Genomic DNA, 60,268 nt, shown 5'->3' with positions numbered 1-60,268 from the left:
GGCACAACTTTGTGGGCCAAAGGGCCTGTATTGTGCTGTAGGTTTTCTATATTTCTATCTGCACCAGGTGCGTCGAGCTGCAGCTCCTTAGGGACCGGGTTAGGGAACTGGAGATGCAGCTCGATGACCTTCGTCTGGTCAGGGAGAGTGAGGAGGTGATAGAGAGGAGCTATGGTCAAGTAGTCACTCTGGGGCCTCGGGAGACAGATGAGTGGGTCACAGTCATGAGGGGGAAGGGGAGTCAGGTACTAGAGAGTACCCCTGTGGCTGTACCCTTTGACAGTAAGTACTCCTGTTTGAGTACTGTTGGGGGGGGCGGGGACAGCCTACCGGGGGGGAGCAACAGTGGCCGCGCCTCTGGCACAGAGTCTGGCCCTGTGGCTCAGAAGGGTAGGGAAAGGAAGAAGGCAGCAGTGATAGGGGACTCGATACTTAGGGGGTCAGAGAGGAGATTCTGTGGATGCAGGAAAGAAACACATATGGTAGTTTGCCTCCCAGGTGCCAGGGTCCAGGATGATTGTGATCGTGTCCACAATTCCTGAAGTGGGAAGGTGAACAACCAGAAGTCGTGGTACATATTGGTACCAATGACAAAGGTAGGAAAAGGGAGGTGATCGTGAAAACAGACTACAGGGAGTTAGGAAGGAAGTTGAGAAGCAGGACCTCAAATGTAGTAACCTTGGGATTACTGCCTGTGTCACATGACAGTGAATATAGGAATAGATTGAGGTAGAAGATAAATGTGTAGCTGAGGGATTGGAGCAGGGGGCAGGGATTCAGATTTCTGGATCATTGGGACCTCTTTTGGGGCAGGTGTGACCTGTACATAAAGGTCGGGTTGCACTTGAATCCCAGGGGGACCAATATCCATTTTTTTGTTGTTGTTGTTATTTGAGGAGAGGGGCAGTATGAGTGTGAGGGCAGCTTGTTGTTCTCGGTGTCGGATGTGGGAGGCCCTGGAGTCTCCAAGCCTCCTGGACGTCCACATCTGCGCCAGGTGCGCCGAGATGCAGCTCCTAAGGGACCGCGTTACGGAACTGGAGCTGCAGCTCGAGGACCTTCGTCTGGTCAGGGAGAGTGAGGAGTTGATAGAGAGGAGTTGCAGGCAGGTGGTCACACCGGGGCCACGGGAGGCAGACAAGTGGGTCACGGTTAGGAGGGGGAAGGGGAAGAGTCAGGTAATAGAGAGTACCCCGGTGGCTGTGCCCCTTAACAATAGGTACTCCTGTTTGAGTACCGTTGGGGCGGACAGCTTACCCGGGGGAAGCGACAGTGGCCGTGCCTCTGGCACAGAGTCCGGCCCTGTAGCTCAGAAGGGTAGGGCAAGGAAGAGGAGGGCAGTTGTGATAGGGGACTCGATAGTAAGGGGATCAAATAGGCGATTCTGTGGACGCAGTCCAGAGACCCGGATGGTAGTTTGCCTCCCTGGTGCCAGGGTCCGGGATATATCTGATCATGTCCAGGATATCCTGAAGTGGGAGGGTGAGGAGCCAGAGGTCGTGGTACATATAGGTACCAATGACATAGGTAGGAAAAGGGAAGAGGTCCTGAAAGGAGAATATAGGGAGCAAGGAAGGGAGTTGAGAAAAAGGACCGCAAAGGTAGTAATCTCGGGATTACTGCCTGTGCCACGTGACAGTGAGAGTAGGAATGCGATGAGGTGGAGGATAAATGCGTGGCTGAGGGATTGGAGCAGGGGGCAGGGATTCAAGTTTTTGGATCATTGGGACCTCTTTTGGCGCAGGCGTGACCTGTACAAAAAGGACGGGTTACACTTGAATCCTAGGGGGACCGATATCCTGGCAGGGAGATTAGCAAGGGCTACTGAGGTGACTTTCAACTCGAATGGTTGGGGGGTGGGAATCAAATTAAAGAGGCTAGGCGTGAGGAGGTTAGTTCACAACAGGGGGATGGGAACCAGTGCAGAGAGACAGAGGGGTGTAAAGTGAGGGTAGAAACAAAAAGTACTATGGAGAAAAGTAAAAGTGGCAGGCCGACAAATCCAGGGCAAAAATCAAAAAGGGTCACTTTTCAACATAATTGTATAAGGGCTAAGAGAGTTGTAAAAGCGCGCCTGAAGTCTTTGTGTGTCAATGCAAGGAGCATTCGTAATAAGGTGGATGAATTGAAAGTGCAGATTGTTATTAATGATTATGATATAGTTGGGATCACAGAGACATGGCTCCAGGGTGACCAAGGATGAGAGCTCAACGTTCAGGGATATTCAATATTCAGGAGGGATAGACATGAAAGAAAAGGAGGTGGGGTAGCATTGCTGGTTAGAGAGGAGATTAACGCAGTGTAGAAAGGAAGGACATAAACCGGGAAGATGTGGAATCGATATGGGTAGAGCTGCATAACACTAAGGGGCAGAAGACGCTGGTGGGAGTTGTGTACAGGCCACCTAACAGTAGTAGTGAGGTTGGGGATGGTATTAAACAGGAAATTAGAAATGTGTGCAATAAGGGAACAGCAGTTATAATGGGTGACTTCAATCTACGTGTAGATTGGGTGAACCAAATTGGTAAGGGTGCTGAGGAAGAGGATTTCTTGGAATGTATGCGGGATGGTTTTTTGAACCAACATGTCGAGGAACCAACTAGAGATCAGGCTATTCCAGACTGGGTATTGAGCAATGAGGAAGGGTTAATTAGCAATCTTGTCGTGAGAGGCCCCTTGGGTAAGAGTGACCATAATATGGTGGAATTCCTCATTAAGATAGAGAGTGACATAGTTAATGCAGAAACAAAGGTTCTGAACTTAAAGAAGGGTAACTTTGAAGGTATGAGACATGAATTAGCTAAGATAGACTGGCAAATGACACTTAAAGGGTTGACGGTGGATATGCAATGGCAAGCATTTAAAGATTGCATGGATGAACTACAACAATTGTTCATCCCAGTTTGGCAAAGGAATAAATCAAGGAAGGTAGTGCACCCGTGGCTGACAAGGAAAATTAGGGATAATATCAATTCCAAAGAAGAAGCATACAAATTAGCCAGAAAAAGTGGCTCACCTGAGGACTGGGAGAAATTCAGAGTTCAGCAGAGGAGGACAAAGGGCTTAATTAGGAAGGGGGAAAAAGATTATAAGAGAAAACTGGCAGGGAACATAAAAACTGACTGTAAAAGCTTTTACAGATATGTGAAAATAAAAAGATTGCTTAAGACAAATGTAGGTCCCCTACAGACAGAAACAGGTGAATTGATTATGGGGAGCAAGGACATGGCAGACCAATTGAATAATTACTTTGGTTCTGTCTTCACTAAGGAGAACATAAATCATCTTCCGGAAATAGTAGGGGACAGAGGGTCCAGTGAGATGGAGTAACTGAGGGAAATACATGTTAGTAGGGAAGTGGTGTTAGGTAAATTGAAGGGATTAAAGGCAGATAAATCCCCAGGGCCAGATGGTCTGCATCCCAGAGTGCTTAAGGAAGTAGCCCAAAAAATAGTGGATGCATCAGTGATAATTTTTCAAAACTCTTTAGATTCTGGACTAGTTCCTGAGGATTGGAGGGTGGCTAATGTAACCCCACTTTTTAAAAAAGGAGGGAGAGAGAAACCCAGGAATTATAGACCGGTTGGCCTAACATCGGTGGTGGGGAAACTTCTAGAGTCAGTTATCAAAGATGTGATAATAGCATATTTGGAAAGCAGTGAAATCATCGGACAAAGTCAGCATGGATTTGTGAAAGGAAAATCATGTCTGACGAATCTCATAGAATTTTTTGAGGATGTAACTAGTAGAGTGGATAGGGGAGAACCAGTGGATGTGGTATATTTGGATTTTCAAAAGGCTTTTGACAAGGTCCCACACAGGAGATTAGTGTGCAAACTTAAAGCACACTGTATTGGGGGTAAGGTATTGATGTGGATAGAGAATTGGTTGGCAGACAGGAAGCAAAGAGTGGGAATAAACGGGACCTTTTCAGAATGGCAGGCGGTGACTAGTGGGGTACCGCAAGGCTCAGTGCTGGGACCCCAGTTGTTTACAATATATATTAATGACTTAGATGAGGGAATTAAATGCAGCATCTCCAAGTTTGTGGATGACACGAAGCTGGGCGGCAGTGTTAGCTGTGAGGAGGATGCTAAGAGGATGCAGGGTGACTTGGATAGGTTAGGTGAGTGGCCAAATTCATGGCAGATGCAATTTAATGTGGATAAATATGAAGTTATCCACTTTGGTGGCAAAAACAGGAAAACAGATTATTATCTGAATGGTGGCCGATTAGGAAAAGGGGAGGTGCAACGAGTCCTGGGTGTCATTATACACCAGTCATTGAAAGTGGGCATGCAGGTACAGCAGGCGGTGAAAAAGGCGAATGGTATGCTGGCATTTATAGCAAGAGGATTTGAGTACAGGAGCAGGGAGGTACTACTGCAGTTGTACAAGGCCTTGGTGAGACCACACCTGGAGTATTGTGTGCAGTTTTGGTCCCCTAATCTGAGGAAAGACATAGGTGCACCAGATTGATTCCTGGGATGGCAGGACTTTCATATGATGAAAGACTGGATCGACTAGGCTTATACTCTCTGGAATTTAGAAGATTGAGGGGGGATCTGATTGAAACGTATAAAATCCTAAAGGGATTGGACAGGCTAGATGCAGGAAGATTGTTCCTGATGTTGAGGAAGTCCAGAACGAGGGGTCACAGTTTGAGGATAAAGGGGAAGCCTTTTAGGACCGAGATTACTAAAAACTTCTTCACACAGAGAGTGGTGAATCTGTGGAATTCTCTGCCACAGGAAACAGTTGAGGCCAGTTCATTGGCTATATTTAAGAGGGAGTTAGATATGGCCCTTGAGGCTAAAGGGATCAGGGGGTATGGAGGGAAGGCTGGTACAGGGTTCTGAGTTGGATGATCAGCCATGATCATACTGAATGGCGGTGCAGGCTCGAAGGGCTGAATGGCCTACTTCTGCACCTATTTTCTATGTTTCTATGTTTCTATCCTGGTAGGAGAGTTTGCTAAGGCTATTGAGGAGAGTTTAAACTGGAACTGCTGAGGGGTGGGAACCGAACTGAAGCGACAGAGGAAAGGGAGGTTGGCTCATAAACAGAGGAAGCTTGGAGACAGTGCAAGAGGGAGGATAGGCAGGTGATAGAGAAGGGATGCACTCAGACTGATGGTTTGAGATGTGTCTATTTTAATGAGAAGAGTATTATGAACAAAGCCAATGAGCTTAGAGCGTGGATCAACACTTGTAGTTATGATGTTGTGGCCATTACAGAGACTTGGATGGCTCAGGGGCAGGAATGGCTACTTCAAGTGCCAGGCTTTAGATGCTTCAGAAAGGACAGGGAGGGAGGCAAAAGAGGTGGGGGGCATGGCACTGCTGATCAGATATAGTGTCACGGCTGTAGAAAAGGAGGAAGGCATGGAGGGATTGTCTATGGATTCTCTGTGTGTGGAGGTTAGGAACAGGAAGGGGTCAATAACTCTACTGGGTGTTTTTTATAGACCACCCAACAGTAACAGGGACATCGAGGAGCAGGGAGGGAGACAGATTCTGCAAAGGTGTAATAATCTATGGCTGTTGTGGTGGGAGATTTTAATTTCCCAAATATTGGTTGGCATCTCCCTAGAATGAGGGGTTTAGATGGGTAGAGTTTGTTAGGTGTGTTCAGGAAGGTTTCTTGACACAATGTGTAGATAAGCCTACAAGAGGAGAGGCTGTACTTGATCTGGTATTGGGAAATGAACCTGGTCAGGTGTCAGGTCTCTCAGTGGGAAAGCATTTTGGAGATAGTGATCACAATTCTATCTCCTTTACCATAGCATTGGAGAGGGATAAGAACAGACACATTAGGGAAATGTTTAATTGGAGAAAGGGAAAATATGAGGCTATCAGGCAGGAACTTGGAAGCATAAATTGGAAATCGATGTTCTCAGGGAAATGTACGGAAGAAATGTGACAAATGTTCAGGGGATATTTGTGTGGGGCTCTGCATAGGTCTCATTCCCAATGAGACAGGGAAAGGATGGTAGGGCACAGGAACCGTGGTGTACAAAGGTTGTTGTAAAACTAGTCAAGAAGAAAAGATGAGCATACGAAAGGTTCAAGAAGCTAGGTAATGATAGAGATCTATCATTGCTGTGAAGTGCTTCGAGCGATTGGTTATAGCACACATCAACCACAGCCTTTAAGTCAACTTCGACGCTTTGCAATTCGCCTACCGGAGCAACAGGTCAATGGCAGATGCCATCTATCTGGCCCTACATTCCTCCTTAGAATACCTGGAGAATAAAGGCACATATGTAAGGCTCCTTTTCATTGACTACAGCTCTGCCTTTAATACCATCATTCCAAATAAACTGATTCCTAAGCTCCAGAACCTGGGCCTTAGCACTCAGATCTGCAGCTGGATCTTCAACTTCCTCACAGACAGGACCCAGGCTGTAAAAATAGGGGACAAGCTCTCCTCTACAATCACTCTGAGCACTGGTGCCCCACAAGGCTGTGTACTCAGCCCCCTGCTGTACTCACTGTACACCCATGTTTGTGTAGCCAAGTTTCCATTGAACTCAATATATAAGTTTGCTGATAACACCACAATTGTAGGCCGTATCTTGGGTTATGATGAGTTTGAGTACAGAGAGGAAATTAAGAACCTGGTGACATGGTGCGAAGACAATAACCTATCCCTCAATGTCAGCAAGACGAAGGAATTGGTTGTTGACTTCAGGAGTAGCAGACCACATGACCCAATTTACATTGGTGGTACGCAAGTGGAACAGGTCAAAAGCTTTAAGTTCCTCGGGGTCAATATCACAAATGACCTGACTTGGTCCGATCAAGCAGAGTTCACTGCCAAGAAGGCCCACCAGCGCCTTTACTTCTTGAGAAAACTAAAGAAATTTGGCCCATCCCCTAAAACCCGCACTAATTTTTATAGATACACCTTAGAAAGCATTCTTCTAGGGTGCATCACGACCTGGTATGGAAGTTGTCCCGTCCAAGAGCGGAAGAAACTGCAGAAGATCGTGAACACGGCCCAGCACATCACACAAACCAATCTTCCGTCCTTGGACCCACTTTACACCGCACACTGTCGGGGCAGTGCTGCCAGGATAATCAAGGACACAACCCACCCAGCCAACACACTTTTCATCCCTCTTCCCCCCCGGGAGAAGGCTCAGGAGCTTGAAGACTCGTATGGCCAGGTTTGGGAACAGCTTCTTTCCAACGGTGATAAGACTGCTGGACTGCTGACCCGGATCTGGGCCGTACCCTCCAAATATCTGGACCTGCCTCTCAGTTTTTTTGCACTACCTTACTTTCCCTTTTCTATTTTCTATTTATGATTTATAATTTAAGTTTTTAATATTTACTATCGATTTGTACTCCAGGGAGCGGGAAGCACAGTATCAAATGTCGCTGTGATGATTGTACGTTCTACTATCAATTGTTCGGCGACAATAAAGTATAAAGTATAAAGATCTAAAAGATTATAAGGCTAGCAGAAAGGAGCTTAAGAATGAACTTAAGAGAGCCTGAAGAGTCCATGAGAAGGCCTTGGCAGACAGGATTAAGGAAAACCCCAAGGCATTCTACAAGTATGTGAAGAGCAAGAGGATAAGATGTGAGAGAATAGGACCAATCAAATGTGACAGTGGAAAAATGTGCATGGAACCGGAGGAAATAGCAGGCGTACTTAATGAATACTTTACTTCAGTATTCACTACGGAAAAGGATCTTGGCGATTGTAGGGATGACTTGCAGCGGACTGAAAAGCTTGAGCATGTAGGTATTAAGGAAGATGATGTGCTGGAGCTTTTGGAAAGCATCAAGTTGGATAAGTCACCGGGACCGGGCGAGATGTACCCCAGGCTACTGTGGGAAGCAAGGGAGGAGATTGCTGAGCCTCTGGCGATGATCTTTGCATCATCAATGAGACAGGAGAGGTTCCGGAGGATTGGAGGGCTGTGGATGTTGTTTCCTTATTCAAGAAAGGTGATAGGTGGAAAAGGCAAGAGTGAAAAAATAGGAGAAAGAAATTACCTGAAGGAAAATCAATGTTCATGCTGTCATTCGGAGGCTACCCAGACAGAATGTGAGGCGTTGCTCCCCCAGCCTGAGATTGGCCTCATCGTGGCAGTAGACGAGCCCATGGATTGGGATGGGAAGTCAAATTGAAATGGTTGTCCACTGGGAGATTGTGCCTGTCTTATTGAGTCCGAGTGTCATGTGGATGCCATGGCTGGGAATACAAAACATGGACCAGTGGAGCACAGGACTGGCTCTCCCCAGCCCATCATCTCTGTCCTGAAACCTCACTTCAGATTCAAGCGTCTGCTGTGTGTTAACCTAATCCCTCCAACCTGTACGAAAACCATTCCCCTTCATCCTCTGTATAGACACATGTCTGTATAAAAACCCAATTAAACACACCATTCCTGGTGGGGTAGTCCAGGAACACACCCTGTTCTGTGTAAAAACTGACCTCCCACCAACTTCCCCTCTACCAGTGTGCGAAGAAATCTTGTGCTCTGCAATTTTTTGCCCAGTGACAACAACATGTGCGCGCTGAATAATTTATTCAAAAAAAAACAGTGCAAAAAGCCAGTCCTAAATCTGCTGACAAATCATCGTGAACACCATGTTGTCAACACCGTCCGCATCAGAAACCGGAAAAGGAAATGTGATTGTGTACGATCGTGAAATATACTTAACATGGCATCGAGGTAGAGGGTGACAACCTTCAGCGTTCAGTTTAAATTCCTTTGTGTACACGCACCTTAGAGGGGACATTGCCTCCTTAAAGATATAATATCCCCCTCTCACCTTAAATGCACATCCTCAGAAATCTGACATCCCTTCCCAAGAAATACCTCACAAAATTTGATAAACATTCATCAGATCTCCCCCCTAACTCCTACACACCCACAGCCCTGTATCAAACCCCAAACTAATCGCATTGCCCCACTCTCCCCACAGCCCTGTATCAGGCCCACACAAATCCCACTGTCTCAATCTCCCCACAGCCCTGTGTCAGTCCCCACACTAATCCCACTGTCCCACTCTCTCCCCACAGCCTTGTATCAGGTCCACACAAATCCCACTGTCCCAATCTCTCCACAGCCCTGTATCAGTCCGACACTAATCCCACTGTCCCACTCTCTCCCCACAGTCCTGTGTCAGTCCCCACACTAATCCCACTGTCCCACTCTCCCCACAGCCCTGAGTCAGTCCCCACACTAATCCCACTGTCCCACTCTCTCCCTACAGCCCTGTATCAGTCCCCACACTAATCCCACTGTCTCACTCTCCCCACAGCCCTGTAACAGTTCCCACACTAATCCCACTGTCCCACTCTCTTCCCACAGCCCTGTATCAGGCCCACACTAATCCCACTGTCCCACTCTCTCCCCACAACCCTGTGTCAGTCCCTACACTAATCCCACTGTCCCACTCTCCCCACAGCCCTGTATCAGGCCCACACTAATCTCACTGTTCCGCTCTCTCCCCACAGCCCTGTATCAGTCCTTACGCGGATCCCACTGTCGCAGTCTTTCCTCACACCCCTGTATCAGTCCCCACACTAAGCCCACTGTTTTGTATCAATCCACAATCTGGTTAAAATATCTTGACAAGTGAACTCCCGACGAATGCCTGTTTCATGCAAATCAATTCGGAACACAGGATTATTCAAACTCGTCTGTCCAAAACATAACTTTTCCCCTCGTTTACGGCCCTGTGTCTGTCCCCAGACAGGTTTAGATGTCGCCTGCTGACTGATTGGATTTGAGGCATGTGTGAGGTCTGAGCAGGGCGGGAAATGATTGAGGGATTTAGTCAAGGCTTGTGGGGTAGAGATGTGAGGACGTAACGAAGACAAAAGTAGCGAACGGGAGATGGTATTGAATGAGGGGAGGAAGGTGGCTGGCAGGTTTCTCAGAAAGGGGCGAATTCAGTATTGTCCAGTGATGAAGGCAGTGCCGTGGCCAGGATTTCAATAAAAGAAGGAAGGAAGGAAGGAAGGAAGGGTGGGTTTAATTTATTGCTGAACCTATCAATTTTCACTTTAAGTATATTAAATGAGTTGGCCTCCGCAATCATACCGCCCCCCCTGCTCAGGACGGAATGTGAAACTCGGCTCTGTGAAATGGACATCCTGTCACTTTTAAACAACCTCTCCCTGTGATAGATCCTCTCCTGAGAGGAGTCAGCGACTTGTTCTGATACCATGGTGGGCAGTTGGGCCATTTGCTTATGTCCCTGTAACTGTTTAGTTCCTCCCGTCTGTGACCATCTCTCTCAGGCTGTTTACCCCACAGCAGGTCAAACATGAATTAATCCAAAGATGTTGCCTGGACAAGAGGGGTTGAGTTCTGATGAGAGGCTGGACACAGTGCCACTGATTTCCCTGCCTGCCGGATGACTTCACAGACTCAAGGACGATTGCTTTGCTCAAGCGGTAGGGCTGAGCAACCTCCGCCCATCAACCCAGCACCGCCTCGACTTTCTCATTCACTTTACGCAGAGACACTCCTGTGCCTCGGCGTGGTTCGGAGGCTTGCGTGCCTGTCTGTCGCCCACGCCAAACAGGTCCAAGGGTAGAGGACAGACTACCGGTTACCCAGTTTCGGGAGTTCAGTTCATGGGTAACAACCCTGACTGGTGAAACAACATTGTTACAGAAACTGGAGTGAAGATCTCTCTCTCTCTCTCTCTCTCTGTGTGACGGTCTTCCTGAGCGCCACCCGGGTATCACATGACTGGTAGTCGTGAAAACTGAGAGGAAATTACTGACACGATGAAGGAAGCCCTTAACATCGCCAGAGATGGAGGGAGGGAGCTTTATTTCCACCCGAAACGCCAGTGACATTGAGGACAAAAGGGAGACTTTGAACTTTGAAACTTGAAGGGAGAAGTTGAACTTTGCGAAGGGCGGAGTGTAGTGGCGTGAGTGACAGGGTTCCGCCGCACCGTCGTGCTAGTTTCCGGTTTCCAAAGTGAAAGTATCAAGGGGTAGACATCCCGACGCTCTCCCGGAGCCGTGGGTGGGGGCAGTGGCTGCTGCCGACCCTTTACCATCTGGGTAAGTGTTCCGAACCTTCGGGGGTCGGCTGGGAAACATTTCAGCGGGGTTTGGGAAACGCAGGTCGGCCCGCGGAAGGAGCGCGGCCTGGGGCGAGTCCGGACTCCCCCTGGGGCTAGCGACCCGTCTCCCCGCCGGAGTGTGGGTCACTGTCCCGGGGTGGGTGGGGAGAGGTGGCTGGAAATATCATGGGTCCATGCCTGCCCAGAATGTCAGTCCTTCCGGGATCCGCATTCGGAGTTTACTTCCCACCCACCCGGCACCATTTTGTTACTTTGTACAAGCAACACAGCCAAAAGTTGCTGGTGAACGCAGCAGGCCAGGCAGCATCTCTAGGAAGAGGTACAGTCGACGTTTCGGGCCGAGACCCTTCGTCAGGACTAACTGAAGGAAGAGCGAGTAAGAGATTTGAGAGGGGGAGGGGGAAATCCTAAATGATGAGAGAAGACAGGAGGGAAGGGGTGAATCTAAGAGCTGGAGAAGGGAGCGGATCACGGGACGGGAAGCCTACTGAGAAAGATAAGCGGGGAGGGGAGCCCGGAGGGTGGGGGGTAGGCAAGGAGTTATAGTGAGAGGGACAGAGGGAGGAAAAAAAGGGGGAAATAAAAAAAATATATTAAATAAATAAGGGATGGGGTGCGAAGGGGCACCTGGTGACGATGTATAACGCATTAGCCCCGGTGAACGGCACCCGGGGCTGGCTCGGAAGCTTCCCTCTGCCTCCGTGACTCACTGCCCGGGGAGCAGGTGGGCCGTGGACATCGGCAATTGCCTGCAGGGGCCGGGTTCCGCGATTGGGGGGGTCCCGTCGGCTCCAGTCCAGCCAGGGGAGCGTGGGGGGCTGGGGGAGGAATGCTGAGATCCGCGGGAGAATGTGAGTGTGAATACGGCGAGTGTAAGTAATCAATGGCCCTGCTCCTCTGACTATGCGGTCTCCAAACAACACAGCAGCCCTCTTCACCTCTCCGCCCTTCTGAGCGCCAGGGACTCCCTGTGGCTCCCCTCGGTAGGTCGGCCCCCTCAGTGCTGTCTAAAGCAGTGTACTGTACTTATTATTGAGGGGAACGGCCACAGGTGTACTCTGCACTGGCTCCTGCAATCTGGGGGTGACTGGCAGCCTGTAGCTCCCGTCACCACCTCATTCTCCCCTATGGGAGCTGCCTCTTGGCGCCCCTGGTGCAGATGTGTTTACCCATGACAGAGGAGATCTCCCAGACTTCCCACCTCCCCCACACAGTACAAAACATGGCCCCTGGAGCCAGTCTCCCTGTGCCCTAACAGACCAGGGATGGACAAATAACAACAGAAAGAGGGAAAAGTGCGATATGTTGCCTCGCCCAAGGTCGATGAGCCAAATCCACTCTGTCTGTCTGTATCTTGTTTTACAGCGGTTGGCATCCAGCTTAATGGTGCATTACCGCCACCCCCTGCTCCAGAATGTGCACTAGACATACATTCTAAATCCCTTCACCCAATCACTCACACACACACACAAACCTACACTTCACCCTCCCATCTTTGACCATCCTAGTATCCTATTTCTGTTTATTCGTCATATCCTATAAAAAACCCCTGTACCCCTTAAAAACGCTAAAAATACCCGGACTTGTGCTCTCTCACCCATGCCCAGCAACCCTTTTAATGTGAATTCCTGCATCCCCAACTCCCTTAATTTATTTCTCATCATCTCTCTCTGTATCCCATACTTCCTGCAACACAAAACTACATGTTCTACTGACTCCTCTTCCTGACATTCCTCACACAATCCTGTCTGGTGTTTCCCTATCATTTTCAATGTTTTGTTTAATGCACAGTGCCCCAGCCTTAACCTAGTCCAAATCCACTCTAAAACCAGCACTGTGGGCCGCTCTGCATGCATTTGCATTTTTTATTGCCCTTTCTAATCAATCTCTCTCGTGGACTCGTCGCTGCCCGAGTCAAGAGGACCTTTTAAATCTGAACTGTGGTCCTGATTGAAGGGTAACGCTTTTTACACACTCCTTTCATTGATTGTCTAACCGCCAGGTACCAAAGTGTTCCCAACACAAACTTCTGTCACCTACCTGTCTCCTTCCCTAATATCACACCCTCCCTCATTGGGACTTCTGTGTACTGATTAAGGAAACTCCCCTGATCGCATTTGACAAACTTTATCCCGTCTAGTCTTTTTACAGTATGGGAGTCCCTCAGACAATATGTGGAAAGTTAAAATCGTGTACTATCACAACCTTATGCTTCTTGCAACAGTCTGTGATCTGCGTACAAATTAAATCCCTCAGACTGCTGGGTGGTCTGTAATATGGCCCCATTAACATGGTCATACCTTTCCTATTCCTCAGTTCCACCTGTAACGGCTCACTAGACGAGTTCCAGAATGAGCACTGCTGTGACATTTTCACTGTCGAGGAAGGGCACCCCTCCTCTTTTAATCCCTGCTGCTTGGTCACATGAGAAACAGGGGAACCCCAGTATAGTGAGCTGTCAGTCCTGTCCTTCCTCCAACCAAGTCTCACTAATGGCTGTGACATGCAATTTCAGCTGTTAATCCATGCCCTGCACTCATCTGCCTTTCTGTTAATAAAGCTAACTCTGTTCCTAAATTTTCTATTATTTCTCTTCTTGGATCCTCACTTCCTTTATTTGTAAGTAAACTAACTGATAATTTAATAGTTAAACATACTCTGAGAATCTGGATACAATTTAGAAAACGTTTTGGTTTATTGAGATTTTCCCTTTCTAGTCCCATTTATTCTAATTTTGTTTTTAAACCCTCCATGACTGATTTAGTTTTTAAAGAATGAGACAGGTTAAAAACATTAAATGTTTTTGGGATCTGTTTGTTGGAGGAAATCTTTTTTTCATTTGAGCAATTGTCAGCTGAATATATCCTACCCAAAACTCACTTTTTTAGATATCTACAAATTAGAGACTTTCTAAGATCTCAATTATCCTATAATTTCCTATAAGCTCAGATAAGAACTTACTAGATATAATTTTTAATTTGACATCTTTTTATAATGGTTCATTATCTAATATTTATGGTATGTTACTGGAGATGTGGAATGTTCCTTTAAACAAAATTAAGAACCTACGATACTACTTGAGTTGAAATATATGCATCTCAGGACATCAGTCAAATCATTCTCAAACTTTTGATTCCTGACTTTGTCTGAGGTCGTACTAACATCTGCCTTCACAACCTCTCAACTGTCTGTTCTGGCACTCTGGTTCCCATCCCGCTACAAATCTAGTTACCCCCCTCACCCCACCTCCCCCTGTACAGCACTAGCAAACCGTCCTGCTGGAATATTAGTCCACTTCCAGTTCAGCTGCAAATCATCTCTTCTGTACGGGTCCCACATTCCCTGGAAGAGAACCCAATGATCAAAAAAATCTTATGCCCTCCCTCTAACACCAGTTCCTTAGCCACGTATTAAACTGTATAACCTTCCTATTTCTGGCCTCACTAGCATGTAGCAATCCTGAAATCACAACCCTGGAGGTCCTGTCCTTTAACTCCCTGAACGCTGTTTGCAGAACCTTGTCACACTTCCGACCTGTGTCATTGGTACCTATGTGGATCATGACCTCTGGTTGCTCACCCTCCCACTTAAGAATGCTGAGGACTCGGTCTGAGAAGTCCTGAACTGTGGCAGCTGGGAAGCAACATACCATCTGGTAATCTCGTTCTCATCCACAGAGCCACCATTCTGTTCCCCTCATGAACGAATCCCCGATCACCACAATTCATCTCTTCTCCCCCATCTCCTTCTGGTTGGCAGTGCCACTCAGTGCCAGAGACCTGACTGCTGTGACTTCCGTCTGCTCGGTCATTCTTCCCTCTACTCAGTCATTCTCTCCTCTTCCCCCAGCAGTATCCAAAGTAATATACCTGTTGTTGAGGGGGATGACCACAGAGATACTCTACACTGGCTGTTTAACCCTGTTCCCCGTCCTGACTGTCACCCAGTGTCCTGCACCTTTATACTTTATTGCCGCCAAACAATTGATACTAGAGCGTACAATCATCACAGAGATATTTGATTCTGCTCTTCGTGCTCCCTGGAGTACAAATCGATAGTAAATATTAAAAATTTAATATTTTTAATACTTTGGGTGTAACCATCTCTCTATATGTCCCGTCTGTTACCCCTCAGCCTCCCGAATGATCTGGATTTTATCCAGTTCCAGCTCCAAATCCTTAACACGGATTAAATCCACTCTCAGCACCATGAATATCTATCTACTGGGCGGCTGTTTGGGGGTGGGATCTGCCACCTTCCCCTCTGTAGAGGGATGGGACGATGCTCTCAATTCAGATGGTAGGCTGGACTTCTGTCTGACCATGGGTGGAATGTTATTTCAGGTTCCCGTGAATGTTGCTGTGGGATTCTCGAGGACAGGGTTTAGTCGTTGAGCGATGAAGTGGCAATATCTTCCAGCGATTCTCCTCCTGCTGGTCACCACGTCTCTTGGTAAGACAGCGCTGTGTTCCTGGGTTCCCCCTGCCCCAACTCCTCGGGACAACTTGCTTCCAATTGGGATGTCCTGGGTGGACAGTGTGGAACCTGCAGCCTTGGCTGAGGTGGTTTACACTTACTAAACATTGGGTGATGAACCCCCTGGTGTTGGCGGAGACGGGTGGGTTTTGGAAATCAGTGATCGAGGTGAGCAGCGTCACAGTCAGACTACAAGATGTTGGAGCAGAATAAGACTATTCAGTCCATCAAGTCAACTCTACCATTTATGTTCAAGTGTAGCTTATTGTCATACAACCATAACCATACGCACGTATACAGCCAAATGAAACAATGTTCCTCCGGACCAGGGTGCCCAATACAGTACACACAACTCACATACAACTGTACACATGTATACAGCCAAATGAAACAATGTCTCTCCAGACCAATGTACACAATACAGTACATACAACTCACAACTGTACACACATATACAGCCAAATGAGACAACGCTCCTCCGTACCAGGGTACACAATACAGTACATACAACCGTACACATGTATACAGCCAAATGAAACAATGTTCCTCCTTACCAAGGTACACAATACAATACACATAATTCACATACAACTGTACACACGTATACAGCCAAATGAAACAATGTTCCTCCGTACCAAGGTACACAATACAATACACATAATTCACATACAACTGTACACACGTATACGGCCAAATGAAACAATGTTCCTCCGTACCAAGGTACACAATACAATACACATAATTCACATACAACTGTACACACGTATACAGCCAAATGAAACAATGTTCCTCCGTACCAAGGTACACAATACAATACACATAATTCACATACAACTGTACACACGTATACGGCCAAATGAAACAATGTTCCTCTGGACCAAGGTACACAATACAGTATACACAACTCACATACATAACACATAAATTAATATTACCCCTGTTCAATGAAGAAATAATGCAGGGGATTCCCGATGCAAGATGAAAAGTAAACAGTGTAACGCTGCTGGCATTTCATACCTGATGAGACCTGGGCATTGGCAGGGAGTTCCGTGGTCTCACAGCCTGGGGGAAGAAGCTGTTTGCCAGCCTAATGCTCCGGTACCTCCGGCCTGACGGTTAGGGGTCAAAGAGATTGTTGACTGGTGCGAGGGACCACTGACAATGCTCAGGGCCCTGTGGCTGCAGCGCTGCTGGTAAGTGTGTCTGAAGGGTGGAAGAGAAACCATGATGATCCTCTAGCCCGCTGGCTGATATATCAATCCCCTCAACGCCATTCTCCTGCCTTCTCCCTGTAACCTTTGAACCCTGATTAATCAAGAACCTATCAACCTCCACTTTAAATATACCCAGTGACTCGGCCTTCACAGCTGTCCAGGGAAATAAATTCCACAGATACGCCAGCCTCTGGCTGAAGAAATTGCTCCTCGTTTCTGTTCTAAAGTGGTGTCCTTCTATTCTGAGTTGTGCTCTCTGGTCCTCAACTCCCCCTCTCTCCACATCCACTGTACAGGAACAGGAAGGGAGCAGTTACTCTATTGAGGGTATTCTATAGGCCCCCTGGTAGCAGCAGAGATACAGAGGAGCAGATTGGGAGGCAGATTTTGGAAAGGTGCAAAAATAACAGGGTTGTTATCATGGGTGACTTTAACTTCTCTAATATTGATTGGCACCTGATTAGTTCCAAGGGTTTAGACGGGGCAGAGTTTGTTAAGTGTGTCCAGGATGGATTCCTGTCACAGTATGTGGACAGGCCCACTGGGGGAATGCCATACTAGATCTAGTACTAGGTAATGAACCGGGTCAGGTCACAGATCTCTCAGTGGACGAGCATCTGGGGGACAGTGACCACCGCTCCCTGGCCTTTAGCATTATCATGGAAAAGGATAGAATCAGAGAGGACAGGAAAATTTTTAATTGGGGAAGGGCAAATTATGAGGCTATAAGGCTAGAACTTGCGGGTGTGAATTGGGATGATGTTTTTGCAGGGAAATGTGCTGAGGACATGTGGTCGATGTTTAGGGATCTCTTGCAGGATGTTGGGGATAAATTTGTCCCAGTGAGGAAGATAAAGAATGGTAGGGTGAAGGAACCATGGGTGACAAGTGAGGTGGAAAATCTAGTCAGGTGGAAGAAGGCAGCATACATGAGGTTTAGGAAGCAAGGATCAGATGGGTCTATTGAGGAATATAGGGAAGCAAGAAAGGAGCTTAAGAAGGGGCTGAGAAGAGCAAGAAGGGGGCATGAGAAGGCCTTGGCGAGTAGGGTAAAGGAAAACCCCAAGGCATTCTTCAATTATGTGAAGAAAAAAAAGGATGTCAGGAGTGAAGGTAGGACCGATTAGAGAAAAAAGTGGGAAGATGTGCCTGGAGGCTGTGGAAGTGAGCGAGGTCCTCAATGAATACTTCTCTTTGGTATTCACCATGAGAGGGAACTTGATGAGGACAATATGAGTGAGGTTGATGTTCTGGAGCATGTTGATTTTAAGGGAGAGGAGGTGTTGGAGTTGTTAAAATACATTAGGACAGATAAGTCCCAGGGGCCTGATGGAATATTACCCAGGCTGCTCCACGAGGTGAGAGAAGAGATTGCTGAGCCTCTGGCTAGGATCTTTATGTCCTCGTTGTCCATGGGAATGGTACCGGAGGATTGGAGGGAGGAGAATGTTGTCCCCTTGTTCAAAAAAGGTAGTAGGGATAGTCCGGATAATTATAGACCAGTGAGCCTTACGTCTGTGGTGGGAAACCTGTTGGAAAAGATTCTTAGAGACAGGATCTATGGGCATTTAGAGAATCATGGTCTGATCAGGGACAGTCAGCATGGCTTTGTGAAGGGCAGATCATGTCTAACAAGCCTGATAGAGTTCTTTGAGGAGGTGACCAGGCATATAGATGAGGGTAGTGCAGTGGATGTGATCTATATGGATTTTAGTAAGGCATTTGACAAGGTTCCACACGGTGGGCTTATTCAGCAAGTCAGAAGGGATGGGATCCAGGGAAGTTTGGCCAGGTGGATTCAGAATTGCCTTGCCTGCAGAAGGCAGAGGGTGGTGGTGGAGGGAGTACATTCAGATTGGAGGATTGTGACTAGTGGTGTCCCACAAGGATTGGTTCTGGGACCTCTACTTTTCTTGATTTTTATTAACTACCTGGATGTGGGCTAGAAGGATGGGTTGGCAAGTTTGCAGACGACACAAAGGCTGGTGGTGGTGTAGAGGATTGTTGAAGATTGCAGAGAGACATTGATAGGATGCAGAAGTGGGCTGAGAAGTGGCAGATGGAGTTCAACCCGGAGAAGTGTGAGGTGGTACACTTTGGAAGGACAAACTCCAAGGCAGAGTACAAAGTAAATGGCAGGATACTTGGTAATGTGGAGGAGCAGAGGGATCTGGGGGTACATGTCCACAGATCCCTGCAAGTTGCCCCACAGGTAGATAGGGTAGTTAAAGCTTATGGGGTGTTAGCTTTCATAAGTTGAGGGATAGAGTTTAAGAATCGCTATGTAATGATGCAGCTCTATAAAACTCTGGTTAGGCCGCACTTGGAGTACTGTGTCCAGTTCTGGTCACCTCACTATAGGAAGGATGTGGAAGCATTGGAAAGGGTACAGAGGAGATTTACCAGGATGCTGCCTGGTTTGGAGAGTATGCATTATGATCAGAGATTAAGGGAACTAGGGCTTTACTCTTTGGAGAGAAGGAGGATGAGAGGAGACATGATAGAGGTGTACAAGATAATGAGAGGAATAGATAGAGTGGATAGCCAGCGCCTCTTCCCCAGGGCACCACTGCTCAATACAAGAGGACATGGCTTTAAGGTAATGGGTGGGAAGTTCAAGGGGGATATTAGAGGAAGGTTTTTTACTCAGAGAGTGGTTGGTGCGTGGAATGCACTGCCTGAGTCAGTGGTGGAAGCAGATACACTAGTGAAGTTTAAGAGACTACTAGACAGGTATATGGAGGAATTTAAGGTGGGGGCTTATATGGGAGGCAGGGTTTAAGGGTTGGCACAACATTGTGGGCCGAAGGGCCTGTACTGTGCAGTACTATTCTATGTATCTCGGCCTTCCAATATTTGATAGGTTTGAATGAGATCCCCTCTTGTTGTTCTTAACTCCAACACGTACAAGCCCAGAGTCAAACTTGGTTGTTAACCCTTCCATTCCTGTGATAATTTTCATGAACCCCCTCTGGACACTCTGCAACGGCAGGACATCCATTCTTACAGACGGATGATAAGTGGCTTAATAGTTTTTAAATGTTATGATTAATATTGTAATAATTATTGAGAAATGTAGCAGGGTAAGAGGCCCGTGTGCCTACGTCTGTCGGATATTTCCTTTTTCAAGTTTAATTGTTACTGAACACAGCTGAACGAAACAGTTTTCCTCTTGGGGTCAAGGCTGAAACCACAGACCCAACAGTCAGACACAGCACAAGGTACATTCATCACGTATGAGACAGCGGTGAACATGCAGTTTCGCAGAAGTACAATCTAGCCCAAGTCCCTGAACGTCATGCCCTGCAGCTTGATGATGCACGGGATGCTGTCGATCCGCAAACATGATGCAGGTTGTCTTCCACCAGCCAAACACGAGAAGGCAGCACCGATTGCACGAGGAAATCTGCAGATGCCGGAAATTCCATACTGTAAGATATAGAAGCAGAAGTAGCCCATTCAGCCCATCGAGTCTGCTCCGCCATTCAATCATGGGCTGATCCAATTCTTCCAGTCATCCCCATCCCCTGACATCACCCCGTACCCTTTGATGCCCTGGTTAATCAAGAACCTGTCTGTCTCTGCCTTAAATACACCCAATGACTTGTCCTCCACAGCCGCTCGTGGCAACAAACTCCACAGATTTACCACCCTCTGACTAAAGTCATTTCTCTTCATCTCTGTTCTAAATTGGATGTCCTTCAATCCTGAAGTCATGCCCTCTTGTCCTAGACTCCCCTACCATGGGAAATAACTCTGCCATATCTAATCTGTTGAGGCCTTTTAACATTTGGAATGTTTCTATGAGATCCCCCCTCATTCTCCTGAACTCCAGGGAATACAGCCCAACAACTGCCAGGCGTTCCTCATCCCTTTCATTCCCGGAATCATTTTCGTGAATATTCTCTGAACCCTCTCCAATGTCAGTATATGCTTTCTAAAATATGGAGCCCAAAACCACACACAATACTCCAAGTGTGGTCTCACGAGTGCCTTATAAAGCCTCATCATCACATCCCTGCTCTTATATTCTGTATCTCTAGAAATGAATGTCATGATTGCATTCGTCTTCTTCATCACTAACTCAACCTGGAGGTTAACCTTTAGGGTATCCTGCACAAGGACTCCCAAGTCCCTTTGCATCTCTGCATTTTGAATTCTCCCTCCATCTGAATAATAGTCTGCCCCTTTATTTCTTCCACCAAAGTGCACGACCATACACTTTCCAACATTGTATTTCATTTGCCACTTCTCTGCCCATTCCCCTAAACTATTTAAGTCTCTCTGCTGGCTTTCTGTTTCCTCAACACTACTAGCTCCTCCACTTAACTTTATATCATCAGCAAATTTAGCCACAAGTCTATTAATCCCATAGTCCAAATCATTGATATACATCATAAAAAGCAGCGGTCCCAACACCATCCCCTGTGGAACTCCACTGGTAACCAGCCGCCAGCCAGAAAAGGTTCCCTTTATTCCCACTCTCTTGTTTTCTGCCGATCAGCCAATGCTCCACCCATGCTGGTAACTCCCTGTAATTCCATGGGCTCTTATCTTACTAAGCAGCCTCATGTGCAGCACCTTGTCAAAGGCCTGCTGAAAATCCCAGTACACTACACCTACTGCATCTCCTTCGTCTACCCTGCTTGTAATTTCCTCAAAAAATTGCAGTAGGTTAGTCAGGCAAGCAGCAGGCACAAAATGCTGGTGGACCGCAGCAGGCCAGGCCAACTGAAAGAAGTTAGTCCTGATGAAGGGTCTCGGCCCGAAACGTCGACTGTACCTCTTCCTATAGATGCTGCCTGGCCTGCTGCGTTCACCAGCATTTTGTGTGTGTTGCATTAGTTAATTTAACGTCTCTGCTACCAGAATACTCTACAATAAATTACATGCAGTTTAAGTCAGTGACGATAATTCTGTTTCTGTAAAGCGTGCGGGAGGTTTACTGCCCACACTCTGACTGCGTTTTACCTGCACGTCCCCAGGGGAGTTTATCGTGATCACGCCGAGCGCGCCTATCGTGGTCGAGGTGGGCCAGGACGCCATGCTGGGTTGCCAGCTGATTCCGGCCGAGGTCCTCGTGGAGATGGAGGTGCGCTGGCTCCGGACGGACTGGTCCCAGATGGTGCACCTGTACCGGAAGGGGCAGGACGTTCCTGATCTCCAGATGGCACAGTACTCCGGGAGGACGGAGCTGTTCAAGGATGCCTTTCCCCAGGGAAACGTCTCCCTGCTGCTGAAGAAGGTGACCGTGGGTGACACGGGCCGCTACAAGTGCTTCGTAGTCTCCATGGCTGAGGACCAGGAGGGATCTCTGCAGCTGCAAGTTGCCAGTGAGTGGGGGTGTCGCCGGACAGCAGGAAATGGGCTGTGGGGATGATCGGAGGGCGCGGGTTTGCAGAGGACCGTGAGGGTGTACTTTGTCCCAGTGGCCGCAGGGCAGTGCAGGCAGCGGGAGGTTAGCTGGGGGTTGGGGGGGGTGAGCAATTGCAGAGGACCTGGGTGGAGTGGCTTCAGAGTGGACAGGAGGAACGTAGAAGAACTGAGAAAGATGAGAGGTGAAGAGGAGGGTTTGAGGGGGTAGAGGGATGGTAGGATACTGGGAGGGGTGGGATACTGGGAGAAGAGAGGGTGGGATACTGTGGGAGGAGAGGAGAGGGTGTGATACTGGGAGGGGTGGGATACTGGGAGAGGAGAGGGTGGGATGCTGGGAGGAGTGGGGTACTGCGGGAGGAGAGGGTGTGATACTGGGAGGGGTGGGATACTGCGGGAGGAGAGGGTGGGATAATGGGAGAAGAGGGTGTGATACTGGGAGGGGTGGGATACTGGGAGAGGAGAGGGTGTGATACTGAGAGGGGTGGGATACTGGGAGAGGAGAGGGTGTGATACTGGGAGGGGTGGGATACTGGGAGAGGCAGGGTACTGGGAGAGGAGAGGGTGGGATACTGGGAGAGGAGAGGGTGTGATACTGGGAGGGGTGGGATACTGGGAGAGGAGAGGGTGGGATGCTGGGAGGAGTGGGGTACTGCGGGAGGAGAGGGTGTGATACTGGGAGGGGTGGGATACTGCGGGAGGAGAGGGTGGGATAATGGGAGAACAGGGTGTGATACTGGGAGGGGTGGGATACTGGGAGAGGAGAGGGTGTGATACTGAGAGGGGTGGGATACTGGGAGAGGAGAGGGTGTGATACTGGGAGGGGTGGGATACTGGGAGAGGCAGGGTACTGGGAGAGGAGAGGGTGGGATACTGGGAGAGGAGAGGGTGTGATACTGGGAGGGTGGGATACTGGGAGAGGAGAGGGTGGGATGCTGGGAGGAGTGGGGTACTGCGGGAGGAGAGGGTGTGATACTGGGAGGGGTGGGATACTGCGGGAGGAGAGGGTGGGATAATGGGAGAAGAGGGTGTGATACTGGGAGGGGTGGGATACTGGGAGAGGAGAGGGTGTGATACTGAGAGGGGTGGGATACTGGGAGAGGAGAGGGTGTGATACTGGGAGGGGTGGGATACTGGGAGAGGCAGGGTACTGGGAGAGGAGAGGGTGGGATACTGGGAGAGGAGAGGGTGTGATACTGGGAGGGTGGGATACTGGGAGAGGAGAGGGTGGGATACTGGGAGAAGAGAGGGTGGGATACTGGGAGGGGTGGGATACTGGGAGAGGAGAGGGAAGGATTCGGGGAGGGGAAAGGGGGGGCATGATAAGGGGAGGGATTTGGAGAGGGGGAGTGGGAGAGGGAGGGCAGGTTGAGGGGAGGGAGCAGAGTTGAGGTAGGGCGGAATAAGGGGATGGGAGTTGGGAGGGAGGGCAGGATGGAGGGAGGGGGAAGGAGGATGGGATGTGGGGAGGGGAGAGGGCAGGATAGGGGAAGGGAGGGTGGGATAAGGGGAGGGGAGTGGAGAGGGTGGGTGGGATGAGGGGATGGGAGTTGGGAGGGAGGGCGACATAAGGAGAAGGGAGTGGAGTGGAGGGTGGGTGGGATGAGCAGATGGGAGTTGGGAGGGAGGGGGAAGGAGGACGGGATGTGGGGAGGGGAGAGGGCAGGATAGGGGAAGGGAGGGTGGGATAAGGGGAGGGGAGTGGAGAGGGTGGGTGGGATGAGGGGATGGGAGTTGGGAGGGAGGGCGACATAAGGAGAAGGGAGTGGAGTGGAGGGTGGGTGGGATGAGCAGATGGGAGTTGGGAGGGAGGGGGAAGGAGGACGGGATGTGGGGAGGGGAGAGGGCAGGATAGGGGAAGGGAGGGTGGGATAAGGGGAGTGGAGCTGAGGGAGGTTGGGATGATGGGAGTTGGGAGGGAGGGTGAGATAAGGAGAGGGGAGTGGAGTTGAGGGAGGTTGGGATGATGGGAGTGGGAGGGAGGGTGAGATAAGGGGAGGGGAGTGGAGTTGAGGGAGGTTGGGATGATGGGAGTGGGAGGGAGGGCGAGATAAGGAGAGGGGAGTGGAGTTGAGGGAGGTTGGGATGAGGGGATGGGAGTTGGGAGGGAGGGTGTCATAAGGGGAGGGGAGTGGAGTTGAGGGAGGGTGGGATGCTTGGAAAGGACGAGCGAGTGCAGAGGAGGACGGGAGTGGGTGGGACAGCATGCTGTGGAACGGTGGGGCTGGTGGCTGACTGAGACGGATGTACTGAGGGAGATGTGGGGGGTGAGAGAGGTCATTACGGTGGGTCGGGGGAATGCAGGGGGCAACATGGATATTCTCCTTTGTGAGCTCCTGTTTAAACTGAACTGGCACCATTGCCCACTGACACCCCTGCACCCTCCAGGTATGGGAGACCCGCCCACGATGAAGATGGTGGGCTACGAGGGCAACAGGATCCTGCTGGGCTGCATCTCGGAGAAGTGGTTCCCGCAGCCGCAAGTGTTGTGGCGGGACGCCGCGGGCCAGCTCGTCACTGCACACCGGGAGTCGGCAGAACCGGACGAGGCTGGGCTGCTGACGGTGGAGAGTGTCATCGCTGTGAGTCGCTCCACTCCTGGTGTGTACTCCTGTGTCATCCAAAACCAACTCCTGGGCCGGGAGCATCAGGGACAGCTGAAGATATCAGGCACGTTCACCACGAGCTCAGCTCCGGTCAATTTTACATTTGGGGTTACACATCTGGAGGGGAGTGATACGGGCTTTGAAGGTGGTGCAGAGGAGGTTCACTTGGTCGAGGGGGTTAGCCTTTGAGGAGGGACTGAGTTGACTGGGACTATACTTGCTGAAATTCAAATTTGTAAAATGAATTTATAATCAGAGTGCATGTATGTTACCATATGCTACCTTGAGATCCGTTTACTTGATGGCATTTACGAGAAATATATAGAAATACAATAGAATTTCTGATAAACTGAAAAACAATTAAAAAAGACAAATTTTGCAAGTAGAAAAAATAATATTGTGAACTTCAGTGGAAAATAGTTCCTGAAAGTGAGCACCACACACACAAAATGCTGGAGGAACTCAGCGGGCTGGGCAGCATCCATGGAGAAGAGTACAGTCGCTGTTTTGGGCCGAGGCCCTTCGGCAGGAGTTTGCAGTTGTAGAAGCAGATCAGAGTTTTGGAGAGTGGAGTTGTCTACGCTGCTTCAGAATCGGATGGTTGTAGGGTAATAACTGTTCCTGAACCTGGTGGTGTGGGAGCGAGGACTCCAGTTCCTTCTGCTTAGAAGAATGAGAGGGGATCTTCAAGGGATTAGATTAGAGATTATCTTCATTTATCACAGGTACGTCAAAATAGGGGACTCAATAGTGAGGGGAACAGACAGGAGATATTGTGGATGTCAACGGGACACCTGGATGGTCTGTTGTATCCCAAGTGCCAGGGGCAGGGAAATCTCAGACCGTGTCAACATTTTGGAGAGGGAGGGAGACCAGCCAGATGTCTTGGTACATATTGGCTCCAATGACATAGGAAGGAAAAGCAATGGGATCCTGTAAAGAGATTTTAGTGAGCTAGGTAGAAAGCTGGGAAGCAGGAACCCCCCCCCCCCGCCACCCCAAGAAGTAATTTCTGGATTGCTGCCTGTGCCACATGCCAGTGAGGGTAGAAACAGGATGATTGGGCAGATAATTGCATGGCTGAGAAAGGAAAAGCTTCTCGGGGGTGGGGACCGGAGTGAAGAGACTCAGGATAGTACGGATGGTAAAAAAAGTAAAGATAGCATGCAGTCAGGTTGTCAGCAAGGGCAGGCAGGTGGGTGATGGGACATAGTCGCAGGCAACAGGGTGAGTATCAAAACATTTGGGATGCAGAATCAGAAAGGACAGCAAATACGGTGCTCAAGATGTTGTATCTCAATGTCTGGGGTATAAGAAGTGTCACGGCTACAGAAAAGGTGGACGCCATGGAGGGATTGTCTACGGAGTCTCTGTGGGTGGAGGTTAGGAACAGGAAGGGGTCAATAACTTTACTGGGTGTTTTTTATAGACCGCCCAATAGTAACAGGGATATCGAGGAGCAGATAGGGAAACGGATCCTGGAAAGGTGTAATGATAACAGGGTTGTCGTGGTGGGAGATTTTAATTTCCCAAATATCGATTTTCATCTCCCTAGGGTGAGGGGTTTAGATGGGGTGGAGTTTGTTAGGTGTGTTCAGTAAGGTTTCTTGACACAATTTTGTAGATAAGCCTACAAGAGGAGAGGCTGTACTTGATCTGGTATTGGGAAATGAACCTGGTCAGGTGTCAGATCTCTCAGTGGGAGAGCATTCTGGAGATAGTGATCATAATTCTACCTCCTATACAATAGCATTGGAGAGGGATAGGAACAGACAAGTTAGAAAAATGTTTAATTGGAGTAAGGGGAATTATGAGGCTATCAGGCAGGAACTTGGAAGCATAAATTGGGAACAGATGTTCTCAGGGAAAGGTACGGAAGGAATGTGGCAAATGTTCAGGGGCTGTTTGTGTGGAGTTCTGCACAGGTACGTTCCAATGAGACAGGGAAGTTATGGTAGGGTACAGGAACTGTGGTGTACAAAGGCTGTAGTAAATCTAGTCAAGAAGAATAGAAGAGCTTACGAAACGTTCAGAAAGCTAACAGGAAGGAGCTTAAGGAAATTGGGAGAGCCAGAAGGGGCCATGAGAAGGCCTTGGCAGGTAGGATTAAGGAAAACCCCAAGGCATTCTACAAGTATGTGAAGAGCAAGAGGATACGATGTGAAAGAATAGGACCTATAAAGTGGGAAAGTGTGTATGGAACTGGAGGAAATAGCAGACGTACTTAATGAATACTTTACTTCAGTATTCACTATGGAAAAGGATCTTGGCGATTGTAGTGATGACTTGCAGCGGACTGAAAAGCTTGAGGAAAATTAAGAAAGAGGATGTGCTGGAGCTTTTGTAAAGCATCAAGTTGGTTAAGTCACCGGGACCGGACGGGATGTACCCCAGGCTACTGTGGGAGGTGAGGGAGGAGATTGCTGAGCCTCTGGCGATGATCTTTGCATCATCAATGGGGACGGGAGAGACTTCAGAGGATTGGAGGGTTGTGGATATTGTTCCCTTATTCAAGAAAGAGATTAGAGATAGCCCAGGAAATTATAGACCAGTGAGTCTTACTTCAGTGGTTGGTAAGTTGATGGAGAAGATCCTGAGAGGCAGGATTTATGAATATTTGGAGAGGTATAATATGATTAGGAATAGTCAGCATGGCTTTGTCAAAGTCAGGTCGTGCCTTACGAGCCTGATTTAATTTTTTGAGGATGTGACTAAACACATTGATGAAGGTAGAGCAGTAGATGTAATGTATATGGATTTCAGCAAGGCATTTGATAAGGTACCCCAGGCAAGGCTTATTAAGAAAGTAAGGAGGCATGGGATCCAAGGGGACATTGCTTTGTGGATCCAGAACTGGCTTGCCCACAGAAGGCAAAGAGTGGTTGTAGATGGGTCATATTCTGCATGGAGGTCGGTGACCAGTGGTGTGCCTCAGGGATCTGTTCTGGGACCCCTATTCTTTGTGACTTTTATAAATGACCTGGATGAGAAAGTGGAGGGATGTGTTAGTAAGTTTGCTGATGACACAAAGGTTGGGGGTGTTGTGGATAGTGTGGAGGGCTGTCAGAGGTTACAGTGGGACATTGATAGGATGCAAAACTGGGCTGAGAAGTGGCAGATGGAGTTCAACCCAGATAAGTGTGAGGTGGTTCATTTTGGTAGGTCAAGTATGATGGCAGAATATAGTATTAATGGTAAGAGTCTTGGCAGTGTGGAGGATCAGAGGGACCTTGGGGTCCGAGTCCATAGGACACTCAAAGCAGCTGCACAGGTTGAATCTGTGGTTAAGAAGGCGTACAGTGTATTGGCCTTCATCAATTGTGGAATTGAATTTGGGAGCCAAGAGGTAATGTTTCAGCTATATAGGACCCTGGTCAGACCCCACTTGGAGTACTGTGCTCAGTTCTGGTCGCCTCACTACAGGAAAGACGTGGAAACCATAGAAAGGGTGCAGAGGAGATTTACAAGGATGTTGCCTGGATTGGGGAGCATGCTTTATGAGAACAAATTGAGTGAACTTGGCCTTTTCTGCTTGGAGTGATGGAGGATGAGAGGTGACCTGATAGAGGTGTATAAGATGATGTGAGGTATTGATTGTGTGGATAGTCAGAGGCTTTTTCCCAGGGCTGAAATGGTTGCCACAAGAGGGCACAGGTTTAAGGTGCTTGGGAGTAGGTACAGAGGAGATATCAGGGGTAAGTTTTTTTTACGCAGAGAGTGGTGAGTGCATGGAATGGGCTGCCAGCAACGGGGGTGGAGGTGAATATGATAGGGTCTTTTAAGAGACTTTTGAATAGGTACACAGAGCTTAGCAAAATAGATGGCTATGGGTAAGCCTAGTAATTTCTAAGGTAGGGACATGTTCAGCACAACATTGTGGGCTGAAGGGCCTGTATTGTGCTGTAGGTTTTCTATGTTTCTAAGATATAAAGTGGATGATCTTGTTGCACTATTACAGATTGCCAGGTATGATATTGTGGCCTTCACTGAATAATGATTGTAGTTGGGAGCTGAATGTCCAAGGTTACACATTATATTGGAGGGATAGGAAGGTAGGCAGAGGGGGTGGTGTGGCTCTGCTGGTAAAGAATGGCATCAAATCAGTAGAAAGATGTGACACAGGAATGGAAGATGTTGAATCCTCGTGGGTTGAGTTAAGAAACTGCAAGGGTAAAAGGACGCTGATGGCAGTTACATACAGGCCTCCCAACAGTGGCTGGGAGGTGGACCACAGATTGGAACAGGATATAGAAAAGGTGAGTCAAAAGGGCAATGTTGTGGTAGTCATGGGAGATTTTAACATGCAGGGCCATTGGGAAAATCAGGTTGGTAATGGATCTCAAAAGTTATCTCTAAAGATAGCTTTTTAGAACAGTTTGTCATTGAGCCAACTAGGGGATCAGCTGTACTGGATTGGATGTTAGGATCGGAGGTGATTAGGGATCTTAAGGTGAAGATTACCTTAAGGTAAACATTTGAGTTACAGGGAAAGATTGAACGGGTTGGGACTTCATTCCTTGGAGCGTAGAAGAATGAGGGGAGATTTGAGAGAGGTTTACAAAATTATGAGGGGTATAGACAAAGTAAATATGAATAGGCTCTTTCCACTTAGATTAGGAGAGATAAATACGGGAGGACGTGGCTTTAGGGTGAAAGGGGAAAGGTTTAGGGGGAACTTCTTCACTCAGAGAGTGGTGGGAGTGTGGAACGAGCTGCCATCTGACGAGGTAAATGTGGGCTCACTCTTAAGTTTTAAGAATAAATTGGATGGATACAAGGGAGAGGTCTGGAGGGTTGTGGACTGGGTGCATGTCAATGGGACTAGCAGAATAAGGTTTCAGTTCAGAGCAGAAGGACCAAATGGCCTGTTTTCTGTGCTGTAGTGTTTTATGGTTAAGAACCCTTAGGAACCAGTGATCCAGGGAAAAATGAGGAAGGTGCAGGACATGTGTATGTCAAAAATGAAGAAATGCTCAAATGGTAAAATACTCAAACCATGGCTAAGCTATTGTAAAAGCAAAAAAAGGGCATACAACAAAGCAAAAATTAGTGGGAAAATAGAGGATTGGGAAGTTTTTAAAAACCTACACAGAGCAACTAAAAGAATCATTAGAAGGGAAAAGATGAAATATGAAAGCAAGCCAGCAAATAATATCAAAGTGGATAGTAAAAGTTTTTTCGAGTATGTTAAAAATAAAAGAGAAATGAGAGCGGATATAGGACAGCTAGAAAATGAGGCCAGAGAAATAATAACGGGGGACAAGGAGGTGGCAGATAAACTAAGTGAGTATTTTGCATCAGTCTTCACAGTGGAGGACACTAGCAGTATGCCTGATGTTGTTGTGTGTGAAGGAAGAGAAGTGAGTACAGTTACTGTTACAAGAGAGAAGGTGCTCAAAAAGCTGAAAGACCTAAAGGTACATAAGTCACCCGGACTAGATGAACTGCACCCTAGGGTTCTGAAGGAGGCTGTATTATAGATTCTGGCAGCATTAGAAATGATTTTTCAAAAATCAATGGACTCTGGCATGATGCCAGATGACTGGAAGGTTGCAAATGTTACTCCACTCTTTAAGAGAGGAGGAAGGCAACAGAAAAGAATTGTAGACCAGTTAGCCTGACCTCAGTGATTGGGAAGATGTCAGAGTCAGTTGTTAAGGATGAGGTTAAGGAGTACTTGGTGACACAGGACAAGTCAGTACAAAGTCAGCATGGTTTCCTTCAGGGAAGATCCTGCTGATGAACCTGTTGGAATTCTTTGAGGAGATTACAAGTCGGGTAGATAAAGGGGATGTAGTGGATGTTGTATATTTGGACTTTCAGAAGGCCTTTGACAAGGTGCCACACATGAGGCTGTTTACCAAGTGAAGAGCCCATAGTATTACAGGAAAGTTTTTAACATGGTTAGAGCATTGACTGATTGGTAGGAGGCAGCGAGTGGGAATAAAATGATCCTTGTCTGGTTGGTTGCCAGTGACTAGTGGTGTTCCGCAGGGGTCAGTGTTGGGACCACTTCTTTTTATGCTGTATATAAATGATTTCGATGATGGAATCGATGGCCTTGTTGCCAAATTTGCAGATGATATGAAGATTGGTGCAGGGACAGGTAGTGTTGAGGAAACAGGTAGGATGCCGGAGGACTTAGAAAGATTAGGAGAATGGGCAAGAAAGTGGCAAATGAAATACAATGTTGGAAAATCCATGGTCATGCACTTTGGTAGTAGAAATAAATGTGTGGACTATTTTTTAAACAGGGAGAAAATCTAGGAATCTGCGATGCAGAGGGACTTGGCCTCCCGTTTTCTGCAGAACACCCTGAAGGTTAACTTGCAGGTTGAGTTGGTGGTGAGGAAGGCAAATGCCATGTTAGCATTCATTTCAAGAGGTCTAGAATACAAGAGCAGGGATGTGATGCTGAGGCACTTGAGAGGTCTCACCTTGAATATTGTGAACAGTTTTGGGCCTCTCATCTTAGAAAAGATGTGCTGGCATTGGAGAGGGTCCAGAGGAGGTTCACAAGGATAATTCCAGGAATGAAAGGATTATCATACGAGGAACGTTTGATGGCTCTGGGTCTGTACTTGCTGGAATTCAGAAGGATGAGGGGGATCTCAGTGAAACCTTTCGAATGTTGAAAGGTCCAGACAGAACAGATGTGAAAAGGATGTTTCCCATGGTGGGAGAGTCTAGGACAAGAGGGCACAACCTCAGGATAGAGGGGTGCTCTTTCAAAACAGAGATGTGGAGAAATTTCTTTAGCCAAAGGGTGGTGAATTTGTGGAATTTCTTGCCACAGGCAGCTGTGGAGGCCAGGTTGTTGGGCGTATTTAAGGCAGAGATTGATAGGTTCTTGATTGGAAATGGCATCAAAGGTTACGGGGAGAAGGCTGGGAACTGGGATTGAGAAGGGGATAGGAAAAAAGGATCAGCCATGATTGAATGGTGGAGCAGACTCGATGAGCCTGATGGTCTAATTCTGCTCCTATGTCTTATGGTCTTATGGAAATGCACTGTTGGCATCAATAATCAACACAATCCAAGGGTGTGCTGGGGGCAGCCTGCAAGTGTTGTAACACCTCCAGTGCCAATGTAATGTGCCCACAGCTCACTACCCCTAATCTCCAGCTCTATTTTCCATCACAATCCCATTCTCCTGTTTCCTCCCTGTAACCTTTGAGTCCCTTACTGATCGAGAAATTGTCTACCTTTGCCTACTGTTGTTGCCAGGATGATCTGTTATTTGGAATTTTATCACAGTGTGGAATCTCCTCTGTAGCTGCTGGCTGATGTACTCCTGTGACTGGACCCTTTGACGGGAGTCCAACCCTGGGAGTTACAGCATTGAATGTGAGCTTTGTTTAAGGGGGAGGTTTGAAATAATCAGGCCTGAGTTCCTCTGGTTTAATCTGGAAGAGGAGCTGGGCTCAGTTTTGCCTCTCTCCCACCCGATCCTCTCCTCTCTCCATGCCCCAAGTCACTAGACCGGGTTCATGGAACCATGTCAGCGCAGGATAAGGCTGTTTGGCCCAACATGTCTGTGCTAGTCTGAGTGGAGAAACCCCAGTGCCAGGCTGACCTCCCTCAGCTCTAAGCATTATTCCCTCGCCCTGCGGCGGTCCAAATTGGTTCAGTCCCAACTCCACAACCCCGGTGGCCTTGGGCTTGGTTATTTATCACTGATGCAGTCATCAGGTTCAGGTTGAGAAAACCTGTAGAAAAATACAGCATTAGCGATACGACAAAAACTCATCGGGCAATTGCATGTGTATTTACTTACAAAGTATTACGTTTCTAAGTGATTTAAAATGCTAAAAGTTATATTATTATTAAGATTTAAAATATGTACAAATTTTAATGTGTAAGTTTATATAATATATAATGCATAAGTTATTAAAATATAAAATGTATACATATACAGTGGCATGCAAAAGTTTGGGCACCCCGGTCAGAATTTCTGTTACTGTGAATAGCTAAGTGAGTAAAAGATGAACTGATTTCCAAAAGGCATAAAGTTAAAGATGACACATTTCTTTAAGCAAGAAAACTTCTTTATTTCTGTTTTTCACAGTTTCAAAGTAACAAAAAAGGAAAAGGGCCTGAAGCAAAAGTTTGGGCACCCTTCATGGTCAGTACTTAGTAACACCCCCTTTGGCAAGTATCACAGCTTATAAACACTTTCTGTAGCCAGCTAAGAGTCTTTCAATTCTTGTTTGGGGGATTTTCGCCCATTCTTCCTTGTAGAAGGCTTCTAGTTCTGTGAAATTCTTGGGCCATCTTGCATGCACTGCTCTTTTGAGGTCTATCCACAGATTTTCGATGATGTTTAGGTCGGGGGGACTGTGAGGGCCATGGCAAAACCTTCAGCTTGCACCTCTTGAGGTAGTCCATTGTGGATTTTGAGGTGTGTTTGGGATCATTATCCTGTTGTAGAAGCCATCCTCTTTTCATCTTCAGCTTTTTTACAGACGGTGTGATGTTTGCTTCCAGAATTTTCTGGTATTTAATAGAATTCATTCTTCCCTCGACCAGTAAATGTTCCCCATGCCGCTGGCTGCAACACAAGCCCAAAGCATGATCGATCCACCCCCGTGCTTAACAGTTGGAGAGGTGTTCTTTTCATGAAATTCTGCACCCTTTTTTTTCCAAACATACCTCTGCTCATTGCAGCCAAAAAGTTCTATTCGAAAGGTTCAAAGGAACATCTAAACAAGCCTGATGCATTTTGGAAACAAGTCCTGTGGACTGATGAAGTTAAAATAGAACTTTTTGGAGAATGAATTCAATTAAATACCAGCAAATTCTGGAAGCAAACATCACACCATCTGTAAAAAAGCCGAAGATGAAAAGAGGATGGCTTCTACAACAGGATAATGATCCTAAACACACCTCAAAATCCACAATGGACTACCTCAAGAGACGCAAGCTGAAGGTTTTGCCATGGCCCTCACAGTCCCCTGACCGAAACATCATCAAAAATCTGTGGATAGACCTCAAAAGAGCAGCGCATGCAAGACGGCCCAAGAATCTCACAGAACTAGAAGCCTTTTGCAAAGAAGACTGGGTGAAAATCCCCCAAACAAGAATTGAAAGACTTTTAGCTGGCTACTAAAAGCTGTGATACTTGCCAAAGGGGGTGTTACTAAATACTGACCATGCAGGGTGCCCAAATGTTTGCTTCGTGCCCTTTTTCCTTTTTTGTTATTTTAAAACTGTTAAAGATGGAAATAAAGAAGTTTTCTTGCTTAAAATATGAAAGAAATGTGTCATCTTTAACTTTATGCCTTTTGGAAATCAGTTCATCTTTTACTCGCTTAGCTATTCACAGTAACAGAAATCCTGACCGGGGTGCCCAGACATTTGCATGCCACTGTATATGATAGGCATAAAACACAGGATTGTTCAACTATATATTAAAGAAAAAACGTATCTACATCCTGATGTCACAGCCCCATCTGATGTTCTCCTGACATTCCCCAATCCCCACCCCCATCCCCTGGAACTGTTCCAGTAACTCTACCCCCACCTCCTCTCTCAGACGTTCTCCCACCTTTCCTTTCTCTGTGGTAACCAGTCAGGCACGAGGGTTCAGTGGGTCGTGGTGGGACAGGGTTGTCAGTGCATCACTGACTGGCCTCTCCTCTGCTTTCTTCCCTGCAGATGCCTTCTTCCCCAGGATCTCGGGCTGGCTGGGGGGTTTCCTGTTCACCCTCTTCCTCCTCTTGGCTGTTGTTGGTGTATTTTTCGTCTTCTGGAGGAGAAAACGTCAGCAAGGCCGGAAGATGAAAGGTGTGTGTTTGTGGGGAAGCTCACCACATACCACAGGCCTTTCGGCCTGACTCACCTGTGCTGACCAAGCTCATCTAGGCAAGATGTCTTCGGCTCCCGTCCCTCTAAAATTTCAGAGTTAGTTTTCCAGTTCTCTCTCTGGCCGGGGTGGGCCACATTCTCTTCTGGACCTTCAGAGTCATCGTGAAAAACGACGCGGTCGCAGGCTGACTGAAGTCCCTCGGGCTTCCAGTCAGGTACAAGTATGGATCATTTCAATGGCCTCCTTTACCAGGCCGTCCCAAAAGCCACTGGTGCAGCACAGTAGCTTTGTGTCGCTGTAGTCAATCCTGTGGCCATTGCGAATGCAATGTTCTGCTCCCACCAATTTCTCTGGTTCATGTGCTCCTTGACGCAGGCATCCTGCCTGGCCGAAGCACTGCTCTGCATCCACGGGAAATCCTGTAGACGGCAGGCGATCGGAGTCTCGCTGTAAGTAAGAACTGGAATTTGATTGAAACAAGTTGGGAGAGCCGAATCCTGATTGGATGAGGATGAACCAATCAGGAAGGACGGAATACAGGGGTATAAACACCAGCAGACGGGACTTGCCCAGGCATCATCCCTGATGAAGATGGCAGAGTTTGTTGTCAAAACATTGTTCATAATCCATTCCTTTACCTGGCTGGAAGCCCGAGATGAGTTTATTCGTCATATGTGCGGGGAAAGCACTCGGTCCTGATTACAGGACATTCGGCCTCTCTCCGGTCCATGCAAACCATGGCACCCACCCAGCTGCCCCAATTTCCTGTGTTGGGCTCGTATCCCTCCGTGTACCTACCTCAGCCACTTCCTCTGGCAGCTCGTTCCACAGCCCTGACCATCTCAGCATCTTCCAGTCATAGTCATACTTTACTGATCCCAGGGGAAATTGGTTTTCGGTACAGTTGCACCATAAATAATAAATAGTAATAGAACCATAAATAGTTAAATAGTAATATGTAAATTATGCCAGTATATTATGAAATAAGTCCAGGACCAGCCTATTGGCTCAGGGTGTCTGACCCTCCAAGGGAGGAGTTGTAAAGTTTGATGGCCACAGGCAGGAATGACTTCCTATGACGCTCAGTGCTGCATCTCGGTGGAATGAGTCTCTGGCTGAATGTACTCCTGTGCCCAACCAGTACATTATGTAGTGGATGGGAGACATTGACCGAGATGGCATGCAACTTAGACAGCATCCTCTTTTCAGACACCACCGTCAGAGAGTCCAGTTCCATCCCCACAACATCACTGGCCTTACGAATGAGTTTGTTGATTCTGTTGGTGTCTGCTACCCTCAGCCTGCTGCCCCAGCACCCAACAGCAAACATGATAGTACTGGCCACCACAGACTCGTAGAACATCCTCAGCATCGTCCGGCAGATGTTAAAGGACCTCAGTCTCCTCAGGAAATAGAGACGGCTCTGACCCTTCTCGTAGACAGCCTCAGTGTTCTTAGACCAGTCCAGTTTATTGTCAGTTCGTATCCCCAGGTATTTGTAATCCTCCACAATGTCCACACTGACCCCCTGGATGGAAACAGGGGTCGTCGGTACCTTCGCTCTCCTCAGGTCTACCACCAGCTCCTTAGTCTTTTTCACATTAAGCTGCAGATAATTCTGCTCACACCATGTGACAAAGTTTCCTACCGTAGCCCTGTACTCAGCGTCATCTCCCTTGCTGATGCATCTGAAGAAAACGTTACTCCTCTAGTCCCTTCTGAATCTTGCCCTTCTCACCCTAAGCCTATGAAACCTGCTTTGAACTCCCCTACCCTGGGGAGCCTCTCACTTTCCTGCATTGCAAGGAATAAAGAGCTGTTCTATACAGTGTGAGGAACATAGGGAGATGATCTCCCACTGTATTTCAGACCCCCGACTCGTGGCAACATCCACGTAAATCTTTCCTGCGCTCTTCGCAGTTTTACCACATCATTCACGTAACCAAACTCAACGTAGTGCTTGGAGTGCGGTCTCGCCAAGGTCCACAACACAATTCCACAACTCCTGCACGAAAAGTAACACACAGGCCGGGCAACATCTATAGAAAAGAGTAAACAATCCACGTTTCGGGCTGAGATCCTTCACTGGGGCTTTGGATTTCCAGCACCAGTTTGCGGTTCCTGTACTCAAAGTCCTGAGTAACGAGGATCACTGTACCATAGTGTGTACTGCACTGGTATTCCGAGTTCCCTCTGTTTCCGTGTATCCGATCATCCACATTCTGTCCGTGTACTGGTCCACTTTTCAAAATGCACCACCTCTAATGAAACGTTTGAAACTTCCCGGCCCACTTCCCTAACTGATCACGATCTGCCCTCTGACCTACGATGACCTTCTCCACCATGGACGACACTTCCGTATTCTGCGTCATCCCAAAGCTTGACAGAGTCATAGAACACGACGGCACGAGGGCCTTTCGCCCATCTCGTCCTTGCCGACCTGGACCAGAGCCCTCCTGTCCGTCTGCCCATCCAAACTTCTCTTAAATGTTGTAATCGACCCACCCTCTCAGTGAAGAAGATCCCCCTCAGGTTCCCTTAAATATCTCACCTTTCACCCTTAACCCATGACTTTCTGGTTCTCGTCTCACCCAACCTCAGTGGAAAAAGCCTGCTTGCATTTACTAACTATACCGCTCAGAATTTTGTATACCTCTGTTGAATCTTCCCCCCCATTCTCCTCTGCTCCAAGCGATAAACTCCTAACCTATTCAACCCTTCCCTATAACTCCGGTCCTCAAATCCCAGTGACATGTATATACATTTTTCCTGAGCTCCTGGCAGTAGGTGAGCAGAGCTGTGCACGAAGTGGGAGTGTAAGTAGGGGAGAAGCAACACTCGATGATCGGAGTGTCAGTGTGATAGGAGCTTTGGTCAGCCAGTGGTTCTGCCTGGACACACTGTGGATGTTCCCGAACGGCTCATCACCTGGTGGGCAGCTTACGTCCGAGCTAAATCTGCTCAGGGCTCGGGAACGGTTGTTTGCGAAGGGACAGCAGGTGGGGTGGGATCGAAGTGAGTTATGACTAACCAGGAATGTACCTCCCTCTCTTCCAGAATTGTGGTTGCGGCCCACTTACGAAGGTAAGTCACAGTAAATGTTCGTGAGTGTGATGTCAAACAGGAGTTTTTGTTAAACATTGAACAGTACAGGCCCTTCGGCCCACAATATTGTGCTGACCTTTTCAACTACTCCAAGATCAATCTAACTCTTTCCTTCCACGTAGTCCTCCGTTGTCCTTCCGTCCCTAAATCTCAGTGATGTTCCTGCCTCTAGCACCCCCTCAGTAATGTTCCTGTCTCTCCCACCCCCTCAGTAATGTTCCTGTCTCTCCCACCCCCTCAGTAATGTTCCTGTCTCTCCCACCCCCCCCAGTAATGTTCCTGTCTCTCCTACCCCCCCCTCCCTCAACAGGGTGTTCCACACACTCGTCATTCTCTGTGGGGGAAGGACAGAAAACCTTCTGACGTCCACCCTCTCATGTTGGCCACTGTCACCGTGGAGAAAATAGCCCTGGCTGTCCACATTACCAAGGCCTCATCATCTGGTACACCTCTTATCAAATCACCTCTCATCCTCCTTCGCTCCAGAGAGAAAAGCCCTGAGCTCACTCAGCCTACCCTCGTAAGACATGCTCTCTAATCCAGCCGGCATCCTGGGAAATCTCCTCGGCACCCTTTCCAAAGCTTCCGCTCCCTTCCCAGAATGAGGCGCCTGGCACTGAACAGGACGTTCCGTCTGGTCTAAGCAGGGTTGCACAGAGCTGTAACTACCTCACAGCCCTCGAACTCAGTCCTCTGACCAGTGAAGGCCAGCCCACTGTACACCTTCTGTCAACTTGCACAGCAACTTTGAAGGATCTCGGGGCAATCAGTCTGTCCCCTATACTGCCAAGAACCCTGCCGTTAAACCTGTTCTCTGCCTTCAGGTTTAACTGTCCAAAGTGCTTCACTTCATACCCGAGCTACGCCCTTTTCTATTAAAGTTCATAGCACATTTACTGTCAAAGTATGTGTACATTACACAACTTTGTCTCCTAACAGACAGCCACGAAACATAGAAACCCGAAACGAAACATTAAAAAAAAGACTGTTGAACACCCAATGTGCGGAGAGGATAAGAAACAATCATGTGAACAATAACCATGCAAATCGTGTTCAGAACTGAACCCCCCAAAGAGAGATCGAGACACGTAGTTGAGTGCAGAGCTGAACTGGCCAGATCCTAGCCTCGGGCCCCAATACCCTGACCGTTTCAACTTGGCCTGGCGCCTAAATCAGGTTCAATCACCCTGATACGTTCCAGGGCCCGGACCCGCTGCCTCAATTCGGCCTGCTGCTTGAATCATTACCCAGACGTTGGGACCTGACATTTCAACGTGCTCTGACGCCATTTCCCCTGAAACGCGGGTGTTCCGCATCTTTGGAAAACTTTGGCCGCTTTGCGCTGGCGGTTGTTGGTGGAAGATGTTAGCAGCTGGAGTGGGTGATATAAACCTTGTATGTTTTCTGTCTCTCCCTTCCAGAGTACACAGATCTGCAGAATAAGCTCGGTAAGTAATGGCAAACCAGCGGGGCTTTTGTGTTCTGCAATGTCTCGCCCACGGCCCAGAGCCCTCTGGGTCACGTGATGCACCTTCCTATCCAGAGGACCACAGACCAGTGTTTCACAATCTTTTTCAGCTCTTTTAAAGCACCTTCATAATCACCAATGCTCCCCTTGGGGCACAATATGCTTTCCGGCGCCCCCATAGTGTAAAGGCATGTCTACCATACGCCAACATGAGAAAAATGAGTCTGCTTTAATTTTTATTTGCCTGTAAACCTAACTTACACCGTACCTGTGCTCTGTACAGCAGCTTTGATATCAGTGTGATCCTTGAGCTTAATGGTTTTTAGCAAGAGCTGAAATATCTGGTTGAAGTTGTGACAGCAAAAGCTTTAAGTCTCTGACCAGTGGCCAACCTGGACATTGGAAGTTTGGAGAGGAGCGGTCTTCAATCGGGTCCACTGCCTGAGGATGAAAGGCGTGAGTGAATAGCAGCAACATCATAGAGCTTTGACCAGTGACCAATCCAGACATGGGAACATTGAAGAGGAGGGGGCTTCAATCGGGTCCACTGCCCGTGGATAAAAGGCGGGAGCGGGTCGTAGCAGCGTCACAGAGCTCTGACCAGTGACAAATCGCCATTTGGGATTGATTAGTAAGAGCAAATTAAAGGAAGGCAGGGGCAAGCACAGTGCCCATCGTCATCTGAGTGGATAGTCAGAGTGTTGGTTTTAAGGCTTCTCTTTATATTTGATCTGCTGGGTAAAGATGCCAGACAGGACAGTGGAATGCTGCTCTTCCTGGATGTGGGAAGGCAGAGAGACCTTCAGTGTCCCTGATGACTCCAACTGCGAGAAGTGCATCCAGCTGCAGCTTCCAACAAACTGCGTTAAGGAGTTGGAGCTGGAACTGGATGAACTCCAGGTCCTTCGGGAGGCTGAAGGGGTAATAGAGAGAACATATAGAGGGGTAGTTACATCCGAGGAGACTGGGTGACAGTCAGGAAGGGGAAAGGGGTTAAGGAGCCAGTGCAGAGTACCCCCTGTGGCCATCCTCCTCACAACAGGTCTGTCACTTTGGATACTATTTGGGGAAAGGGGTTGACATAGTAGGGGAAAGTGGTCGGGTCTCTGCCTCTGTGACTCAGTCGGGAAGGGGGAAGAGGAGGTATGCTTCAGTGATAGGGGATTTGTTATTTCAGGGAATGGACGGGAGGTTCTCTGGAAACGAGATTCCTGGATAGTATGGGCTTGTATACTCTGGAATTTAGAAGGCTGAGAGGGGATCTTATTGAAACATATAAGATTATTAAGGGATTGGACACGCTGGAGGCAGGAAGCATGTTCCCACTGATGGGTGAGTCCAGAACCAGAGGCCACAGTTTAAGAACAAGGGGTAGGCCATTTAGAATGGAGTTGAGGAAAAACTTTTTCACCCAGAGAGTGGTGGATATATGGAATGCTCTGCCCCAGAAGGCTGTGGAGGCCAAGTCTCTGGATGCTGTCAAAAAAGAGATGGATAGAGCTCTTAAAGATAGCGGAATCAAAGATTATGGGGATAAGGCAGGAACTGGATACTGATTGTGGATGGTCAGCCATGATCACAGTGAATGGCAGTGCTGGCTCGAAGGGCTGAATGGCCTACTCCTGCACCTATTGTCCATTGTCTATTGTCCCAGGTGCCGGGGTCCAGGACACCTCAGAACTAGTCCTCGGCATTCAGAAGTGCAAGGGTGAACTGCCAGAGGTTGTGGTCCATGTAGATTCCAATGAGACATGTAGGACGAGTGAGGAGGTTCTGCATGGGGAGTTCGATGCAAGTACCCTGAAACCTCATCCTTAATAATAGACTCCAACACTTTCCCAACCACTGAGGTTAGGCTAACTGGCCTTTAGTTCCTTTTCTTTTGCCTTCCTCCCTTCTTGAAGAGCAGAGTGACATTTGCAATTTTCCGGTCCTCTGGAACCATGCCAGGATCAAGTGATTCTTGAAAGGTCATGGCCAATTCATCTGCAATCTCTTCAGCAGCTTCCCTCAGGACTGTGGGATGTAGTTCATCTGGTCCAGATGACTTACCCACCTTGAGACCTTTCAGTTTGCCTAACACCTTCTCCTTTATAATAGCGATGGCACAATGCTAGTGTGTTCCACCGTGAAGACAGATGCAAAGTACCCATTAAGTTCATCTGCCATTCTGTTGTCCCCCATTACTACCTCACCAGCATCACTTTCCAGTGGTCGAATATCAACTCTCTTTATAAAAGTAAAAAATCTTCTGGTACCCTGCTTTATGTTATTGGCTAGTCCTCATATTACATCTTTTCTCTTATTATAGCTTCTTTTGTTGCCTCTTGTTGGATATTAAAATCTTTTCAGTCATCCAACTTCCCACTCAATTTTGCTGCCTTATGTGCCCTTTCCTTGGCTGTTATGTGGTCCTTAACTTCCGTTGTCAACGTAATCTGGATAATTACACAACAGCCAATCTAAGATATGGGTGTTTGTCAGTCAATCTACTGACCAGCGAGTCCTGGTGAATGGTAGATAGTTAACCCACTGACCAGCAAGTCCTGGTGTCCAGTAGACAGTTAACCTACTGACCAGCGAGTCCTAGTGAACAGTAAACAGTTAACCCACTGACCAGCGAGTCCTGGTGTATGGTAGACAGTTAACCCACTGACCAGCGAGTCCTAGTGAACGGTAAACAGTTAACCCACTGACCAGCGAGTCCTGGTGTACGGTAGACAGTTAACCCACTGACCAGCAAGTCCTGGTGTATGGTAGACAGTTAACCCACTGACCAGCGAGTCCTAGTGAACGGTAAACAGTTAACCCACTGACCAGCGAGTCCTAGTGAACGGTAAACAGTTAACCCACTGACCAGCGAGTCCTAGTGAACGGTAAACAGTTAACCTACTGACCAGCGAGTCCTGGTGTACGGTAATTTATCTTCTCTCTTTTCTCCCCTGTGCAGAACAAGAAAAGATTCGAGCGCAGCAGGGTAAGTGTGTTGGAGTGTTGGCACTGGTTACCACTTTCTGTGCGCTTCATATCTTCTTGAAGGTGGTGGTTAGGAAGACGTGGGGCGTGCTTGTGCTTGTTAGTCGAGGCGTTGAGTTTAAATCGTCACGTTATGTTGCAGCTTTATAAAGCTCTAGTTGGGCGACGTCTGGAGTACTGCACACGGTTCTGGGATATTGAGGCTTTGGAGCGAGTGCAGACGAAGTTCACCGGGGTGCTGTCTGGATTAGAGGGCATGTGCGATAACTAGAGGCTGGACACACTTGGCTCGTTTTCTCTGGAGCGTCAGAGGGAGATCTGACAGAGGTTTACAAGATTATGAGAGGCATGGAGAGTATCTTTCTCCCAGGGGTGAAATGTCTAATACCAGAGGCCATGTAGTGAAGCTGAGAGGGGGAATTTCAAAGGAGATATCAGGAGCAAGTGCTTTTTTTCTTGCACAGAGAGTGGAGGGTGGCTGGAATGCGCTGTCTGCGGTGGTGAGATGCAGATACATTAGAGACTTGTAAGAGACGTTTAGATAGGCACATGACTGTCTGAAAATGAAGGGATAGGTACATGGATGGGAGAGGTCTGGAGGGTTATGGACTGGATGCAGGTCAATGGGACTAGCGGAATAACGTTTCGGCATAGACTAGTAGGGCCGAATGGCCTGTTTTCTGTGCTGTAGCATTCTGTAGTTCTATGTAGACACCGTGTAGGTGGAAGGGATTAGTTTAGTTGGCCCTTTAATTTAATTGGTTGACTACAACATTGTGGGTGATCTTCCTGTTCCTGTACTGGTCTGCGTTTAAGGTCAGCCAGGATCGTGAGGGGATCCGCACGGTTTGCTGGAGCTGGTGGTGTAAGGGAATCGTTTGTGAAGTGCACGGGTCATGGGAACGTGCAAGTGCCAGAGCGCGGTCGTCCGCGTGCTGGGAGGGACGACCACTGGACGTTAGCGCTGAACTCAGAGAAGGCACGGTGAACCCTGGGGCCTGTTCCTGGGCGGTCGTCCGCGTGCTGGGAGGGACGACCACTGGACGTTAGCGCTGAACTCAGAGAAGGCACGGTGAACCCTGGGGCCTGTTCCTGCGCGGTCGTCCACGTGCTGGGAGGGACGACCACTGGACGTTAGCGCTGAACTCAGAGAAGGCACGGTGAACCCTGGGGCCTGTTCCTGCGCGGGCGGCCACGTGCTGGGAGGGACGACCACTGGACGTTAGCGCTGAACTCAGAGAAGGCACGGTGAACCCTGGGGCCTGTTCCTGCGCGGTCGTCCGCGTGCTGGGAGGGACGACCACTGGACATTAGCGCTGAACTCAGAGAAGGCACGGTGAACCCTGGGGCCTGTTCCTGCGCGGTCGTCCACGTGCTGGGAGGGACGACCACTGGATGTTAGCGCTGAACTCAGAGAAGGCACGGTGAACCCTGAAGCCTGTTCCTGCGCGGTCGTCCACGCGCTGGGAGGGACGACCACTGGATGTTAGCGCTGAACTCAGAGAAGGCACGGTGAGCCCTGAAGCCTGTTCCTGCGCGGGCGGCCATGTGCCGCTCTGCTCCGTGAATAATTGTTGTCTCTGTCTCTTTCAGAGAAGAACGACTTGCTGGAACAGATGGGTGAGTGGCGGTCCTGGGACAGACCCGGCGATGGCAGTGCAGGGGGTGGGGAGAGGAGAGGAAGGGAGGGCTGGGCTGGATGCTCTCTCCTCAAGCTGCTGGGCTATCGTTTCACAAAGGCTCCGAGCACAGCCGGCGAAGTCAATGACAGCTACCCCCGGGAGGGCATCTGCGTCCTGCGTTGCGTGAAACTCTGTTCAGGATGCACACAGAGGATCTTTAGGATGTGTTCCCTGGTTCAAGTCTCACTTACCAGCTGAAGCAACCGTCCTGCCTCTTTCATAATGTTATGTTTCTGTAAGGTCCCCTCTCATTCTTCTGAATTCTAGTGAATTCAGTCTCTCCTCATAGGCTAAACCCCTCGTAAGACTGTAAGACACAGCTTATCACGTCTGCTCTGCTATTCCAGCATAGCTGATTTACTATCCCTCTCCAGCCATTCTCTGCCTTCTCCCTGTAACCTTTGGTGCCCTGCCTGATCAAGAACCTATCAACCTTGGCGTTAAATGCACTCAACGACTTGGCCTCTACAGCCGTCTGTGACAATGAATTCCACAGATTCTCCACCCGCTGGACAAAGGAATTCCTCCTCATCTCTGATTTAAATGGACTGTGCCCTCTGGTCTTGGACCCCCCCCCCCACCCCACTATAGGAAACAGCTTCTCCACATCCACTCTATCCAGGCCTTTCAACACCCAGCAGGTTTCAGTGAGGTTTCTCTCCCCCCCCCCCCCCCCCCATTCTTGTAAACTCTGGTGAGTACAGGCACAGAGCTATCCAACACCTCTCAGGCACTAACGCTTCTATTCACGGAATCGTCCTTGTGAAGCTCCTCTCCAAAGTCACTACATCCTTTCTTAGATAAGGGGCCCAAAACTGCTCTCAGTACTCCCAAGTGCGGTCTGACCAATGCCTGATAAAGCCTCAACATTACAGCCTTGCCTTTATATTCTAATCCTCTCAAGATGAATGCTAACATTGCATTTGCCTTCCTCCCCCACTGACCTAACCTGCAAATTAACCTTTAGGGAATCCTGCACAAGCACTCACAGATCTCCTTGTACCTCTGATTTTTCTCCACCTTTATAAAATAGTCTACACCTTTATCTACCATATGGCCATATATGTCACTGTACGATACTTCATTTGCCTCTTTGCCCGTTCTCCTGAGCTGTCTTAAGTCCTCTGCAGACTCTCTGCCCCTCCACCTGTCTTTGTATTGTCTGCAAACTTGGCCACAAACCCATCAATTCCATCACCCTAATCGTTGAGAAAGAATGTGAAAAGAATGTGTTCCCTGTAGGACAGCACTGATCATCAGTCGTCATCTCCGGAATTGACCTGCTGAACCTTCTGCACCGCCCCCGAAGACATACCGCTATATCTTTCCTCAAGGGGGAAGGAGAGCAGAACTGCCCGCAGTACTCCCAGCCATGGCCTGACCACTGCCCTGTCCAGTTCACTGCCCGCAGTACTCCCAGCCGTGGTCTGACCACTGCCCTGTCCAGTTCACTGCCCGCAGTACTCCCAGCCATGGCCTGACCATTGCCCACAGTACTCCAGCTGTGGCCTGACCACTGCCCTGTCCAGTTCACTGCCCGCAGTACTCCCAGCCGTGGCCTGACCACTGCCCACAGTACTCCCAGCTGTGGTCTGACCATTGCCCACAGTACTCCAGCTGTGGTCTGACCATTGCCCACAGTACTCCAGCTGTGGTCTGACCATTGCCCACAGTACTCCCAGCTGTGGCCTGACCACTGCCCTGTCCAGTTAACTGCCCACAGTACTCCAGCTGTGGCCTGACCATTGCCCTGTCCAGTTAACTGCCCACAGTACTCCCAGCTGTGGCCTGACCACTGCCCTGTCCAGTTCACTGCCCGCAGTACTCCCAGCCATGGCCTGACCACTGCCCACAGTACTCCAGCTGTGGTCTGACCATTGCCCACAGTACTCCCAGCTGTGGCCTGACCACTGCCCTGTCCAGTTAACTGCCCACAGTACTCCCAGCTGTGGCCTGACCACTGCCCTGTCCAGTTCACTGCCCGCAGTACTCCCAGCCATGGCCTGACCATTGCCCACAGTACTCCAGCCATGGCCTGACCATTGCCCACAGTACTCCAGCTGTGGTCTGACCATTGCCCACAGTACTCCCAGCTGTGGCCTGACCACTGCCCTGTCCAGTTAACTGCCCACAGTACTCCAGCTGTGGCCTGACCATTGCCCACAGTACTCCCAGCTGTGGCCTGACCACTGCCCTGTCCAGTTAACTGCCCACAGTACTCCCAGCTGTGGCCTGACCACTGCCCTGTCCAACTGCAGCATAACCTCCCTGCTCTTAAATTCAGTCCCTCTTCCAATGAAAGCCAATCTTCCAATTGCCTTCTTGAACGTTTGCAGGATCGGGGTGGGACCAGCGCAGGATGGGATGGAATGATAGAAAACTGCATCTCAGTAACAGACCCTTCAGCCCGTCAAATCAGTGACAGAATGTTACTCTGCATAGTCCGGTCAACATGCACCTGGCCCCTAGCCCTCCATACCCTTTATGTCCATGTACCTATCCCAATTACTCTCAGGTGGTGAAACGGTTTAATGTTGAGGCTTTTATAAGTCACTGATAAGGCCCCATTTGGAGTATTTTGAGCAGTTATGGGCTCCTTATCTAAGGAAGGATGTGCTGACATTGGAGAGGGTTCAGGGGAAGTTCACGAGAATGATTCGGGGTTACCATATGAGCACGAATTGATGGCTCTGGGCCTGAATTCAGAAGAAACCTGTCCAATGTTGAAAAGCTTCAATAGAGTGGCTGTGGAGAGGATGTTTCCTGTAGTGGAGGGAGTCCAGGACCAGAGGGCACAGCCTCAGAATAGAGGGACGTCCAATTAGAACAAAGCTGAGGAGGAATTTCTCGAGCCTGAGAATGGTGAATCTGTGGGATTGGTTGCCCCAGGTGGCTGTGAAGGTCAAGTCACTGGTATATTTGGGGCAGAGGTTGATAGATTCTTGGTTAGTCAGGGCATGAAGGGATATGGGGAGAAGGCAGAGGGAATGGATCAGCCATGATGAAACGGTGAAGCAGACCTGATAGGCCAATGGCCTAATTCTGCCCCTGTATCGTATGGTCTTATGGTCTAACTCTAACCTGTGTCCAACCCTGGTGCTGGCAGCTGGCTTCACAATCTCACCACCCTCTGACTGAAGCTGTTCACCCTCATCTTCCCTTTGAACTTTTCACCTTTCACCCTTAACCCATGACCTCTAGTTCCAGTCTCACCCACCCTCAGTGGGAAAAGGGCAGCCGTGACGGTGTTGAATGCTAGGACAGGTTCAAGGGGCCGAATGGCCCACTCATCCTGTTCTCCGGTGGCAGTGATACAACATAATAGAGATGGCACTCCACACCCGGAGAGAAGCATGCTCACCAGCCCATCCAACCTTGTGGGGGTGAGAGGTGTTGGTACTGGGACAAGGTTTGGGTTAGAATTCCCTGAGAATCTTGCAGGAGGGGGGGGGGTCTGTAATGGCCATGGGAGCAGAAACTTGGTTTTGGGTTTTAATCACACACACAGACCCCGAGATGCAGAGGCAGACACTCTTGGAAGAACTTGGCAAGTTAGGCAGCATATCCTCTACGTGGACGCTGCCTGACCTGCTGAGTTCCTCCAGCGTTTTGTCCAGATTTCCAGCATCTGCAGAGTCTCCTGTATTTTTGATGTGGAGTTTAATATGCTGTGTGTCCTTTCTCTTTCAGAAAAACAAAAGCTGGCTGCAAAATCAGGTACGAGTCATCCTGGCCCCAAACCTTTGTGTATTTGGCGGTGGTGTGTACCCCGCTACAGGGGGAGTAACGTGGCCTCTGCCGCGGTGCTGAGACAGCAGTATGCGATGAGGTTGAGGGAGCATGTGTGGTGGGGCAAGGGGACGGGGGGTGGTGGCACGGTGGCTGGGAGAATACCTGAAGTGAGTTCATAGTCAACACTGGCAAAGGAACACCGATCAGACTCTAATGCAATATCACGATCTCTCCTTCTCTTTCAGAGTACGATGCGCTCCTCCACACCATAGGTAAGCTGCTTTTGGAAACCATAGAACGGCACAGGCCCTTCGGCCCAGAATGTTGTGCCTAGCCCAACTCTAACCTAGTCCAAGGACAATCTAACCCTTCCCTCCCACATAGCCCTCCATTTCTCTCTCATCCACGTGCCTTTCTAAGTCTCTTAAATGTCCCAGAGGTCCCCTTTATACTTTCACTTGATAATCATGCCCCGCTGTATTGCCCACTTCTGCCCTGGGAAAAAGTTTCTGTCCGTCTACTTGACCTGTGTGCTTGTTTATAAAGGTTCTCTTCTTATGGACCACTTTCGTGGAATGATGGTCTGTGTGTCTGTTCTGCGGCCCTGCCGCTCACCATGCAAGTCCTGTCCTGCTCGATCCTCGCAAAGTGCAACACCTCACACTTGTCTGCATTTAAGTTCCATCTGCAAGTTTTTGTCTGTCTGCAGGGATTTTTTTTTCTCTCAAGTCGAGGAGCATATTCTGTCTGAGTAGCCTCCAATCTGACAGCGTGAACATTGATTTCTGTAACTTCCTTAAGGCATAGGAGCAGAATGAGGCCATTCAGCCCATCGAGTATGCTCCCTCATTTCACTATGGCTGATCCTGGATCCCATTCAACCTCACACACCTGCCCCCTCACCGCATCCCTTGATGCCCCGGCCAATCAGGAATCTATCGACTTTCACGTTAAATATACCCACAGACTTGGCCTCCACACAATCTGGCAGAGCATGCCACAGATTCACCTCTCTTTGGCTAAAAACATTCCTCCTTACCTCTGTTCTAAAAGGTCACCTCTGAAGTTTGAGGCTGTGCTCTCTAGTTTCGGATACCCCCACCAGGGGAGACATCCTCTCCACATCCACCCTATCTAGTCCTTTCAACGTTCAGTTGCTTTCAATGAGATCTCCACGCATGCTTCTGAATTCCAGTGAGTACAGGCCCAAGGCTGCCAAATGCTCCTCCCCTTCATTCCTGGAATCGTCCTTGTGAACCTCCTCTGGACTCTCTCCAATGACAACACACCTTTTCTGAGATGAGGGGCCCAAAACTGTTGACAGTACACCAAGTGTAACCTGACTAGTGTCATATAAAGCCTCAGCATTATCTCCTTGCTTTTATATTTTATTCCTCTTGAAATTAATGCCAACAATGCATTTGCCGTCTTAACCACAGACTCAACCTGTGAATTAACCCTCTGGGAGTCTTGCACAAGGATTCCCAAGTCCCTTTGCACCTCTGATGTTTGAACCGTCTCCCCACTTCGATAATAGTCCACGTTATTGTTCCTTTAACCAAAATGCATTATCATACATTTCCGAACACTGTATTCCATCTGCCACTTTTTTGCCCATTCTTCCAATTTGTCTGTCCTTCTGAAATTGCATTACCTTCTCAGCACTACCTACCCCTCTTTGTATCATGTCAAACTTTGCCACAAAGCCACCAATTCCATTCTCTGAATCATTGACAAACAATGTGAAAAGTAATGGTCCCAATACCGACCCCTGAGGAACACCACTCGTCACTGGTAGCCAATCTGTATTCCCACTCGCCGGCTCCTGCCTGTCAGCCATTCCGCTATCCATGCCAGTATCTTTCCTGTATCTCCTTAGGATTTTATCTTGTTAAGCAGCCTCTGCTATGCCTACTCTGCTTGTTACTTCCTCAAAGAACTCTTAACAGATCTGTCAGGCAAGATTTCCCTTTGCAGAAACCATGCTGACTTTGAATTATTTTATCATTAGTCTCCAAGTACCCCCGAAACCTTATCCTTAATAATAGACTCCAACACTTTCCCGACCACTGAGGTAAGACTAACTGGCCTATAATTTTCTTTCTTTTGTCTTCCTTCCTCCTTAAAGAGTTGAGTGACATTTGCAATCTTCCAGTCCTCTGGGACCGTACCAGAATCAAATGATTCTTGAAAGATCATGACCAATTCATCCGTTATCTCTTCAACCAACTTCTATCAGTCTGGGATGTAGTCCATCTGGTCCAGGTGACTTATCCAACTTCAGACATTTCAGTTTGCCTGGCACATTTTCTTTTGTAATAGCAATGACACTCACTCCTGCTTCCTGACACTCACTGATCTCTGTCACACTGCTAGTGTCTTCCACAGTGAAGACAGATGCAAAATACTCATTAAGTTCATCTGCCATTTCTTTGTCGCCCATAACTACCTCACCAGCATCATTTTCCAGTGGTCCAATATCAACTCTCACCTCCCTTTTACTCTTCATATAATTGAAAAACTTTCAGCATCATGCTTTATATTATTGGCTAATCTGCCTTCATATTTCATCTTTTCCCTTCTTAGAGCTTTTTAGTTGCATTTTGTTGGATTTTAAATACTTCCCAATCATCCAACTTCCTCCCACTCACTTTTGCTACATTATTTGCCCTTTCCTTGGCTTTTATACAGTACTCAACTTCCCTTGTCAGCCACAGTTGCCTATCTCTGCCATTTGAGAACAACAACTGTGGGATATATCTGCCCTGTGCCTTGTGAACTATTCCCAGAAACTTCAGCCATCTCTGCTCTGCCGTCATCCCTGCCAGTATCCTCCTCCAATCCACCTGGGCAAGCTCCTCTCTCTTGCCTCTGTAGTTCCCTTTATTCCATTGCGATACTGATACATGTGAGTTCTGCTTCTCCCTCTCAAACTGCAGCACCAATTCAATCATATCATGATCACTACCTCCTAAGGGTTCCTTTACATTGAGCTCCCTAATTAGATCTGGGTTGTTACAGAACACCCAATCTAGGATGGTCTTTCCCTGAATAGGATCAAGCACAAGCTGCTCTAAAAAGCCATCTCACAGGCATTCAACAAACTCCCCCCTCGCGATCCGACATCAGCTTGATTTTCCCAATCCTCTTGCATGTTGAAGTCCCCCATTACAACTGTGACATTACCCTTATCACATGCCTTTTCCAGCTCCCTTTGCAAACTCAACCCCAATTCTTAGCTTCTATTTGGTGGTCTATATATGACACCCATAATGGTTTCTTTTTTACCCTTGCAATTTCTTCACTCCACCCACAGAGATTCGACATTCTCTGACCCTCTGTCCCTCTTTCTAATGATGTTATTTCCTCTTGCCGACAGAGCCACACCGCCACCTACGCCTTCCTGCCTACCCTTTCGATATAAAGTAAATCCTTTGATGTTAAACCCCAACTATGGCCGCCTTTCAGCCACAGCTCAGTGATGCTCACAATGTCACACCGACCAATCTCTAATTGTGTCTTGAGTTCGTCCACCTTATTCTGTATGCTACAAACCTTATTCCGAACTTCCAGTTATTTCTCCCCTTCTTTCTCTCTTTTTCGATTCCCCATTTTGATTTCCCTCTTGCCCCCTTCTCTTCTCACCTGCCCAACCCTCCCTCTGTTTCCCCTCCTCCTTCCCTTTCTCCCATCGTCCACTCTCTTTTGTCAGGTTCCTCCTTCCACCTGTCACCCTTCACCTCTTCCACCTATCACCTCCCAAATTCTTACTTCATCCTCTCCCGTCCCCCACCCCACCTTCCACCTCACCTATCTCCTGCCGGCTCGTCCTCCTCCTCTTCCCCTGCCGCCTTATCTTGGCTTTTGCCCCCTTTCTGTGCAGTCCTGATGAAAGGTCTTGACCCGAAACATCAACTGTGTATTCCTCTCCGTGGTTGCTGCCTGACCTGCTGAGTTGCTCCAGCATTTCGTCTGTGTTGCTCTTTCTCCACTGTAAATGTGCTTGTAAGACCACCAGCACTGCCTTGTGGAGGTCTTTGGTTCATTCTTCACTCCACTCGGCCCTTGAGACGCCTGGTCCCAGTATCTGCTGTGGGTAGGCCCTGCCCAATAGAGTTGCAGTTGTCGAAACCAGCAGGGAGTGGGGTGGGGCTGCAAATACCGGAAACTAGAATTAAAATTGGTCAACAACGCCAAAGATTGAAAGATTAGATATATTTGTCCTTCGTACTTCAAGACACAGTGAAATGCATCGTTTTACGACGATGATCAACAGGGTCCAAGTTGTACTAGCGACCCAGGTTCAATTCGTACCGCTGTCGGCATTCTCGTGACCACTTAGGTTTCCTCCCACGGTCCAAGGTCGTACCGGTTGGTAGGTGAATTGTTCACTGGGTGTAATTGGGCAGTGTGGGCCCGTTACCATGGTGAATTGTTCACTGGGTGTAATTGGGCAGTGTGGGCCCGTTACCATGGTGAGTTGTTCACTGGGTGTAATTGGGCAGTGTGGGCCCGTTACCATGGTGAATTGTTCACTGGGTGTAATTGGGCAGTGCAGGCTCATTGGGCCGGACCCGTTACCATGGTGAGTTGTTCACTGGGTGTAACTGGGCAGTGCAGGCTCATTGGGCCGGACCCGTTACCATGGTGAGTTGTTCACTGGGTGTAATTGGGCAGTGTGGGCCCGTTACCATGGTGAATTGTTCACTGGGTGTAATTGGGCAGTGCAGGCTCATTGGGCCGGACCCGTTACCATGGTGAGTTGTTCACTGGGTGTAATTGGGCAGTGCAGGCTCATTGGGCCGGACCCGTTACCATGGTGAATTGTTCACTGGGTGTAATTGGGCAGTGCAGGCTCATTGGGCCGGACCCGTTACCATGGTGAATTGTTCACTGGGTGTAATTGGGTAGTGTGGGCCCGTTACCATGGTGAATTGTTCACTGGGTGTGATTGGACAGTGTGGGCTTATTGGGCCGTCTGCTCTGTTGCTGTGCTGTATCTCTAAATAAATATCTTTCATCTATTAATATAATTGAGGCCACGTCATTGAGTATATTTAAAGTGGATATTGGTAGGTACTTAGTCAGGGCGTCAAAGATTAGAGGAAGAAGGGAGGAGAACGTGGTTGAGAGGGATAAGTCAGCCATGATGGAATGGTGCAGCAGCCTCGATGGGCCAGTTGGCCAAATCTGCTGCTATGTCATGTGACCTTAAATAAAGGACTGTGCTGGGCAAGTGTCACCACATCACCATTGCCTGCCCTCATTTACTACCCTAACCTGTACGTCTTTGGAACTGACTGGGGGTCCAGCAGAACTGGATGGGCCGAGTGGCTGTTCTGTATTCTGTCGACATTAATATTGTTTTTTTTTCTCTCTCTCCTCTCTTCCCCCACCCCCGCCGTCTCTTCCAGAGTGGGAAAAGATGTTGCGATGTGCAGGTAGGCCCGGTGCTGTCGGGGTGTGTTGTGGGGGTGGGGGTGGCGTAGTCAATTGAAGGGCCTGATAACCCCCCCCCCACAGGAACTGAAGCACGATAAGCAGGGAGAGGGAGGTGGGAGGGGTGACGTGCTGTGGAAACCCAAGGGTGAGAAGCTCTCTTTAAGGCAAGGCAGTGGGGGAAGGCATCATTGGCGAAAAGCGGGTTGGGGGGATTGTGTGACAGTGGAGATTCCCAGGAACGGTGTAGAATGCAGTTAATTTGGGGGATGGGGGGGGTGATTCTGAGTGGTGGGGAGTGACCTGGAGCGAGGCATCAATCAGGAGAGCAGATCCTAGTCTGGCGTCGCGGGTGGGGGGGTGGATACGTATCGGGAACGTGACGTCCCTTCTGATGAAGCTGTCATTCTCGAGGTTGGGAGAGCCACAGTTCAGAAGCGATGGTCAGGATCTAACTTCCCGCTGGGAGGGGTGGGATTAGGTGCTAATGTTTCACTGGGAGAGTTTGGGGGGGGGGTGGGGGTTGGGATTTGTGGTAATTAAACCTTGTTTCTCACTAACATCCAAAGTGATTCCCATTAAGTGAATCTGGGTTTTAGGAAAGTGAGTCAGGGTTCTGCTGCACCTGGGTCTTCTGAACAAGATCAGAGCCTGTGGTATTACAGGAGAGATTGTAGCACGGATAAAGCGGTGGCTGATTAGCAGGAGGCAAAGAGTGGGAATAACAGGACTGGCTGCTGGTGATTAGTGGTGTTCCACAGGGATCTGTGTTGGAGCCGATTCTTTTGACATTACATGGCAATGATTTGGATGGTGGGGTTGATGGCTTTGCAGATGATCTGAAGATGGGTGGAGGGGCAGGTAGTTTTGAGGAAGTAGAGAGGCTACAGAAGGAATTAGATTAGGAGAATGGGCAAAGAAATGGTAGGTGGAATGCAGTGTTGGGAAATGTGTGGTCATACACTTTGGTGGAAGAAATGAAAGGGTTGATTATTTCCTAAATGGAGAGAAGGTAGAAACAACAGGTAAAAGGGAGCTGGGAGTCCTTGTGCAGGATTTCCGAAGGGTTAATTTGCAGTTTGAGTCTGTGGTGAGGAACACGCATGGAATGTTAGCATTCATTTGGGAGGACCAGGATATAAAAGCAAGGATACAATGCTGAGCCTTTACAAGGCATTTTTCACGTCACACTTAGAGTATGGTGAGCAGATATGGGCCCCTGATCGGGGAAAGGATGTGCTGACATCGGAGAGCGACCAGAGGAGCTGCATGGGAATAATCCTGGGAATGAAAGGGTTAATGGATCAGGGGCGTTTGATGGCTCTGATCCTGTACTCGCTCTAGTTTAGAAGAATTGGGGGGGGGGGGTATCGAAGGCCTAGATAGAGTAGATGTGGTGAGGATATTTCCCATGGTAGTTGAGTCTTGGACCAGGGTGCACAACCTCATAACAGAGGGACATACATTTAGAACTAGGGTGAAGAGAAATTCCTTTAGCCAGATGAGGAGAATCTGTGGAAACCAAGTCATTGGATGTATTTAGAGCAGAGGTTGATAGGTAGCTGATTAGTAAGGACATGAAAGGTTGTGGGGAGAAGGCAAGAGAATGGGTTTGGGAGGAATGGTAAATCAGCCTTGATGGAATGGGAGAGCGAGACTCGATGGGCGGAATATCCTGTTCCTGCTCCTACGTCCTCTAGTCATGTGAAGCTGAAGTGTTGCTGAGCTTTCTTGGCTACAATATGATACAAGTATACCCCGTGACTGAACACTTACACACTGACAGGTGATTGTACAAACACAAGTATACCCCGTTACAGAAAGTTTACAGACTGACAGGCAATTATAGCAACACAAGCATATTCCATGACTGAAAGCTTATAGACTTATGTGATTGTACAAACACAAGGATAGTGTGTAACTAGAAGTTTACACACTGACATGCAATTGTACACACACCAGTAGTCCATGTGACAAAGTTTACAAACTGACAAGTGATTGTACAAAAATGTATACTCCTGTACAACCAGACAGGCGATTGTAAAGACACAAGTATTCTGCATGACATAAGGCTTGCTTACAGACAATTATACAAACACCAGTATGAACTGTGACAGAATGTTTACAGTCTGATAGGCGTTGTACAAACACGAGTATACACCATGACAGAAAGTTTACAGACAGACAGGCAATTGTGCAAACTCAAGTTTACCCTGTGACTGAAAGCGTACTGACTGACAGGTGATTGTACAAACTCCAGTATGCCCTGTGACAGAAAGTTTACACACTGACAGGCAATTTTTCAAATATGAGCAAGTGTAAAAGAAGCTTAAATTGCAAAAAAAAACACAAGAAAGCCCCAGCTTTGGCCACATCTGGAGTGTCGCACACAGTTTTGGTTGCTTTATCATAGGAAGAATGTTGAGGTTTTGCAGTGGGTGCGAAAGAGATTCACCAGGATGCTGCCTGGTTTAGAGAGTGCTGTCACGATAGGCTCGTGGGTTAGTTTCACCGGAGTGGCGGATGCTGAGGGGAGATCTGATTGAGGTTAATTAGATTATGAGAAGCACAGACGGTATTCTTTTTCCCGGGGTAGTAATGTCTGACACAAGAGGGCATGTGCTTAAGGTGGGAGGGGGATGTGAGAGGCCCCAGATTCCTGCCACCCACTCTGACGGCTCTCCACTTACAGTCACAGTCCGCCTGGACCCCGAGACCGCCAATGGAAACCTGGAGGTGTTTGAGGATGGGACGGCTGTCCGAGACGCGGGCGGCTGGCGCAATGTCACTGAGAATGACAGGAGGTTCGATCGGTACCCATTCCTGCTGGGCACGCAGGCCTTCGAGGCGGGTAAACACTACTGGGAGGTGTCGGTGGTCGAGTGCCCCAACTGGGACCTGGGGGTGGCCAGGAACTCGGTAGATCGCAAGGGCAGAGTCACCCTGTGCCCGGAGGAAGGCTACTGGTGCGTCAGCCATTGCTGGGACAGGTATGAAGTGAAGGGCTTGGAAAACAAAGACTTGAACCTGGGGGACAAGGTCGCCATCATCGGCATCTTCCTGAACTACGACGAGGGTATCGTCTCCTTCCACGACGCTGTCCGGAAACAGAAGCTACACTCCTTCGCCGCCACGTTTGTCGAACCCATCTACCCCTTCTTCTGCCCCTGGAGATGCCCGGAGCCATTGCGAATCACCCCTGTCCAATTGGAGGAATGAGTTCTCCCGACCCCATGGATAATCCGGGAGGCTTTTTGTTTCCCTGTGAATAACTGGGACCTGAGGGGACTCCCGTGTGTCTGGGGTGAGGGGATGTTTCAGTGTGACAGGGGTGGCCGCCTGTTGTGAATTGTTCACCACCCCTGCCCTTGTTTTGGGCGGGTTTAACCCTGTGCTGTTTAGGAGAAGTAGACAGCGGTGCTGAAAGCATTTGATGGGCTGAGTGGCCTTTTCTTGAATGTAAATAGCTTTCTGGTTAGTAATTATGCCAGAATGCCTAATCAGTGTTGATGTCCACAATTGCCTCTGAAGGGTGTCTCTCTGCAATCCAGGTTTCTCTTTACCACCAGCCCCCCATCTCAGTTCAGATCAACTTCATTTGCTTATCAAATGGACGTTGAATTTGTACAACGAGTGGATATGAAATGGATGTTTCTTCCTGTGAGGGAGTCTGGGACCAGACGGCACAGCGTCAGAATCGGGGGACATCTGTTTAGAGCAAGGAGGGATTTCTTAATCCAGACGGTGGGGAATGTGTGGAGTTCATCGCCACAGACAGCTGGGTGCACTTAAAGCTGAGTTTGGAGGGTTGGGTTGGGTTGAAAGGTTGTGGGGTTAAGAGGGATGAAATGGTGGAGCAGTCCAGTCTCGATGGGCTGAGTGGCCGAACTCTGCTCCTGTACCTCCTGGTTTTATGGAAATGCACCTTTTGTGTTAACAACCAGCACAACCTTAGGCCGAGCCGGAGACGGCCCGCAAGCGTTGCCACGCATTTCAGCGCCAACACCACAGGACCACGATGCTTCGCAGAACAACACAGAGGACGACAAAACAGCAGAACAAGGAACAAAACAAGACCTGCTCCTCCAGCCCCAGCGCTCCAGCCCCCAGCCCCCGGCCCCCGGACCCCGGCACGGACCGTCTTCGACCTCCGGCCCCACTTGCACTGGCAGATTCTCAGCCAGTCTCATTGCATGTTTTCTAGGAAGTTGGCCTGCTGACCCGTGCGCTCCTGGCAGCTCATCAGGGGATGTACAACAAACTGAAACCATTTGTACATATTTTATATTTGCGATACCAGGCCACAAAGCATGTGCGAGGAAACGTTATGAGTCAGCTGCACCTTTCCTCATCCCTGTCTGGCCCATTGTTGGAACTTGAATGCACATGAAGTCATTCCATAAGGAACCCCCTTCGAGCATTGCTGTCTCCCGCCACCCCTCGATGGGACTGTCTTGTTGCAGAGAAACAAGCCCAGGGCTCCCACTGATTCAGCGTTATTGGTGCATTCTAATGATTTTATATGTTCATATGAGGAAAATATGCAGTTTAATAGCCAAATGTGACTTAAAATGTTATGATGCTATTGACTTTATGTAAATAATTTATCACTATATATATTCATGTGAGGAAAATGTACACTGTGTGCTTATATACGTTTGTGAGAATAAACCCTTTTATAAATGAAATTGAGTGTATTAGCCAATAAGTGACTTACAGTTGACTTATCACCTATATTCTGGTCGTGATTAACATTCTCCCCCACCCCCCGTCAGAGAATATTGTCAATATTAAACTGGTCCGAGGTGCAGAAAAGGTGGGGACCCCTGTTTTATAATGTACCCTGTTTTAACTGGTTCAGTTTTTATAAGCAAGTCAATTTTATCACCAAAATACACAACACTACATAGTAACAAAATACCCCATTGAAACAACATGAATCAGATGGCTTCTCATGTGAAACGTCATTTTATGGCACCAATTTAAATAATCTATAAATTACAGTAAGAAATATATACAAATTTAATTTTGTACATGTTAAAAATTAAAAATTATGCAGTATTAAATGTTATAAAGATAAATTACATAGTGAGGTAGTGTTCATGGGCTGATTGTCCGTTCAGAGATCAGATGGCAGAGGGGAAGAAGCTGCTGCTAGAACATTGAGTGTGTGTGTCTTCAGGCTCCTGGACGGTAGTGAGACAAGCGCATGCCCTGGGTGCCAGGTGCTGCCTTTTTGAGGCAGGGGATTTTGAAGGTGTACCACTGAAATATAGTTGCTTCTTGTGCCTTCTTTGTAGGTTGGGCCCACAATGGATCTTTAGAGACGCCACAGAAACCTAAAACTGCTCACTCTGACCCCCTCAATGAGGACTGGTGTGTGTTCCCTCGATTTTCCTCTTCCTGAAATCCACAATTCGCCCCTTGGTCTTTACTGACATTGTGTGCGAGGTTGTTGTTGCGACACCACTCAACCAGCTGACCTATCTCATCGCTGTACGCCCCCCTGAAACTTCGCAATGTAGTCGCTAAATACACAAAATCATTATGAGAGCCACACCTTCACTGTACTGTACCGAATGGGATCTGAAGCATGAGACTGCAAAGAAAAGCCAATTACCTAAACGTGTAGAGGGCAGGAGAGTGGTGCTGACATCTGGGAGAGTGGACAGTCCTGTATTTACGTTTGACAGCATTTGGATTTTATTGCAGGAGCGCCCTCGTGTGGCAGTGTCCACAAACGAAGTTATCGCCCAGGATAATATCGCCGTTGTAACTCGGAACTTTGTGTGATCAGAGCCGGCTCTGTTATTTCTTGCTTGGTGACGATCATTGGGCGGGAACAGCCAAACTCTATCTGCCTGAATAAACAAAATTCAGATGCAACACTTTGAATTCAGTACTGCGCTTGGACAGATAGGTAGAATGACAGGATGGATTACAGACAACGAGTTGAACCCTTATTGTATACTGTAATAGTGATACATGGACAGTTAATTGGGCTGAATTAACTACAAGCTTACTAAACTGTTGAGTTGATTTCAAGGTAGTTTCCAGCTGTCTGTTGTGACTCTTTCCAAGTCTAGTTAGCTGATTGTATAGTCTTACCTACACCTTGAGCGGTGTTTTCTTTTCACTCCCCTGTTTCTTTCCTCCATTCCCCATTCTGGTTACCCTCTCACCCCTTCTCCCCACCTGACCATCAACTCCCTCTGGTCCCCTCCTCCTTCCCTTTCTCACATGGTTCACTCTCCTCTCCCATCAGATTCCTTCTTTCCTTCTCCAGCTCGTTACCTCTTCCACTTACCCCCTCCCAGCTTCTTAATTCACCCCCCCACTTTCTCCCCTCACATATCACCTGTCAGCTTGTACTTCTCTTTCCCCCCCCCCCCAACTTCTCTTTCTGGCTTCTGCCCCATTCCTTTCCAGTCCTGATGAAGGGTCTCGGCCTGAAAGTTAAGTGCATCATTAAAAAAAGATTTAGCAAGTTAGGGGGCATCTAAGCAGGGAAACATAGACTGTTTATTCTCCTCCATAGATGTTGGCTGACCTGCTGAGTTCCTGCAGAATTTTGTACATGTTACTCAAGATTTCCAACATCTGCAGAACCTCTTGTGCTTACGAACATTCAGGTGTGCCTGTGGCTGATATCTCCCCCCAGCTCCCTGCCTATTGTCTGCAGACCACAACTTCACCCTGATCTAATTTCATTACTTGCAAATTCAGATTCCCTGAAGCACACAAGCCTCCAAACCATGACAATTCAATGAGATCACCCCTCATTCTACTAAATTTCAGTGAGTACAGACCCAGAGCCATCGAATGTTCCTCATATGATAACCCTTTCATTCCCGGAATAATCCTTGTGAACCTCCTCTGGACCCTATCCAATGCCAGCACATCTCTTCTAAGATGAGGGACCCAAAACTGTTCACAATACTCAAGGTCAGGCCTCACCAGTTCCTTATAAAGCCTCAGCATCACATCCCTGCTCTTGTATTCTGGACCTCTTGAAATGAATGCTAACGTGCCATTTTCCTTTCTCAACACTGACTCAAACTGCAAGTTAACCTTCACGGTGTTCTACACAGGGACTCCCAAGTCCCTTTGCATCTCAGATTTTCTCCCCATTTGGGAAATAGTCTGCACATTTATATCTACTACCAAAGTGCATGACCATGCATTTCCCAACATAGTATTTCATTTGCCACTTTCTTACCCATTCTCCTAATCTGTCTAAATTCTTCTGCTTCCTACCTGATTCCTCATCACTACCTGTCCCTCCACCAACCTTTGTATCATCTGCAAACTGGGCAA

At 48.3% G+C, this 60,268-nt stretch overlaps 1 protein-coding gene across 1 annotated transcript; it reads left to right on the top strand.

The window, feature by feature from the left end:
• The first annotated feature begins 10,484 nt into the window (after nucleotides 1-10,484).
• Nucleotides 10,485-57,639, top strand: LOC140198317 (butyrophilin subfamily 1 member A1-like). The gene is made up of 13 exons (XM_072259408.1): nucleotides 10,485-11,049; nucleotides 15,416-15,524; nucleotides 21,748-22,095; nucleotides 24,524-24,805; nucleotides 34,399-34,527; nucleotides 37,607-37,633; nucleotides 39,076-39,102; nucleotides 42,073-42,099; nucleotides 43,692-43,718; nucleotides 47,471-47,497; nucleotides 47,758-47,784; nucleotides 52,927-52,953; nucleotides 55,644-57,639. The coding sequence occupies exons 2-13, from the start codon at nucleotides 15,470-15,472 to the stop codon at nucleotides 56,168-56,170; spliced, it is 1,530 nt and encodes a 509-aa protein (XP_072115509.1). The 5' UTR covers nucleotides 10,485-11,049; nucleotides 15,416-15,469; the 3' UTR covers nucleotides 56,171-57,639.
• The last annotated feature ends 2,629 nt before the right edge of the window (nucleotides 57,640-60,268 follow it).

The sequence above is a fragment of the Mobula birostris genome, chromosome 5 (assembly GCF_030028105.1).
Source record: "Mobula birostris isolate sMobBir1 chromosome 5, sMobBir1.hap1, whole genome shotgun sequence".
In the NCBI taxonomy this organism is placed as follows: Eukaryota; Metazoa; Chordata; class Chondrichthyes; order Myliobatiformes; family Myliobatidae; genus Mobula; species Mobula birostris.
This window is presented reverse-complemented; position numbering and strand designations above follow the sequence as displayed.

Excerpts from the sequence above, each read along its gene's own strand:
- LOC140198317 (XM_072259408.1), top strand. The coding sequence starts at position 15,470 with ATGAAGTGGCAATATCTTCCAGCGATTCTCCTCCTGCTGGTCACCACG. Across the intron at positions 22,096-24,523 it reads TCTGCAGCTGCAAGTTGCCA|GTATGGGAGACCCGCCCACG; the intron begins GTGAGTGGGGGT and ends TGCACCCTCCAG. Across the intron at positions 47,498-47,757 it reads AAAGCTGGCTGCAAAATCAG|AGTACGATGCGCTCCTCCAC; the intron begins GTACGAGTCATC and ends CTTCTCTTTCAG.